Source organism: Orbicella franksi, chromosome 9 (assembly GCF_964199315.1).
Source record: "Orbicella franksi chromosome 9, jaOrbFran1.1, whole genome shotgun sequence".
Taxonomy (NCBI): domain Eukaryota; kingdom Metazoa; phylum Cnidaria; class Anthozoa; order Scleractinia; family Merulinidae; genus Orbicella; species Orbicella franksi.
The window spans coordinates 17,249,763-17,319,840 of NC_138153.1; the positions used below are offsets into that span (position 1 = coordinate 17,249,763).

The 70,078-nt window shown below is 40.2% G+C and overlaps 7 protein-coding genes across 10 annotated transcripts in view; 5 read left to right on the top strand and 2 right to left on the bottom strand.

Moving 5' to 3' along the window:
• The window catches only part of LOC145497805 (large ribosomal subunit protein uL6-like), a 4,324-nt gene extending 2,434 nt beyond the window's left edge, over window positions 1–1,890 (top strand). For both annotated transcript variants that reach the window (XM_081477668.1, XM_081477669.1), the window contains exon 5: window positions 1,735–1,890. In XM_081477668.1, coding sequence (XP_081333794.1) covers window positions 1,735–1,838 — 104 coding nt within the window. In that variant the 3' untranslated portion in view covers window positions 1,839–1,890. The remainder of the gene's footprint in view (window positions 1–1,734) is intronic.
• A 9,737-nt stretch (window positions 1,891–11,627) lies between these two features.
• LOC145497769 (RING finger protein 150-like) lies at window positions 11,628–19,484 on the top strand. Its single transcript, XM_081477624.1, has 6 exons — window positions 11,628–12,501; window positions 13,284–13,346; window positions 13,829–13,911; window positions 15,223–15,316; window positions 17,532–17,682; window positions 18,488–19,484. The coding sequence occupies exons 1-6, from the start codon at window positions 11,800–11,802 to the stop codon at window positions 18,607–18,609; spliced, it is 1,215 nt and encodes a 404-aa protein (XP_081333750.1). The 5' UTR covers window positions 11,628–11,799; the 3' UTR covers window positions 18,610–19,484.
• Window positions 19,485–24,029: 4,545 nt separating this feature from the next.
• On the top strand, window positions 24,030–28,535 carry LOC145497811 (uncharacterized). 2 transcript variants are annotated; one of them, XM_081477676.1, is made up of 4 exons: window positions 24,030–24,444; window positions 24,547–24,717; window positions 25,213–25,251; window positions 26,228–28,535. In XM_081477676.1, the coding sequence occupies exons 1-4, from the start codon at window positions 24,317–24,319 to the stop codon at window positions 26,400–26,402; spliced, it is 513 nt and encodes a 170-aa protein (XP_081333802.1). In that variant the 5' UTR covers window positions 24,030–24,316; the 3' UTR covers window positions 26,403–28,535. The 2 variants fall into 2 exon arrangements, with proteins under 2 accessions (XP_081333802.1, XP_081333803.1); XM_081477677.1 differs by having other exon boundaries at window positions 24,032–24,444; window positions 26,231–28,535.
• A 43-nt stretch (window positions 28,536–28,578) lies between these two features.
• On the top strand, window positions 28,579–29,223 carry LOC145497808 (uncharacterized). The gene has a single exon (XM_081477673.1). The coding sequence runs from the start codon at window positions 28,600–28,602 to the stop codon at window positions 29,143–29,145; it is 546 nt and encodes a 181-aa protein (XP_081333799.1). The 5' UTR covers window positions 28,579–28,599; the 3' UTR covers window positions 29,146–29,223.
• A 107-nt stretch (window positions 29,224–29,330) lies between these two features.
• Window positions 29,331–40,190, top strand: LOC145497738 (FHIP family protein v1g243165-like). The gene is made up of 7 exons (XM_081477579.1): window positions 29,331–31,038; window positions 32,940–33,098; window positions 33,785–33,871; window positions 34,249–34,416; window positions 35,922–36,001; window positions 36,599–37,310; window positions 38,617–40,190. Exons 1-7 carry the CDS (start codon window positions 30,298–30,300, stop codon window positions 39,316–39,318), a joined length of 2,649 nt encoding a protein of 882 aa, XP_081333705.1. The 5' UTR covers window positions 29,331–30,297; the 3' UTR covers window positions 39,319–40,190.
• A 2,291-nt stretch (window positions 40,191–42,481) lies between these two features.
• LOC145497773 (thiol S-methyltransferase TMT1A-like) lies at window positions 42,482–56,934 on the bottom strand. 2 transcript variants are annotated; one of them, XM_081477631.1, is made up of 4 exons: window positions 56,196–56,934; window positions 50,434–51,008; window positions 46,192–46,225; window positions 42,482–43,613 (listed from the first exon to the last, which is right to left on the bottom strand). In XM_081477631.1, the coding sequence occupies exons 2-4, from the start codon at window positions 50,932–50,934 to the stop codon at window positions 43,402–43,404; spliced, it is 747 nt and encodes a 248-aa protein (XP_081333757.1). In that variant the 5' UTR covers window positions 50,935–51,008; window positions 56,196–56,934; the 3' UTR covers window positions 42,482–43,401. The 2 variants fall into 2 exon arrangements, with proteins under 2 accessions (XP_081333757.1, XP_081333756.1); XM_081477630.1 differs by lacking the exon at window positions 56,196–56,934 and having other exon boundaries at window positions 50,434–51,909.
• Window positions 56,935–61,383: 4,449 nt separating this feature from the next.
• LOC145497723 (uncharacterized) overlaps window positions 61,384–70,078 on the bottom strand; it is a 19,191-nt gene continuing 10,496 nt past the window's right edge. The window contains exons 14-21 of the mRNA XM_081477556.1: window positions 68,828–70,078; window positions 68,308–68,449; window positions 63,849–67,958; window positions 63,268–63,429; window positions 63,005–63,163; window positions 62,574–62,732; window positions 62,159–62,232; window positions 61,384–61,554 (exon numbers count right to left, since the gene is read on the bottom strand). The exon at window positions 68,828–70,078 is cut by the window's right edge and continues 125 nt beyond it. Of these exons, the coding sequence (XP_081333682.1) occupies window positions 61,429–61,554; window positions 62,159–62,232; window positions 62,574–62,732; window positions 63,005–63,163; window positions 63,268–63,429; window positions 63,849–67,958; window positions 68,308–68,449; window positions 68,828–70,078 (6,183 nt within the window). The 3' untranslated portion in view covers window positions 61,384–61,428. The remainder of the gene's footprint in view (window positions 61,555–62,158; window positions 62,233–62,573; window positions 62,733–63,004; window positions 63,164–63,267; window positions 63,430–63,848; window positions 67,959–68,307; window positions 68,450–68,827) is intronic.

Here is a 70,078-nt window from a genome sequence, read left to right on the forward strand (position 1 = left end):
TTATACAATGGAATGCAGATTTCTCGAACCCTCAGTTTTTCAAACCTCCCGATAACTCGAATCAAAAGTCGTTTCCCCTCTACAGTAAAACGATGTGACTTAACCCCCGATTTCTCAAAATATTTGATTTTTTGAACCAATTTTCCTTTCCCTTGGAGGTTTGAAAAATTAGAATTCCACTGTAGTTACCTATGAGCATCCCCCTTTCCCACTAACAAGCATTTGGGTTGCTACACTGCTTTCAATAAGATTTGAGGTACGTCGCTACCCTGGTGTAGCACCCATTAAAGAGCAACAAGAGAGGATGACAACAAATTCCAAGAACTTAGCATCATGATGTTAGCTGGTAATTTACAACAGAGTACCTGCCCAAGCTTAGGTCTTACTGAAAGTAAATCATCATTACTGGTCTTACTGAAAGTACTGTGAAACCTGCCATATTAAGTGGACTCCCTTGGGACCCTCACTAGTGTCCCCTTAATACAGGGTGGCTAAGGTTCTAATATGTTGTGTAATAATAGTTAATTATTAACCCTTTTTGTAATTACATAGTGTAAGATCAAAGCCTAGCTAAGACTGCTCATAGCATAATGTCCGGTCAATCGATGAATAAATCTTGAACAATCACTTAGCTTTTAAACAACATCACTGAAGAATATGGAGTTTCAGCTGAACCTTTAGAAGTAAAAAGCCCTTGAAGCGTCCACTTAATGCAGGTTTTGTGCACCAAAGTGGCGTAACATTGGTGTCCACATCCGGTTAATGGTGGTGCCCGCTGAATGCAGGTTTATTTTACAGTAAATGTGTGAAGAAAATTTAGGGACTCAAGCTGTTGTCCTCTTAACAGAGGGTGTCCACTTATTATAAGGTCTGCTTAATACAGGTTTCTGCTTTCACTGTACATGGGTTAAGGCCCATCTGCAGGGATGTCACAGTTTTAAAATAAGCAGCTTTTCGATTGGAGTAAACAGCTGATTTTGCTGTGGTTGTGTTAAGGCTGGGTTTCCCTTGCAATGGAGTCATAGTTGGAGTCATTAGTGCTTTTAACCTAGTGAAAATCAAAAATTTGAGTCGTAAGCGGAATCAAAAGTTCGACAGAATCGGAGTTGGAAGAATCATAACGTTTCCGTTTCATCTATTTCCATTTACGCTTCCGTCACTTATGATCCAGTGAAAACTAGATTGCCACAAGAACCAGTCAATCACAAGGCCCTGAATCGACTGCATTGTAATTGGTTTATTCTTTTGCTTCTGCTTCAGACTCGAACAATGTAGTTTTCTCTAGATCATAAGCGATGGAGTCATAAGTGGAATCAGTATTCTGCTTCCGATGCTATTGGTTTGATTTTCAGTAGATCGTGTGATTCTGCGCCTCTGATTACAGCTCTGACTACGACTCCGCCGCTAGTGAAACCAGCCTTAGGGAGAATCAGATGAATAGCTCACTGGAGTAGCTGGCTGAGATCATGAAGAAGATGGTGATTTTGCTAGCAGCAGGCTACTTTTAACAACTCTGCATCTGTATGCTAGCAAAAAAAAGAATTGTCTGCTCAAAAGCCCCACTCAAGATATACACTGTAGTTCCCCATCCGCAACGTTTCCTTATTTCTTTACCTTATGAGCACTTAACCATTACAATCTATAATTTTCTGTGATCATATTGTCACTTCATTTTGTGTAAATTTGTCAAAGTGATCCCTAGACTTCAACTAACTCACATTCCTTTTTTCACAGCTGCTCTGATCAAGCAGTCTACCACCGTTAAGAACAAAGACATCCGTATGTTCTTGGATGGCATTTACGTGTCTCAAAAAACAACTGTTGTGTCTGAGGAATAAACTTGTAATAAAGGAATAAAAATGTAGCTGCCACTTGACAAGGTTTTTGTTTAATTTACTTCCCTTGTTGTTTATTTTTCCCCTGCTTGACTCTGGATCGAGCGCAACCTCGTTGCTAGAGTCTCTCATCTTTCCACCCTCCTCTCTTGCTCCGGGAGGGCGGGAAAATGAGAGACTCGAGCGGTTCAGGCTCTAGCCCAGGCCGGGACATTGTGTTGTGTTCTTGGGCAAGAGTGGGGGATGCAGACAATGCTGGCTATATTTGGGTTGTTGATCCAGGTTGAGTTCAACATTGCCAATTGTTTTTTTGTCTGTTTTTTTTTTTTTTTTTGCGTGTTTATGGACCGACTGTTTATGAACGGTCTATAAACAAGCAAAGACTATCAATCTTGGCCGAATAAGCTTGGTCAATAAAGGATTTATTGTATGGCATAACGAAGATCATTTTCTTGCGAGAAGCAGTAGGCAATCGGTATGGTAAAACACTGCGTGACAGAGAGAGGGCCAGAACTGGAGTAAGCTATACTGAGCACAGGGTTGGACTGCAAGCAGTCACCCTTTTCGACCTTCTCCAAGGAATGTTTAGTGGTGATAATGCAAATTGACCTTAACAGCAGCCAGCGTCTACACAGCTTGTCTTTTTTTTTCCCGCACTTCGCTTGTGGCCGCTTCTCGTGCCATAGAAAGACTTCAGAAAAGCAAAAGGCTCTCGGCACAGAGTGGTAAGTGATTATACTGGGAAGAAAAGTGTCAATAGGACTTAGATCCAAAGAAATGGTGGAATAAAATCCTTTGATGCCATCCCCCATAGTAATGCTAAATCAGTCTGGATACAGTCCTCTCCATGTAAACTCATTAAGTATGATGGACGTCCAGTGGACCAAGCAGGACTGCATGCTTTACTTTTCTGCTTTTGAAGGAAGCAAGTTTGGAATGGAGGTTTTCTATAACTTGGGGTGTATATGTTTTATAAAATTGATCCGGCAGTATTGAAAACCCCATATCCACACTGCATTCGCTACATGCAGTTCAATGTACCGCTTCAGTTTTCTCTGTTTCGTGGGTTGTTATTTGTTTTGTACTTTTCTTCATCTCTTACCCTCTATTTGCTTACGAATATTCGGTTGTATCATGAATAACCTTTTAGTTTAAGGAACGTCAGAAACCTGAACACGGGATTCGGAATTCAACATGAAATCGGAGCCGAAATCGAATACAGGATTATCGAAGGAGCCTGTGACAACCTCGCTTTCTAACAATGGACCTTTTTTACCAACTTTACGCCTTTCCGATTTTTTCGTTCAAACAAAAAACAAACGCACCATTCGATTTATCCTGTCGGATTCAGTAAATATGTGAAGTTTCAGAATCCCGCACCCCTAACTTGCCAATTTTTACAAAGAAATGTAGGGGTGGTGAATGGTGAATGCAAGACTTTGCGAGACGGCGAACAGATAATCTAATCGGCGCGGGTCGCGGGTCGCGGATAAATTGTCGCGGGTCCAGAAAATTGTCGCGGGTCCGGAATAACAATAAACGAAAGAAGGAAGAGTTCAAGATAAAATCAATGGACTTCTCCACAGCCCATCAAAGAGCCTACATCGTAGTAAATCTAAGAACAAATTCTAGTCATAAAGTAGAAATAGGAAAAAGTCCCTCATGTGGTTGTGCAGATTTCGTGAAGAATTCTGGATAAGAATTGTGTAAACATATAATATGGACATTACTTAACATATGCCGACTACCGGAGAACAGTAATCTGTTGCATCAGCTGTTTTTAACTGATAACGAGGCCTTGTCTGTTGTTGGAAATTCCTACTCAGTCATTCCACAAAACCATGAGCCATCCTGGCAAAACCTGATGTATAAAAGGGCACCAACAAAACTAGAAAAGAAATAATACAGGAACTTCTTTCAAATGACCCTCGTAGTAAAAACCAACAAGTCTGAACTTTATAATTAAAGAAAAAGAAAAGAGGACCAGCACCAAGATGCCGGGCTTGTAGAAGAATTCAAAATGAAGATGAATTAACCATCAACGTTGAACGTTTATGTCCCTTATGAACAGAATTTCGTTACAGAAACAATGTTTTATTTTTGTCCGAAACAACAATGCATAAACAATATTCCGCATTGGACTAATTTAAAACCACCAGATAGAATCAGAACGGAGAGATCAATTAGTCACGTCACAATAGCAGCTTTGAAAAATAATGGTTTGCCTTTGTAATACTGTAAACTAATTACAAATTTTAGGGGTCGATTCGTTTGAACTTCGTGGCTTCGTTGTTTGTCTAGCTGAAGGGATGTGTTTGAATTTTGGGGGTTTGTTGTCTGTTTTGCTCCCTACTTCTTGCAAATAATAGCAAACTAAAATTCTAAAATTTATTATCCGCTAATTTTAAAGCTATTGCTATTGTTATTGTTTTTGGACAACTAGGAAACAATAAAAGTTTAATTTTTCGGACCCGCGACAATTTTCTGGACTCGCGACAATTTACCCGCGACCCGCGACACGCGCCGATTAGATTATCTCGACGGCGAGACCAGCGCTTTTCTTTGCGAGCCCGAGACATATTGACTTTTTAGATTGCGAGACCGAGACTTCAAAGTGTTTTGAGTGCGAGCGCGAGGGGCTCAGACTCTTAAAATTCGAGCCCCAGATTTAGTTGAGAGCTATGCAAGAATGAGCGAGAGTGAGCTTGTACAGAAGTCTTAAAAAGGAGCCTTTTGTCGTAAATACTTGTGCCTTTACACAGTTCCGCAAGGATAAAGGGGACAACAGATAAGTTCTTCGACTTTGTGGGTTTCATCATGAGCTATCGTGGGTTGTGTGTGGCTTCTTGATTCTCCTTCTAGCCTTATAGCCAGCCTTTGCGAACAAGCTGGAACTGGAAATTCGGCTGTAACACACTACGTTAGGATATCCTAGAACAAAATAACTGTTTTTTGGCGCCAAAATGGTTGCGGTAAGTTTTGTAGCTTTTTGTGGAATTCAGACAATTTGGTAGAAGTTAGGATTAACTTTTTCTCGGAAATTTGAAAGTTGCTTTATTGAAATTCAATATCAAGTGACGAGAAGACGTCATTTATTAAAACAAACAAACGAATCGGAACTTCGAAACCCTTAACCTTGCAAGAGGTCGAGACTCCGAGAGAGCTTCGTACAAAAATCGAGACTGCGAGACGCACGTAACCGCTAAAAAAGACGAGACTGCGAGACCTGTGAAATTTGGCTAAAATTTTGCGAGATCCAGAGTTTTTGAAGGACCATTCGCCACCCCTAAATGTATGTCAGGATGCAACACTTGCCCTCTATCCATCTGGTTTGGGGTCTCATATTTTTATGAGTTTGCAACAGATTGTTCTGAAACTTCGTAGATTTACTAAATTCGGCATAAATTGAACAATGGGGGTCCATTTTGTAGTCTCATCCCGCATCCTGCATCTTGCCAAACCTCTGATACGAGTCCGCATTTTCCTTTTCTTGATGTCTAGAAACCTCGCCATGGGAACTTGCATGGGAAGGCCGAGCATGACAAATCTTGAAATTACACTAATCAGAGACCCAGCGACTAGAGATGCGATCTGGGAAGAATATTATTTCCAACAGTGGGGAATATTGGCCAACAGAGATCGTCAGATTATCATGCAGACCTTTTGGAAAAATACAAATACTACAAGAATTGACGAGCTGTTGAAAGAAAACTCGGAATATCGACGAATGATTAGAACGGGATCGACTCAAGTCGTAGCTCGAGCGGCAATGATGGCTGCAGTAAATCAGCTTGTTGCACAAGAAGTGGTGAGGACTACCATTGGAGGAACTGTGCGCCTCGGGAGCCTGGAATATGGAGTGTCTGCTTTTGCAGAAACAACGACGCTTAGAGCAGTCCATGGAACATCTGCTATGCACGCTTTAGCTGGTATTTCTCTCGGGCCAGTCATTTCCTCGATTGTAGGTGAACAAGTAGCTCGAATTGCCGGACAGAAATTCGGAGTGACCGATCAACATGCAAAGGACGTTGTCAACTTTGGTGGGGCCGTGGCGAGTAGGGCCCTTGCTGGCGCCTTTCTTAGAGGCCCTACTGGGGCTCTTGCAGGTGCTGCGCTTGGAGGCTTTGTTTGGGGGCTCGGTGAGCTCATAAGTGGTGTTGTAAAGCGAACCACTAAAGTACCGTGTAAAGTACAAAGGGATAATTGGTGCTTTTGTGAAATTGGATCGTTGGGTAATGGTGAGGATCAGTTATGCTTTGGTACCTATAACGCTGTAGATACTGTTTACCGCGAAACTTTCCAATATGAGTATAGAGGGCAAAATTCAGATTGGACTATGAATGCGGGGCAACCACATGACGGCAGCTTTCAACTGTGTATCTGGGCGGGAAATGCCATGATCAAGCTTCTGAAAATTGTTTATCATCGAGACCGAATTCGTGTCATCAGGAAAAAAAGAGCTTACTACATAGCTCATTGTAAAGGACAGTTTCATCCGGGTAACGACTCTGGTACAACTGTAGTTTACAAAATCAAAATACGACGACATTAGAATGGTTATAACTATAATCAGTAGACAGGTCTGGGGAGTTCGGAGCCGCTGATTTCCGTTTCGTAAACGGTCAATGCCATTTTTAACAATCGATGCCATCAATGGTAACCAAGCCTTTCAGAATGGACGATGCCATATCTGCTTTAGTATAGGCCAGGACAAGGTAGAAACTGGTTTTAATTTGTTGATTGAGTAAAACGCACCCGTCAAATGCTTGATTGTTCATATTCACACTGGTTTGCTTGCGGTTAGCTTTTATTTGATGGTCGGGGCAACTTTATCATTAATAACTAAATTCTGCGGAGATTTGGCGGATCAACCTGGTAGCGTAGTGGTAGAAGAGGGATGTTAGGAAACAGGGGTTTCGGCCGGGTTCGATACTGGGTGTTTACTTACAAATGTTCTTTTTTCTTTAATTTCGTAGAGAAAAATTCGTTGATAGTTAAAAAATTTCCAATTGGCATCGACCGTTTACGAAACGGACAACTGCCTCGGAGCCACTGGCAAAGTATTACTGTAGTCAGTTCAAGTGTGTTGCGTTTTTCGAAGTCTTTTACGATCAGAGAATAATTCGTTTTCTCAGTTAGCAAACAAACTGAAAAACTTTATTTTACCCCACAAAAAGTATTTTCAATTAAATTGACAAATAATAGGGGTATTGGTTACCTGAAATAACCTCAGAGGTATCAAGGAGGATTGAGGAGGTGGTTAGTTTAGTACAGATCCGGCAGTGTGTTTTTCTCTTGAAATGAGGCAGGTAGTGGGAGGTGAGACGCCTCACTAGTCTCACCCCAATCCCTTCTCGTCCATGTTCGCATCTCGGCTTAACACTCTTTAGATGGTGAGAGAAAAGACCGCCTACCAGCAGTCTACCATTTATGAGAAACCTGCAGCTTTATAGATTCAGGAGTTCAATCGGTCTTTTTAGAGATGACCGCCTTATAGAGAGGTTTTCACGTTTGCTACAGCGGTGTACATTTCATAAAGAGGTGCGTGTGCGCAGTCTTCTTGCTAGCGTCCGAGAGCCATACCCCCAGTAATGGTGTAAATCTTAGAATTGTCCAGTTAAGATTGTCCTTCAGCCTCTTAGAGAAGTATCAATAGATACCTTTACAGTCTCCCGTTCTACGGATAGAGGATTCCGCTTTATGCATCTGCCGCCGGCGATAATTCAAGCACGTTATTTTGTCCAAGTACATTATTTTATCCATGGTCAAAGTCAAATGCCCAGGCTGCTCCTCGCGATCGCGCACTTCGCTGCTACCTAAGGAATGAGGCAGGGTTTCGAGCGAGAATAATAAAAGTAAAGCTTAGTGATTTACAGTTTACTGATTTCGTTTCTAAAATCAAAGAAATATACCTATCATAACTTGACAATTTCGTTTTTGATTTACCGCCGAATTAAATTTTCAGTCATTAGAAATCTCACTCGAATACGCCTAAGCCAGTTTATCACAAGTTTGTTTTTAAGTTTTTAGCCTTTTTTGGTCAAGAGGAAAGGTAAACAAAAGAAGTTTCATTTCCTCTTATTTCTCGAGTGACGTACTGTCTGTAGGATAGGTAATTCAGCACTGTAAACTGACCACTTGAGATTAAAGTTATTTTTGACTTGATAGTTAATTATAACTTTTTAGTGGTGGAACTGCTATCGTTTAAAGGGGTGGTATTCAGGAAATTACGTGAGCCTACGCTATCGATAATTTGGAAGCCTATAAAAAAGCACCATGATTTTCTATCAGGTCACTGGCCTGATTTCGTACCATGACAACAGGTTTTTCGCCATCTCCGGTCTACCACTTGGATTTCTGAAGAGAAAAAAGAGAATCTTTGTTCGTTCTAGGCATGTCGGCGTAATAATATAACGCAGCGATACGTATACTGAGGTGAATTAGTCGGTTTTAATACATATACTTTTGAAAGAGTGGCACGGAAGTTATCACTGCCAAGAGAATATGATAATAATATCTTGTTACTGATAAATCAATAAACTTGTGATCGGGCATTCTGTTTTTTTTTTTTTTGCGGCGGTGGAGGAAAGGAAAAATGTGTTGATCTCGTGACGGTCGTCTGTAGCGATAGGAAGGCCAGGTCCGGGGCGTAGGTCCAGAATCTAAACTATGTCCCGATTGGTTTCCTGACTAGAAATGTGACTTGGTTCTGATTAACGATTTAAACTCGAGATCCGCAACCGTCAACATGGATTGACCGATACACATGATTCCCTTTTGTCTCCCTCTGAGAATCTAACCATATGGCATTTATTTTCAACTATACTGAAGCAAACTTTTTTGAGATAAATTCCGAGTGATGAATTCGAAATTCCATTTGAGATAAATTCCAAGGTTCATTCCTGAGAGACGAAATTACTTTTCTCAGAGTCACGTTCACATGTTACGTTAAGAATAACTCGCTTTCTTACTCAGCTCACTGTTTAGCCCTCAGCCATCTTATTTTCTTAGGCAAATATTTTCTGCATGTTAAATTTAGTATTACAGTCAACTTTCGCGTTAACTGTAACACCCCGCTATTACAGACATTACAGACACCCGCTATTGCGGACATACGTTAAATCCCCGGCCGAAACAGAAATGTGCGCATCATTGTCGTCGGAAACAACTCCCGCTAAAACAGACTCCTGCTATGACGGAATTGCGGACGCCTGATGTGGTACCCAAGTAATATTTTTATTGTTCTTCTCTCGTTATACGACGGACAACTTGGAGCTGAAATTCTCAGTATTCTGCCGTCGGACGTTCTTGCAATGTCTACTAGTTTGTGCACTATTTTGGCCTCTACAATTAGATGATTATGTGTCAAAGTAGATGTGCACTACAAATTAAAAGAAACTCGAAATCTTAAAAGAGTACAGCAGTAAACGTTATTTAAGACACTTCACATTGCAACCAAATGAAAATTGTGTCACTCCTCTCTGATCTATTACGGACATCGTCCCACAAATGACGTATGATCCCGAGGGTGTCCGCTCTAAAGAGAGTTGACTGTGGATACAATTTTTTATAACGCACTTCGTCTCACCGGTGCGTGAGAAACCTAGAAAAATACATTGTACAGTCATTTGTAACAATGAGAATAAGGCAAAACTGGAGAACTCATGAACTCAGAACTTCCTTTGGAGAACTGGGATATTTTTCCGTTCATATATGTCACTGCCTCTCCTTCTCCTCCGCTTTTACTTTAGATAGCGTGTACGGGTCTTAGTTCATTAATAAATTAAATTTAGCAATCAAGAGAAGACGACTTTTGTGTCAGTGAATCAGGCATGCCTTGTGAAAGGGAATTCAGCGTCTTCCTGCCCGGAAAATAGTAAGTATGCCTTCTAACCCCCTCCCTCTCCCCCCCCCCCCCCCCGCCTCAGCAAGCAGCCGGCACCTTCCGCGAAAAAAGCCTTTTTCACGGTTACCTTTGCTCATTTGCATTACAATGAAATCTAGCATGTATGTGAGACAATTTTGGGCTATTTTGTAGTTTTAGCCCGAAATTGCCTCGCATCCACGTTGGATTACATTGCAATGCAAATGAGAAAAATTGACCGTGAAAAGGGCTATTGCACGCGTAGAATCTGCACGCGCAAAAGGAATTCCACGCGTCGAAGCGCAATCGGGTAGTGTTACTTTACTGCTGCTTGATCGAATTTCACGTCGTCGCGATTGAAGGAACTGATCCTGAATAAGTGTATCACGCGGTTTATTCTTTGGTTGTTTGCGCTGAATCAACGTGAACTTTATACCACTATAATGATACCTTTCTCGAAACGGCTGTAGTGAGTAATGTACTCATTATGCACTTTAATTTGTTATATGTAATGTAATGTTAAATGAAAAAAGTGCTAAAGAAAAGTATCAACGAAAAAACTGATAGAAACTCCAGCAAACCTTATCCCCCTCCCCTCCCCCCTTATGAACTCGCAAGAAATTTACCGCCAAATTATAGATTCAAAAATTCTTTATTTTACATGTAATAGATCCTGCTGAAACGTAATCCCGTGGGTTTATATTTAAGTATTAGCTCTTAACGAAAGCAAAATTTGTCCGTTTACAAAGCTCTCTACTTTAGGAGCTGCTTTGTATGTATTATTATAATATTGATGGCAGAAACTGTTTGCTGATTACGACACGGTTCGCAGGCTACTTTTCCGATCACCGCACGTTTGGAAATTTTTCAGTTACGTTTAAGTCCCTTTCAAATGTTAGCCCGAACATCCATCAAAATCCATCAAAAAAGCGTTTTTAACAAAACTAAGGCCTTGGGGCGGCGATGCATAATATTTACTCAATGCAAGAGGCTACAGCTAGTCTCTTGTGCAATTTAAATGACTGAAATAAAATCTTGCTCAGCCAAAGGCATTAAACTTACCTACATACATTCATATCTTTATTTTCATTCGAATTTCAGAGAAGCACGGTGGTGCTGATATCTCCTAACAAAGCCGATAAATAAATAGATGAATTGATAATGACGAGGACGCCGGCTCGCCCGCAAGTTACCGAGAAATATTGTACTCTTCAACTTACATTTTCTTGAAGTGCTATTGGTAAAGCTCAGTTTAAGAAAGCGCTCATTTCGAGGGGTATAAAAGACTCTACGGTTGAATTTCGCCAGCGCAACAAATGTACCTGTACTAATTAGAGTTTTATGCCACATTTGGGCTGCACGAAAATTTTTGCACGAACACTTGCAACGATAGCAACTGTTTGCTGATTGCACATATATATAATTGGCCGTATTGTTCGGTTTAGTGTTAATTTACTTTGTATGCCGTCGGTGGATCGGTACTGAGGTTTAACCCAACTCATATTAAAGATGGATCTTCATGGATTTTTAAATAAAGAAGGATTTTTCATTAATAATTTTTACGTCGGAAAATCGTCAGTTTTATCTTCAGGAAATTAAAAAAGAAAATTAGCACTCCCGGCTCCACGCATTTATATCACTCATGAACCATCGCACGTAAAAACTACACATTCAGTGACATTGTTTTAAAAATCGGCCTTGCTTGACTGTTAGTATGTTTTAAAAAGCCATTTTCAAAATTTCGAAATAGCTGTTACTGGCTGATTTGCTGTGCATACCATGTATGGCGCAAATTTACCTCGTACGGGTATCTGTGATTGCCAATATCGCGATATCAAAGTCATAAAGGATATAACGAGGCAGAGTAATATTTGTCTGGGTCATGACGTAGCATTGCGTGGAAATATCACACAGGTGTGTCAATCCTGCGATCACGTGACTTCCTTCTTCATTGCGGCTATATCCACGATCGGGCAAGATGGCGGAAGAGTTGTTGCGCTCTTTGTACTGAAAGTCGTTCACAAGAACTTTGAACTCGACTTATTTCCTTGTTTACGGGAATCGTAAAGACTACGTAAACTGTTGAAGTACTTTGGAACGATGTTGTCGTTTGCGAAGCAGTTTGTTGGTCGACTGAACATCATCCTTGCCTTATTATTGTTCGTTTGTGTCAGGAATTTTGTCGATGGAAGTCTCTACGATGAAAAACAATCCCCGGAATACACAGAGGCCAAACTGAATATAACGTATTGTGATAACTCTGGGAAGAAATGCCATATAAAACCGTATGATGGAAGTGGGAAGTTTGGAAAGCATAGCCCCAAACACGGCTCGAAAGGCTGGCTTTACACCTTGGTCGAAAACAACGTGAACGGCTGTAAAGAATTTAATGTGAATGTCGACAAAAGTCCATGGATTGCCCTCATTGAAAGAGGAGTGTGCAATTTCAAGGAAAAGATAAGAAATGCCTACAAGCACAACGCAACTGCGGTGATAATATACGATCATGAAGACCGAGACGACGAAATTATAATGTCACACGACGATGCTGATTATCTAGTTGCCGTGAGTATAACGAAGACTCTCGGCGAAGACCTAGCCCGAGCGCTTGTGAACAGAACCAAGGCTGTGTATGTAGAGATATCTGTTGGCGATAGCTACACTAATAATAAATGGGTCAATCCGGCCTCGGTTCTTTTCGTTTCGGTTTCGTTTATCGTTTTGATGGTCATTTCACTCGCTTGGTTGGTGTTCTACTACGTACAAAGGTTTCGTTATGTGCACGCACGCGATAAAACCGAGGTAAGAAACAAGCGTTGAAAACAGGAAATCAGCGGGTTTCTTTAGTTGTACGTCATATTAAAACACAAATTCTCTCTCTTCTCTATTTTTATTTGTTTTGGAATTCAGTGTTTCACACTTGCGCACAATTGGTTTCCCAACATTCGCTGTGTTACTGGTACTGTGAAACTGACATGTAACTTGCAAGTTTAATTTGCCATAAGTCATATTTTGCCACACATTTTCCCTTCTCTCTCTCCTTTGCCCTCTCTCCTTTGTTACACAGCAATTAACTCGTTTGGAATTTAAGAGTTCGATCGTGCTTGCGTCATGGTGCTGAGCAATTCAGAGTTGAATGAAGACAACAATGTTGTTCGGTGAAGCGTCTAGTTAATGCCAATTGTCAACGGAAATATTCAGCTATTGCGTTTCAAGTCAAACATTAGCGTTAACTTAACCAAAAACCACCTCAAAAAAGCTTAATTAAAGCCATGTTAGATTTGTTCCACTTTCGGAAATTCAGCGCAGGCTGACGAGGAAATTGGACAGACATCCTTGATTTTGCATTGTGTGTGTGTGCATAAATTTTTTTTTCATTTTGAAGTGCAATATTCTAATAAGAAACAACAGGTACTACTTAAAGGCTTCAGCAAAGTAAATAATTAATACAGAAAGACGTCTAACGTAATGGGTAATATTTTATTAATATTACATGTACAAAAATAGAATAAATGAAAAATTTGTGTGAACTTCATTGTGATTTTCTTGTAATTTGGCCAAATCTGGGTTATTGTATTTTACAGAAACGTCTGACTTCAGCTGCCAAGAAGGCTATTGCAAAGCTCCCTACACGTACTGTTAAAAAGGTAAGTTAGATTTCAATATTGGCATGTAAGCCCCTCTTGTCTCCTGTAAAGGTAGATAGGACCAGGACAGTAAATGTTACAGAAATTAAGGAGCTTGCATTCCCTTCATCTTCTATATGACAAACTTTGTGTGACCATCCTTTTTTTAGCAGATATCTTTTAAAACATCCTATGGTAAAACCATCAGTGACAATGACATCCTTCTTAGAATTCCATAAAGAGAACACTGAAATGATTTTATTTCAAATTGAGAGTTTTATTGAAAAGGGATCTGAAGATAACCTTAAGTCCGTTTAGTTCAATAAGGTTTCAATCTAGCAATAACACAGGTTTCCAAACCACCATGTCTTGTCATAAGAATCCTATGAGAGACAGTCTATCTTAGGAGCTGTCTGTCTTATTTTCGAGATTACAATTGTAGGAGCCAGTCATAATTTAGAAATCACTTTTAATGAATACTTTGCATCCATCCTGTCCTCTAGACTGAAGATGATGAAACAGACAGCTGTGCAGTGTGCTTAGATGGTTACAAAGCTGGTGAAGTTGTCCGTATACTTCCTTGTCAGTAAGTACATCTTTCCATAACTCATTGCTTTGCAAAGGAAATAACATTCCTTCATCATGCACATAGCAGTTTCCCCATAATAATTTTGAACCAAAAGTTTTGGTCGCATTATTGGTATGCTAAATCTGCTCATTGTACTTGCATGAAAGCTGTTTGCAAAAAAATCCTCCGCTATTTTGAATAATGCTATTTGGGTTACTTGTGGGGTGATTTTTAGAAAGTCTTTAAACATGATTTTCTTCTTGCAAACTTCTTTTTGTCCTCAGTAGAGATAACTTTAAGGTTCAAGCCCAAACGTTCACATAGCTCATAGCAAAACAATGTCACTGAAATTTAAATTTGCATATTTCCCAGCTTGCATTTCTCTCATTTTGGAATGTTGCATTGGTATCAGCCAGTTGGAGATGTCAAATTGATTTATGATAAATATAAAATATTGTAGACTGACATAATTAATAGCTTAACCAACTTTTACAAAGCCAGTGATGTTGTCTGTGAGGTACACTTTCTAGCTTACAGTGCATGAACCTACTGTTAGTAATAATTATTATCCTTGTTAATGCATGTGGCATGGAAGTTATCACTGCCAAGAGAATATGATCATCATATTTTGTTACTGATAAATCAATAAACTTGTGATCAAGCGTACGTTCTATATTTTTTCTGTGGCAGTGGAGGAAAGGAAAAATGAGGAAATACAGTTATGTATTGATCTCGTGACGGTCGTCTGTAGTGATAGGAAGGCCAGGTCCGGGGCCTTGGTCCAGAATCTAATCGTGACTAGAAATGTGACTTGCTTCTGATTAACGATTTAAACTCGAGATCCGCAACCGTCAACATGGATTGACAGATACACATGATTCCCTTTTGTCTCCCTTTTGAGATAAATTCCGAGTGATTAATTCAAAATTCCATTTGAGATAAATTCCAAGGTTCATTCCTGAGAGACGAAATTACTTTTCTCAGAGTCACGTTAACGTGTTACGTTAGGAATAACTCGCTTTTTTACTCAGCTCACTGTTTAGCCCTCAGCCATCTTATTTTCTCAGGCAAATATTTTCTGCAAGTTAAATGTAGTATTACAGTCAACTTTCGCCTTAATAACACCCCGCTATTACAGACATTACAGACACCCGCATTGCGGACATACGTTAAATCCCCGGCCGAATTATTATCCTTGTTAATGCATGTGGTAGTTTCACTAAACTCGTGTTCGCGTGCAGTTTCACCAAATTCGGGTACAGTTACCACAGTGTACTCAGTTTACGTGGTGTTCTTTTTAATCACCATGACCTCATTTTTTTTCTCCAGGCACGAGTTCCACAAGATGTGTATTGACCCGTGGCTGGTAGAGCACAGGACCTGTCCCATGTGCAAACTCAACATCTTAAAGGAATTGGGTGTGGTAAGTTCTGTGCTCTCTTACAGTGCAGGTTTCAGTAAAATGAAGCTTGACATGTACTGGAAGAAAGTCCTCATTTACAAATTACATATTAGTCATGAGCGAAAACTTCTATTTGGTAATGTTTTTGGGTTTTAAATGACAGCTGTCTTAACACAGACCTGCAGGAAGGCAATGCTATTGACCTTTTGAAATTGATACATTGATTGAAAACTGTTATATAATGAAAATTGTGTGATGAGTTTGAACTCTTGAAATTGATATACTGATTGAAAACTGTTATATAATGAAAATTGTGTGGTGAGTTTCACATTGTGAAATTTCACAAATTATGTGAAACTCACCACACAATTTTCATTATAAAACAGTTTTCAATCAGTGTATCAATTTCAAAAGTTCAAACTCATCACAAAATTTTCATTATATAACAGTTTTCAATCAGTGCATCAATTTCAAAAGGTCAATGGCATTGCCTTCCTGCATGTCTGTGTTATGTGCAGTCTTTTTGTTTTAATGTAAGAGTGGTTTAAAAACTTTATTAAACAAAAGGAGGTATTCTGAATTACTGCATAGTTTTTAAGCCTCTTGAAGTGTCATATATTTTGCTCTTTGATTCTGGTTATGGCAATGCTATGAGATAAGGAGACAAGGAAGTAAATGTAAATTAAGCGTGTTAAAAAATTTAGACCAAAGAGATAATTTAAACCTAAAATTATACAACTCAGACACTATAGGTACCATGCATAATGCTCATTAAAATGTGATTTCAGTACATTAACATTAAGCATGCCATTACAGTTGAACCTCAATTATCCAGACTCGTTGGGATTTGAGTAAATAGTCCAGATAATTGAAAATATGAATATTAATGAGACAGTAATGTGAACAAAAGAAATATATATTAAAGGAAACAGAATTTAAGGAGGTTCGCGCCAATTGTTTCTGCCCATCCTTACTGCGCATGCGAATTCACAAGCCAGGTCATGTACAAGAGCACGCGCTAAGTAATAAAATGAACAATGATAGGGCAGGTGGCCATTGCTATAGCTTTGCCTGGATTTAACGATCTTGGACGTTCGGTGGCCCCTATTTTTCTTTCCAGTAACATTTTATTTACAATTATCCCCACATTGTCCAAAAATGAACAAAAATCAAGGTGGGAAGTTTAAAAAATTTCAAGATTTCTGTCCACGGGACATTGAATCCTGCCATCTTGGGGCTGCAAGGCACATGAAACTATGGTCGCTAAATGCGAAATTGGTTATTAAGGAACCTCACCAGTGGACTAAATTCACTTAATAGGTCCACTTAAACAATATTTGGCAGAAAACATTTCACTTCAAAGATCTAATTGCAATATTTTTGGCTTACAGACACTCTGGCCTTATTTGCCAACAAAGCCTGATTTTTTTCAGATTGAGGGTGTTCTTCCGGGCATGTTCTCTCCAAAATGGAGTTGGTGACCCCACATTTTTTTACATTTCTGACACAACTAACTCATCATCTTACAGTGGTAAAAGTCTCAGAAAAAAAATCAATGTTGGAAAATTTTTGCGCAAACATCCTTAATAGTGAATAGATCAGAATTGCATATATGTAGAGCCTGTATGCTACACGACATACTTGCAAATGAAAAGTTGCTGTTTCAAGTGTAAGTGTATTCAAAGTGCTCTGAAATGTTCAAGCATGCTTGTTTGTTTCAAGGAGCGACATAGTGATTGCATAGCAAAGTCCATCATTTGTTGAAGCTGCATTACATTTGTCGAAGCTGTATTACATGTATTTGGATTGGGTCAATATTGCTCTGGCCCTTCCATCCAGGACAAGCATTTTGCAAAAGATTCATTTGCTTATCCTTTATTGAGAGAGCAGACCGCTTTTGTTTCGTAGACATGGCTGGGATTTGAGTTTATGATTGATTGTTTGCGTGTTTACATAACCCATGCGGAATGAAGTAATCAAGCATGGGATTCCCGTGAAACAAATTAAAACCCAGAGTTAAAACACACTTTTGGAAGGATTTATGAACTTTTCATCGCTTCAATTTTTCAAGATCACATCTTATTTATATTTGTGAAAAAATCGGGACAAAAGTAAGTCTGGATAATCGAAAAGTCTGGATAATTGACGTCTGGATAATCGAGGGTCAACTGTATTTAGCACATAACAATGCACAAGTCATATAACATTTGATGTAATGTTTTACCTTCTTCTTCAGGCCAGTGATGAATGTCGCACTCAGGATGTGGAGGTTGGAACTTCTGAGATTCCAGAGGAAGACCATCACACTTCGGCTGATAATCCTGGTGTGGTCATGAATGAAATTGAACCCTCTGTCAGTGAAAGGAGGCCAAGTTCCGACACTTCAGGTATAATTTATATCTGCTTCTAATCTAATCATAGTCGTGTGTCATCAGGCTGATGTTTAACGCTGCTTTGTGCAACCTTTGGTAACTAGGGCATTTTCCTTTCGACAGAAAGTTCTGCAACTTTTGGAAATGGGCAGTTTCCTGGAACGGTTTCTGGAAAAAGTAACAACAAGAATTAAAATTAAAATTAAAATTACAGAAATTCTGTAAAAATTAATGGAAAAAAAATCGGTTTTACCAACTTTGCATTTAGTCTTCACCCCATTTTTTGGTCTTGTTTACAGAAGAGTGAAACCTGGAAGACTCTTGACTAGTATCAACAGTTGTGATACTACTGTATCACCAATGGATGTTGCCTCTTCCTCCATCCTCTATAAATTAAAGTCTGGGTTCAAAATTATTTGACAACACTAGGAGCTTAGAAATGTGGATGATTAACAATGAGACTACAAGCCCAAGTTTTTTATGAGTGATTAGTCAATGAGGCATAGCTGGGTCGACTCTCACTTATGGAAAACGAGAGTAAAAAACGTACAATTTTGTGTATTGTTAAGTCTAAATTTAAGAGTAATTTTCAGTTTGTGTAAGCAGTTGTTGTCTATCGGTGAATAGAAAACAACAAGAGAACCAATCAGATTCACACATTTCTGATAGAACACAGCTGGGTGGCTACTAATGGTCAATAGGCAATGGCCTGAGTATGAATCTCAGAAAGGGGAAATTTACAGTCCTCTGTGGTGTTTAGTCTCTTAAGTAATAGCTAAAAGCAGTGAAATGATGAAAGGTTTTTGCTGTCTTTACGCAGAGAGCTCCAGTGTTTCTGGATCTGGTCGTGTGCTTCATGTAAGTGCAGAAGTGAACTGGGAAAGAGAAGATCAGTCCAGCTCGACATCAAACTTGGTTGAACATCCTAATCTAAGGGCTTAACAATGTCAGCCATCATTTCTTAGAATTGTATCGAATCATGATTACCGTACTTAGAACTGGGGTGCATGTAAATAGATAGGCATCGTAGTTAGTAGCTTAGTTTTAACTGGAAGGACGCTGTACATGCATGTCCGGGCATGTGTAGTAGATAATCACTGCAAATCATAGTTCAGTCATCAATGTCTCTCTCCAAGTCAGAGACCTGCTAAGGCAGACAACAGAGCTGGCACCAATCCTGGTTACATTGAAGGGAGAATTTTTTTTCTTTTTTATAGTGGCTTTGTTGCTTCTATTGTTTTGTTTAACGTCAATGATGTTCTTTTTAGTTTGCGTTTGTGCCTCCCCCAGTTGTAGCATGTAAAGACTAATATAATTGTAATACTGTATTAGACCTTTTTTTTATTTCCCATGTGTCAAGTACATTCAATTTGCCATTTTTGAAGCAATAATTGTTTTGCTGCTAAATTCTCTTTTATGGTAAGTGTCATTTATCTAAATGGTGTAATGACTGAAGATTATTTGCAGCTGGGTGAACTGTTTCTTATTCACCAAAACAGGTTAATAATCTTAGAACCAGAAATCAGATCGATAAAATTTTCTAAGGAGAATTATTGAGAAAAGTGTCTCTAACTGTAATAAATTTTTGCATCATTATAATTTAGCATTAAAGGGTAAGAAATATTATTTTAGGATGCTTAATGTGAATTTATTTAAACCTTATCCAGTAATTTTACTAGTTTTGTGGAAACATCAGAAACATAGATTCATGTACAGATTTAGGTCAAGATAGCCGAAAGTCATGGTCATATTGTAGTTGTTTTGCAGTCTGTTTCGTGTATTTTTAATAAAGCAATATTAGATGGATACAAAGAAAACTGGGTTTCAGTGAAAAATATTCTGTACTGAGTAACAGAACTGTGCATTAAGAGTTCCTATTAAATAGACCCAAAATAGCTTAAAAGATTGATGTAATCATCACTTCTATGCAATTGCAAGTCCTCTATCAGGTTAAGTGAATTTGATTTGACTGTGAAATGAATGCAAATTCATGAACCTTCTGGAAAAGTGTATACATTGATAAGATCCATTGCGAAAACTTATCCATTTTTCTGTGGGAATGTGTTAAGTTCCATAACAGTACAAAGCAGTATGTTCTGGGTAAGCTTGCAGACTGGCTGATTCTGAAGGAAAAACAGTCAATTTTTTACCGGTCCATGTTGTGAAAGTCCATCACTGTAAATCATTAGAAAGGTTAAGTGTGACATTTACGACAAATGGCAAATGACAAACATTTTTGCTGTCTGTCTTCAGCTGTTTGTAGCCTGTGTACAGCTGCCTGCTCCCCTCAAAAAAATCAGGGAGGGGAGGGGGCAGCTGAACACAGGCAAGCAAAAATATTTTTATTTGCATGGAATAATACAAGAGGTTTTAACTTATTGATCAAGGTTTTATTTTTATGTGATTTAAGGATTAGAAGAAAAGAACACAAAAAGATCAGATGTAATTTTCGTCAATTGCTGTAAACATCATACTTAACCAGAAAACGTCCATTATTTTGACTGCCTCGATCTCATTCCTGGCACTGCTTCACGTTGTATTGCTCCAGAAAATATCCGTACCCCACCAGAGAGGAATATCTTGATTAAATACCCACCCACCCTGCGTAAATCGCAGTTCAGTTGGATTTTGAGACTCTCCCACCCCCATTAGAATTTCAGAATGCCACCTAGAGTGGGCAGGGATGCTTTCTGGAACCACACATTTTCATACTCTTCACTTCAAGTGATGATCCCAAACACTGCTATATGTGAGCCCAGCCAAAACTCTGAAAAGTTTGAAAATGTGATTCTTGAAAAACCTTTATGTAAACATTACATGTGATAGGTTATATTTTGAATTTTTTGAAGAAAATGACTGTATGTACGTGTAGCTAAGTATTATGTTATGCCCGAGTAGTGATATTGGTTCAAGCAATGAGATAGCTCCAGAAATCTTGAATCAGATGTAGTTACCAGTAATACCCTAGAAGCCATGGACTCATAAACGTAGAAATTCTCCTTTCTGTTCAATACATGCATATATGGAAGAATTCTGCAACATTGTATAGTTTTAGGACATACTCTTCATTATTGTTTTGGGCAGATCTAGGGGGGCCTAAATTGAGAAAGATGAGACTAATACATGCTGACTAGGCCCCAGAATGCTGGAAATCCTATTTTTGAAGACCTCAATTGTACATTTTCCAGGGGAGGAAGCCCCTGGACCCCCTAAAATCCTGTATCTACCCCAGTTGTTTTATCAACACTTTGAGGAGAACTTTGATGCTGATCAGTCTAGGGGTAAAGGATTTTGAGTAGTTTACTGTGAATTCTTCCTCTGTGGTATGTGGCTTGTAGATAAACAAGGATCAAGAAAGTGTTATTTTACCTGTTGTCCACAGAATTGTGATAAGTCTTGTATGCTAAAAGCGAATAAATGTACAAAATGTTTGGTATTCAGTAATGACTGTTTTGCTATCCCAAGGGAAGATAATTATCAGTTACATGGTCACATACAGGGACTGCAGGGATAAAAAGTCTAGCCAAGACAAACAAGCATTAGGGGTGACTGTTCCACTCTTACTTTCAAGTGGCAAAATTCGTGCATTATCCCTGCCATCTGGAGCCCTGAAAAAATCAACCTAAGCAAAAATGGGGTAGCTTTTTAGCACTACCAGTTTTCACCAAACTACCCCTCCCGGTTCCCCAAGGGCATTCAATCTTGGGGACAAATTTTGATCCCTGCCCAGATGAAGTCTTGCCCTTGCTGATTTTCTTTGTAGCAACCTTAGCCTCCTTGGCTTGTGTCGACCCTCCGTAGTGAATATAGGCACAGGAGGGGTGGGGGCCGAGGGTCGGGGAGGTAGAATGGTACTTTCTAAAATAAGAAGTGAACCAACTGAATATGACCCCCGGAGGCTGGGCTACTTCTTTGTATAGGCTATATAGGTATGTGAGGCCACAAAGGGTATGGGTTTTCAGCCGTTTTGGTCATAAATAAGGTATCCATTTGGCCATTCTGGTCTTAAATAGGGTATGGTTTTAGCACTCTAGTCTTGAATTGGGTATGTTTTTAAGAAGAAGCTACTCTTTCATCATTATCGATAAGACCATAAACAAAAGCCCTACAAAAATTATGTTTAGGGCAACTGTGTCAGCCGTAACGGTCATAAACAGGGCATCGAATTTTTGGTCTGGTCATAAATAGGGTTGGGAGAATCGGAAATTTTCGTCATAAATTGGGTAAGGTGGGAAGCGGGCCGCACAACCCCACCAAATTTTTCTGGGAGTTTCCCCCCCCACCCCCCCACCCCCACTCCCGGGATGTGACCATTTTGCATTCAGATTGTTTATCTTATTTGAAGCTACTTAGTTATGTTCCCGCCGAGGAGTGTGGTTCTTGAGCCCTTTTGGTCTGGAATAGGGCATACATTTTGATCATTCTGGCCTAAAACTGGGAATCTTTGGATCTCTGCCCTTGAATATGTAGGGGAATCTTTGTTTACAATATTTGGAATTTCCTTATTAGCGTAAGCGCTTTAGTTTCTGATCAAGTTACAAAAACATCTGAATATCTGTGCCGAATATTGAAAGGGCATAGCACGATTAACTGTCCCAAGGAATTTGAGCCTGATGTATTGAATACGTTTGGTGCGACTCGGGTTTAAAAACTCAAAATTTTACAGAGAATGACTAAGAGCTCAGTGCTTTTGCCACCGAGAAATTTCTCCTTCAATGTTACACCAAAAGAACCAAAAGATCTCCCCAATTGCAAAGTTTTAGAAGTTCTTTAAATGTTTTCGAGTCAGTGATCGTATCATTTAGCATGGCACCTAATTCTCTGCTCAAAGTACGGTATGCTTATATGACCTTCTGTAAATCAGAAAAACATGGTACGTCGACGGAAAAATGCAAACAGTGCATGATGTCAGCAAAATCGCTCTTCATAGAGTTTGCAGTTTCAATGAAACAAACAATTTTTGAGGCCCTTCTCAAATGTTAGTATAAATTAAAGCCATTCCTAGTTACCTGAAGCTTTTTTGTTGTTTTCTAGTTGTTTTGTAGCTAGCAGAAGTTATGTACCAGAGATGAGGTACTAATTTTAGAGGTCATGTTAGGTATCAAGTTTGGGGTCAGATGTGACTGAAATACGTAAAATATAATCACGTACAGTTGGATTCTGTTAATTCGATCTCACTAATTCCGATTTCCTGTTATTTTGATCTCAAAACTATTTCCCTTGGATTTGCCCCTCAGTCATTTAGACCATCTACTATCGGCTATTTCGAACTTTTGTTCGTTTCGCCTTAGAGTTCGAAATAGCGGGCTTATTCAACTGTCGTTTGTGTTCTGAAATAGTTAATAGGGGTTAAGGACTAAAAGCTACTAAAATTGTTTACAGAAACCCTCTGAACTAATTTAATTGAGTAATTTTGCCTTTTTATGGCCATAATGGGCATATTAGCTAGGCCTTCGATTTCCATAAAGATGCAAAAAAGACAAATAAAAATGAACGTGGCCAATATCCAGGTAACCAATATCACAGCTGGCCCAACTGAATACCTTGAAGTTTCGATAGTAATTACTGTTTCGGAGTCTTTTTCTTCCAACTCTTTTTTTTTAGATTTTTCTTTTTTGAATAACAGACGTGAGTAAAAGCTAAGAAGTCCCTCACAACCACACGCTTCACTGAAGCGGCGATCGTTTGATTTTTTTAAAACACTTTTAGTCGTGTGATAAATCTCTTATGGACCAAACACTTTATTTAACACTCAGGTTCATTGTGTGAAAATATTGGCCCTTGTTGTTTTCGTTTGTTTTTGTGTGCTTTTGTTTTGTATCTTTGAACGGACACGGTAAGCACTGAGGAGACCTCGACCTAATTTCATTACAGTACATGTGTGCAACTTGTCCTCCGACCGGCGGTCAATTAAAAAAAAAAGAAAACTCACCTTCATGAGAGGCAGTAGCCCTCGTGGATGCAAAGGGCTGGGCCTATGGACCCCTCACGCATTATCAATCAAGAGAAGAAATCAACTACCCTCTCTTTGAAGATTGCCAGTCATTTAAACAAAACTTAAACTTGGTTGCCTCTGTCAGCAATTCAACAACCATCCTTCTAACAAAACACAGAGTAGGTCAGAGTGTTGCTAAAACTCGTGACATTCAAACGACCATGAGGCGACGGTCAAAAGAGTGGTAGGACACGTGCGCGTGACGGTTTTGGCGCACGCACTGCGTGACAGGCCCGTGAAGTACGCAGCTGGGCCGTACGTGACGGTTTGCTAAACTTCTCCAGTTCTGTTTTTTTTGTTACAAATCAGAGAAACGCCCAGAATCAGGCCAACACTTTACATGCTGTCAAGCTACTATACCTTGCAGCCGAAACAGACATGTTTGCCTGTTCCCTTGCGGTAGCACATAATGGAAGCCGGACTTCTATGAAATCGGAGACACTAACACTGTGCTTCTCTCCATTGGGTAACTTGCGATAGAACATCATCCCAACCAGTGGGATGGAGTGGAGGAGGATGACTACGGAAATTAAGGTGGTTAGGTGGCCCCAGGTTCGAACGCGGAATTGACCATTTTTCCAGTTAAATTTTCCTTGCTCTCTTTAGCTAGTAGGTTATTTATTTCCATAAAACTGCATTTATTGCTTCAAATCGATGACGTCACTACATGACATATCTGAGCCTGCGGCAAAACGGCAAAGCATTTCCGATAGAAGTCTGGGCACAACTGGTAGAATCAAGATGGCTTCCGTAGCAAGAGCGTACATTCTCAACAAGAAAAGGTGAGTAACTTAACTGAAACCTTTGGCTTACCTAGTTATTCTGTTAAAATTTTATACTATACAACTTAAATCTTAATCCTTGCTATTTTTTCGTTTTCTTAGACAAGAACAGGCTGGAAATCAACGATGCCAAAAGTGTCTTCAAATAGGTCACTGGACTTATGAATGCAACAACAAACGAAAATACTTGCAAAGGGATTCACGGACGGCAGTCATTAAGAAGAAAATAAAGTTGATGAAGTCTGCCAGTGAGAACACTGATACAACTAACAGGTGAGTTTAAAATTCACCAGTTTTCAGCAAAGATCGCGCCTTCAAATATATTCAGTAATATATGTCCTTGATGTATTACAAATCGAACTTTCAGTTTGGAATGTGCTTTCTCCTTTAGTAAATTAAAAGGAAGCTGAACTTTAGGTTTTATTTTTACAATAACTGCAGAAATTTTTCGCAAACTCATTGGCTAATTTTTATTGTCATTAAGCAGAGACACATAAATTTGTAATTTATTCGATGTTGATATTGCAAAAAAAAAACAAAAAAACAAATCGACATCAGTTTTTCATGCGTCTGTCCTGTTATTGACAATGAATGTCAACATAACATTGTCAAAGTAGTCTACAGATCCACTAGCTATTGCCTTGTGGATACTTTGACAATGTTATGATGTTAATACCACAGCGTCACAGATTTGATGATGAGTCCTTTAGATTATTGTTGGATGTGATCCTGTTGTTAATAAATGAAAATTTGATACGTTATTCTTAGTGAGGCTCTTGACAAGGAGAAAAAGACGTCAGAGAAAAGGTATTGTGAATTGTATTTTCTTTATTAGATACACAGACATCAGAACTCATTTCAAGCTTGACATTGCAGAGCCTGTGTTTATGGTATTTTCTCGATAAGTAAACGATGGGTCATGAATAAATTCCAGTTCTCCCAGGCAGATTTGTATTTCAGGCCCCAAAGATTTCATTTTCGAACGATGAGGGAAGTTTTGTTAGATAATTATTGCATTCAAAGAGATGTCAGCATTTGAATAAATGTGCAGGTTTCACATTATTAACTTATCGTAAATCACTGTACTTTTTTTTTTCTATAGTTTACTTAAAGATGATTTCCAGTCTGTACTGCGCACTCTTGAGAGTTTGTTTGCGTTTTTTTATTTTGTTTCATGTATATATAGCATCACAAAATGTAAACATTTTTCAACTACTTACATGAAGTAAATTCAAAGTTTTAAAACAACCACCATTATGGATGCTGAGCTTTTTGCTTGGTTCTTTCTCATATCACTTGATGAAACAACTTTGCAGCTGTAAAAATCAATGAAGCTGTTGGAAAAAGAATTTGGAAAGCCTCAAAGATTTGTTATGTGGTTTGTAATGAATAACATAGATTCACATTCCATCGAGTGAGGACTTGTAATTTTTATAAACATTAGGCTGCTGAGACTGTACAGTACGGACTGGAAATCATCTATAAGAAATAGAAACCATGTTACGTGTTTCTATAGAGTTATAGAGAAGCACGAGCGGAAGATTGGGAGAACGAGAAATGCTGTGGGAATACGAGCTGACAGGCGAGTGTTTCTACATCGTTTTTCAGAAAGAAAACAACTTGTTTACTTTGATCATCAAAATGTAAATAATATTTTTCTTTGTTTGCATCATCACTATGCTAGTCCTGTGTTTCAGTCGAGTCATAGAAACAGGATTTTAAACCAATCAGTGCGCATATCTTTGGGCTTTTTTCTAAACCTCATTATTGTTATTATTAAAAGCAGCAGTGATGAAAGTGATGAATCTGATTCTGATTCTGATGAGTCTTCAACATCCGATGACAGTGACTCGTCCGATGACAGCAGCAGTTCTTCCAGTGGCAGCAGCAGCTCCAATAGTAGCAGCAGCTCAGAGGAGTCAGATAGTGACAACAAACGCAAGTCAAAGAAACGCTGATAACTGGAAAGAAACATTTGACGGGTTGAAGAAGTGGCGTCAAATTAGAATTTGGAAGTATGGTTACATCTGAACCACAATGAACCTACTGAAGGAACTTATGGTGACATAATGTTCTTGTTCACTGCTGCATGCTACAAATTGAATTGCTTGTGGAACTGGTGGTCTTGAGGAATCCTTGCAAAGCAAGAAAATCTTGCAAAATTGCCCAACGTGTACTGTGGATGCCATTACTGTTCATGTTAACTCCAATCAGGGACTGTTTCTGCAACTGTTTTTTTTTTCAATATGACTATTAGAAGGATTACCGTAACCTTTTAATTCCCTATCGTACTTGACATGAGAAGAACGTTGTGTTGAGTGGTATCCAGTCTTTTTATCAGACTCCTTGTTTTATTCTAGCAGATGACTGAAAGGATGTGCAAAAACGTAGGACAGTCCTAAGCTTTTTTTTTTAGTGAGATCTAGAGACTACATACAATGTGCTGTTCCAGAAAATATACCACCTCATGGACGGTTTTTTGGGTATTACCCTCCCCCCTGGAATTCCGGTTCAGCTTCATATTTTCTTTTAAAATCTTGCTTTTTGAGTTCCCCCTCCCCCATTCCGTCAGAATTGCCAAAGACCTTCCATGAGATGAGAAAGTAACGATATTGGCCGTGTTTATACTAAAGACGCATTATCCGTCTGGACGAACTTGGGCAAACATTTATAGTTCGTCTGATTATTCGTCTCTAGTATAAAGACGGTCATGAGACGTATTATGCGTTTAGATAAACTCTCTCTCCTAGTGCGTCCTTCAAGACGAATTTTGAAGTATAGTTCGTCTAGATGCATAATACGTCTTGTGCCCGTCTTTATACTATAGAAGAATAACTAGACGAACTACAAATGTTTGCCCAAGTTCGTCCAGACGGATAATGCGTCTTTAGTATAAAAACGGCGAGGACGTATTATCCTTCTGGACGGATAATGCGTCCTCTAGTATGAAAACGGCCATTTTCAGGGGTTATGGAATAGGCTTCAGCCAACATGGTACTGTTGTAAATTGGAGACCTTTGTTGTTCTAAACTAAGCCTTTTCGCTGAAGTTTCAAAATGAAAAAGAATCTTTGTCACATATTTTCATTATCAAACTTTCTACATTACAGTTTTCAATTTCCATTTTAACCAATTCTGTTGCACTTTAGAGTTGCATATCTAGGTTCTGTTCTTAGCCGCTTTGTTTTGGTGGTCTGTTGTAACATAATACTTCTGATGTCATGAGACTGATCCACTGTACTTGGAGCTTCCTACTGCGTGAGATATTTTAGAGGAGCTCAGTCACGGTATTTTGGCCACGTACAAAATTTTCTCTAAATTGAAGTAAACCTGAAAATAGTAGTTTACTAAGATAAATAAAGGAACAAGGATGGTTAGGGATGGAGAAGACTAACACGGATTACAAACGAAGAACTTGAAAAATTTAGGCTGAACTTTTTAAGATGCGCAAACCGTGACATAGCTCCTTTATAATTACAATTTTGAAAGAAAGCCTTCAGAGTCAGTGACTGAGTGTACTGAGCATGCTCATACCATGACTTGTTTACTAAGTAAAAGTTCCGGTGAACAGTGTTTCTATTAACTGCGTTGGTATGAAGATGTGCACTACGTATTGCCTAGTACTAGGCCTTGATATTTCGCCTCAGTCAATCCTTTTCGGGTCACGTGGTCCGAGGCGAAAAGTTCCGTTCGTCTTGAATACGTCTCTGAAATCAATTGACCGTGAAGGCCAGCCGGGAGAAAGCCGTACAGGGACTGGGCAACACTGCGTACATACAGGGTCATCCGGGTGTTTTTTATATTTTAAATTTCGTTTTCCGTCTTTTCCAGCCGGAGATACTGTACGATTACGCCTAGCTATATAGCCAATCAACTTCACACTTACTAAGCTCTTATTTCATGTGAAGTATATTCCTGAAACTCGCGTTCAATGAGGAGCAAAACGCACTTGCGTTACAGTTTCCAAAACGTAGAAAGCGCGCGGTTAGGAACCCTGATTGGGGTGAGCTCGCGCGGTAGATTCCTTGTGACGTGGTAGTCATTGTTACGTCGTTTTCCATAGTTAAACTTTTTTCTTGTTGCAAGAAGCCTGCATTTGTGAATTATAAAGAGAAAAATAAGCCGTTTAAAAACCTGTGGAAGAATTCCAGATATTATGATGTCACTTGATCACGAATCTGCTTCGGAAGAAATGTGGGAGCAACATGATTTTGACCAGTCGTCAGGGAGCGGTCTTACTTTGGAAGATAACCTTTATAAAAGTGGAGAGCTAAGCTTTGATTCCTTACCCCAAGAAATGGAAGAAATTAGCGACGAATCTGCTGGCCACAACCACGTGGAAAATGAATTTACCATGTACAGTCAGTTGACGTTGTTACAAGACACTTTCAAAACTGTTGGTGGAGACCTCGAGGAAATCAAGACCCTGATGTTCAAACTACGAGATGTACTGAAAACGGACGCAGAACAAGAACTTGATTTGAACAAACAAAGACATTGCTGTTCTGGGGAAAGCTCCAACGACATATCAGTGATAGAAGTAGACGAGGGTACCTCGCACGAACTTGAAGATGAAAAAAATTGTCCCACGAGAGAAAGTTCGGCTGAGTCATTGGACGATAGTAAATATTCTACGCTCATAACAGATATAGAAGTCTTGAAAAACAAACTTGTGTCACTCAAGAGAAATCTAGCAGAATAATGAAGGTTCTTGAGTCTTATTTTTGAAATACTAAACTTGTACCTGTTTCTCCAATATGAAAGAATTGTTTTTTTTTATTTTTCTATTTTTGACAATAAAATTAAAATTAAAATCGAAAAAATTTCCTTCTGTTTTGGCTTGATTTTAAAAGCTAAGAACAATGATTATAGGTAGAAGGTAGAAATATTTTTATTTTCTACGTTATTGTAAATCAAGACCGCGGTCCTGTTCCTCATCTTCCTTTGTTACTAAATTCTCCTTGCAATATTCTCTGGCACCGTCAAAGAATCAAGAAGTCAGACAAATTTAGCAAATCACGAATGATCATGGCCTGTTGTCTGTTGAGGCACAAAACCTGGCGGGAAGTCTCTAGGTCTGGTGCAAGGTTATCTACTGATTCAGAGTCTCCCCCCTCTCAGGAACTTACAGCAATTGATTCTGTTGTCCTTGAAAACGTTCGGAAACGTTCGTTTTTGTGCTGAACTACCTACTGTAGCTGGGCTCATTTTCATGTTAAAATTGCTCTGTTTCTGCGGTTGGAAGGAATACTAGCTAAGATACTTTGCGTTTGTTGTGCTCGTTACTGTAAAATTAGGATTTCCGATTGGGCAACGTACGATTATCCCCTCAGTCGTAGAGGGGGTGAAGAAGAAATTGATGCTCTCTTATCCTCCAAGTCCTTCTTCACTGAAATCGAGACTTAAAACTCTGGTTTTCCCTGCCGGCCGATTCAATTTTGATATCATTTTGAAAATCATGGGAAAAAACAAAACAGCGACAGTTTTGTGTTTTGTATTACGTAATTTGCCAGAAATAGACCTTTTTGTTGTTTTACAGCAGTGAAGTCGTAAGTCAAATAATTTCATATCCGCAAAAAAATGACCAAAATTAGCTGCTGTAAAACTATTTCCCTGTGGGAAGTAAATACCAGCTTGAAGAAATTTACAGAAAGGTCCATGCTGATGAAACGGACTTTGCATACACTGCATCGCGTGTGATTGGCTTACAATTGCGTTGTTGTCAATCAACCTGTCGATTGTCGTGCACCGTGTTGAATTCAAGATGGCGGAAGGCGGATGATGCTTACATGAGTAGTAACAGTTGTCCCGGTGAACAAGTACCTTATGGGGCTTTTGGAACTACCATTTTGTCATGAGCTTACTAAAGAAACTTGCGTCTTTGTCCCCTCTTCAATCACCGAGCTCAGACGCTGACAAGAAGCAGTTAGACGATGGTTTTGTGGAAGGGGCCTCAGATGACCTGAGACTAGTTGACGTACATTGGAATAACGCAAAGGCCATAATAGCTCTGGACGAGAAAACTATTGGACACCATGAGCGATGCAATATTTTAGTGTCTTATTTAAATGAAATTGTTTCTGTTTTAGTCGACGAAAAGGACGGCGATCCGGGACCGTGTTTACAATACGTTCTGGACGAACATGTTTTTCAAAGGGTCTTCACCTGGAGCGCGTCGAACAAAACTTACGTCAAAGACATGAAGAGGGAACAGCTTAGGTTATTTAGGAACCTCATAGAAAAAGGCAGAGCGCCTTTGCTTATTTACGAGCAAGTTTGGAAACCTTTGCTTTATCTTTTGCACTCCTGCGTCAACAGCATCTCTTCAGATATGGAGGAACATTTCGTGGCTGTCCTGAAAGGCCTTTGCGTGAGTGTGAACCGGGATATTGCCCTGCTAGATCTGTTCTTCTTGGATAATCATCATCACACCCAGATTGCCAAACTATCAGTGTTTTCACTGCTCATTCCTTTTGTCCACCGAGAGGGAAATGTGGGAATCTGGGCTCGCGATGCAATGTTGCTATGCATGGCACTTTCATCTGTCGACACTAGACTGGGCACGTACATCGCCGAAGAGACAGACTTTTGTCCCGTAAGTAATATTTTTGTTTTACCACATCGTTTATAGGTATTGTAATATAATGAAATGTTTTCAGCTGCTGTAATCCTTATGTCACGGTAGATATCTTTCAAACTTTGGCGCGACATTATTATCGTTTTGACCATGTCAGCTTTGTTTATTTTTATTGACTTGGCCTTCAGATGGTTTACATTTCGGTTTTAAAGAATTTGTTCAAGCTAAATGTAGTCTTTCCCTTTCATATTTGGTTACAATTACTTCCAGACGTTGTTCACTGAAACAAAGACTATATTTCATGCAGAAAATTCAGGTTGTCTAGTAACTAATACTCCCTACAGTCAGCAGGGAGTCGATGCAAGGTTGCAACTTGGAAGGAGCATTGAATGTTTTATTATTTGATCGTGATCTTTTATATTTTTTTTGTTGACGTTTCTTGAGGTCATGGTGTCGTGTTTGCCGAGTAATTTCATCTCGAATTCGTTCCTCACTGTTAAGTCTGTACATTTGAAATTCTTGGCAATTTTTGATGCCCCCAATCGCGATGTATGCAAATTTTTGGATTTAACATCGAATTTGAATTTACTACTATTGAGTCATAGTGGCGTTGACAGCTGGTAAAAATAAATGAAAGAAGTGCCAAAATAAATGAGAGAAGTGTCGTGTAGCTGGAAGGTGAACCATAGAGTGGATTTTTTGTGGTTCTTTTATCTTGTCTCTCAAGTAGTTTATAGAAAAAGAAAACTCTTATTCATGTTTTGCCTATCAAGGGCTTTTATGAATACTATTTGGTGACAGTGTAGCAAGAGCAGTTAGATTCACCTGACTGACATTTTCATTTTGCATTAAAATCCAGCTTGAGATAGCCTTACGACAATTTTTTGTCATTCAAATATACAAATATTGTATCTGGGCTGCATTTCCTGAACAAGCAACTGCCGTGGTTTTGATCAGGACTGTGCACACCCAATGGCTGTGATTCCATCCACTGTTTAAACATTAGAGCACTTTTTCCATGTTTACATAGCCTCATCTAGACACAGCAAGGTTTCAGAGAATTTGAGACAGTGATATGCAAACCCGAGATGCAGTCAGGTAACTTCTGAGAAATATTCTCCCAACCCCCCAAGTGTTTAGATGAGTTTCTGTCAACATGACAGAGCCTTATCTAACCACTCTAGTCATTGCTTTTATAGAATATTTCTCAAGAATATGCACGAATCTAAAATGTTACAACCGTGTTTGCATACTCTCATCTAGACACACCTATCAACCAATAAGTACGTGTGTAGTATCTCAGTTCTTTTATAATGCCTGTTATTATATGGCTGTGTCTCACAAGGACTGGGAACTACCAAATTCACGAATTTGATTGGCTGAAATCGATATTGACCACGGTCTACATTTTCCCATCTAGACTGACATCTAGACCGGTTTCATTTTACGTTGAAAAAGTAGCAAACTAAAATACAAAAATGTTCCCCATTTCCTTTTATTTTCTTCTCAATCATTTATGGAAGTGCCAAAAAGCCTGATGACAAAAAAAAAAAGTGAAGGGGATGAGCAAATTTCGGCACGTTTAAGTTAAGCTCATCGCCGTTCGCAAGCAAAATGTTAGCAAACCAGGTACATTAAACGAATTAAAGTTTTCTTCTTTGCCATATAATAAACATCTTATTAACCGAGCTAAGTCGGTCTGTATGGAAGAATCTTGACCTTGGTCTTGTGTACAGACCTCACTGCGTTCGGTCTGTACTCACGACCTCGGTCAAGATTCTCCCATACAGACATCCAGCTCAGTTAATAAGAACTAAATATTAAAACTTTTCCACATGGGAGGATCAGCTTTAAGATTTCAACTGGTTGAAATCTGCAGTGTTGCTAATGTATATTGTTCCCATTTTGTAACATTTCAGGTGTTGGCAACAGGACTAAGTGCGTTGTATTCTGATCTGCCAACCTCTCTGGATATACCATCAGAGGACTGGTATTCCTTGGAGAGGGGACTCTGGGCAACATTTCCTGAACTGGTGTCCTTTCTGACATCACTGGAGTTCTGTAACAATGTTGTTCAGGTACGTAACTCTGTCATGGGATCCAGAAATTCAGAAACAGTGGGCGATTTGTAGAAGTTGCTGCAATCGCTTGAAAGTGGGAAATAGGGATACGCCCTCCTTTGGAAAGGGTTAAAATCTACATTCTCCCAGAGATTCTCTTCCTTGAAGTAAAAGAATTAACTTACTTAAGCTTATTTCAAACTTATTACTGTAAACTGCTGCTTAAAAGCTGTGGGCTTATACAACTCCCTTAGGGTTTTTGGATGGGCTTATATCTTGGGGGGGGGGGGGGGGGGGAGTGGGCATTTATAACCGGAAGTAATAATTTGTTTACCAATAAGTTGATTGGCCTATAACTGGGGGGTGGGAGCTTATAAATGAAGGGCTTATAAGCTGCTGTTTGATGTAGGCGACCTTGCCCTATTGGGTTTCATATATTGAGTTTTGTAGGGCTTGGATGTTTTACTTACTGGCTGTGTAAGAACATACAGTTTGCTTTGAGTGTCATTCCTGCTTGCAATATGCTTTTGCTCCCTCACCTCCCTCCCTTTAGCTGGATACCTGCGTGTTCTGCTTGAGGCTCATATCTCGCTCAGCTCCGCCACTCTGTAGGCATCTTTCCCAAGCTCGTCAGTTAGCAATGAATTTACATGTAACTGTATTTTAACTCGGTCAGTGTTACACTCCACTTCATCATAATTCAGATTGCCCATCCTCAAGTTCAGTTCAAGCTGCTGGATCTTATCTATCACGGATTTCTTGTGTCAGTTATGGCATCATCACTAAGTCAGGTAGGTAATGTGCAGATCTCTGGTTCAGTCATTTTTATTTTTGGAAATCAGAAAATGAAAAAGAAAAACATTTGCAGTTCAGTTTTGGTTTTTCATTGCTGAAAAAGAAAATGTCAATTTGTTTTTCACTCTTCGGGAAATGTTGCCAAAAAAGCAATGGAACACAGAAATAAGCATTAGTTGAACACCCAACTAGTAACCTAGAGGTCATGGGTTTGACTCCTGTTGGTGGCTCAAATTTTTCTCTTTCCTATGCTCTTGACATACATACATGTATGAACATTTTTTTGTCATTAATTTTATTCAATCACTGAACTTAAAATATATACCATCTTTCATTATCTATCAGAATGTGACTTTATTTTTCTTCTGTGCAGAGCTCCACTGAAGCCTTAATTGCTGCCACGTCCTACCTGGATCTTTTCCTACGCAGCATTACTGATGCTAACTTGATGAAAGTGTTTCTGGAGTTCATTATGGTGGAGCGATCAGATGGCACTCCCATTCTGGACTTGCTTGTGTCAAGAATCTCACATGAATCACAGGTAAGTAGTCTGGGAAACGGTGTGGTTCAAATTGTTAATGTTTTGGTTCAAAGGTTGTGAATGAAGTATGGGTTATTAACCAAGTGTGAGGTAAAGATGGCTGGATATTGGCCAAGTTCTTTTTCTGTGTGTTTAAAGACAGAAGTGAGGTCCATAAACTTGCAAAAAAACAGAATGAGGCCAATATCTAGCCATCTTGACAGAACAAGCTTGGTCAATAAAAGATTTATTATATGACTTTCTTGCGGGGCACAGCAGGTAATCTGGAGCAGGCAAGATAGCACCATCTTTCCTGCTTGGGTAGCGTATTGCAACAAAGCATTTGGTTCATCTTGCCTGCTCATGGAGCTACCCATATAATAATGCTACGTACTAGGACAAGTCTGGGGCAGATGTTGGTCAGGGACTCAGGTTGGGTAACCCCAGGCTCCTATTCTTGAGTTGTTTCTTACAAGATGAGTTCAAATATGGGAACTGCTTTTACTGAGAATCTTTTCTTTTGCCACCCTAAAATTGTTGTCTGTTGTTGATTTTTAAAGAAACTGTTATGCTGTGTTGAGAGACACTTGTTGTACCACTTGCTGTGTAAGTTGTAGTACATTTAAGGCTGGTTTTCACTAGCAATGGAGCTGGAGTCGGAGTTGTGAGAGCACTTATGACCTAGTGAAAATCAAAAATCAAAGTTGTAAGCTGAGTTACAAGGTTGATGAAATCAGAGTCAAAAAACAAGAATGTTTCCATTTTCTTCTGCCACTCTGTCACTTGTCATCCAATGAAAACTAGACTGTCAGAGTTGGAAGCAGACGTGGAATGACCAACCAATCACAATGCTATAAATTTCCAATGCTAACTCCAACAACTTAGAGCAGAATTCATGTTCTTAGCATGCATTTTTCATGGAGTATGCACCAAAGAGAAGGTTAATCGCATGCCAAAAGGTGAAGCTCCTGGAAGGAATGGGGGGGGGGGGGTATGCCACTCTCAGGAAACTTATATTCTAAGGGCCTCAGAAATATCATTCCCCATGTTTTCCAGAGAATAGTCTTATAAATCAAAAGATGGAAATCGTTGAGTATTTAGTAAATCACGTTGTTTAGATGTGAACCTTAATGATGACAATTGATTATTGATAGCAGATTTAACAGGATAGACTGGAGACTGACAAACAAGCCAATTCAATAATTAAAGATACTTTTTGCCCATAAACTTTTGATCAAAATAAATTTGGTAAACCAAAGACATGCAAAAATTAACTAAAGGTTTATTGCCCGATGTTCGGTGTCGTCAAGAAATATTTTATTCCAGAGGTGTGCATGTACACGTGTATGCGCTTACATTGTCGCTATACCCCTGGAATCGGTATCCTGATTCTGACTCCATTGCTGTTGATGTTCACTAGATCACATCGCTCTGTGCTTTTTGTTAGTTCCCAATGCATCGCTAGTGAAAACCAGCCCTTATTATGTTTGATCTTATGATGTCTCCTTTTTGTATTGCTGTTTTAGCTTGCTGTTGTGTCACTGGGTTTGTTTTACACTCTTCTGGATCTGAATTGTGAGGACATCTTGTATAGCTTGGTGCTCAAGTGAGTTATTTACAGGACTAGGAAATGTAGCATGCCATTTTATTGAAATCTTATCATCACACTTTTCCTGAGTAACAAAAAAGCAATTGCAGCACATGTCAAATGCCTTCCCTTTTTAACCTCAACCATTAAACTTGTCTCAAATTAATTTTAATATTGACAATTGTACCTTTTGTTCTCCATCACCAAATTCGTCCGAATGAAAAATATTTCGTTCTAAATAAGGCTAAAACGAAAAACAAAAGTTGAAAAAGAGAAACAAAGCAAAGCAAGTTATAGTTCGTAGTTAGGAAGTGTAAGAAACTGGTGTTCAAGGAATACACAGAAAATAGCAAACATGCAAAATTCCGTCCTCAAACGAAAGAAAGTTCATTTGTTTATGGGCCAACTACTCCCTAGGAGAGGGGCAAGTGGCTGTAAAATTTGGCAAATTCTTAAAGTGATTTTGATAGAGAGAGTTATAAATGAACAATCTTTAACAAAAGTGTTGACTGCACAAGTGCAATACCATGACTTTTTCTTGTATCTGAATTAACTAGAGTGTATAGAATGTCTAGCTTTCTTTCCTTGACCCCATGCCATCAATCAAATCCACAGATACCTCCTTCCTTGTAATCATATTCTAAGCAGCCAGAAGAGAACTATCAAGGAGGTGGATCTTTACAGCAAAAGCGCTTTCAAATTTCTGTCGCTTATTCCCGCTTGCTGCTCCAGTGAATCCTCTTCGCTTTCCTCTTCCACCGAGAATTTAAACGCTAGCGCCAACACCCCAATGAAGATTGACCTGCAGACATCCAGCGAGTTGGTGTTTTATCGGTCACCGCTCCTGAGCGATCTTTATGCCGACGTCTGTGCGGATTACATGGAGTACCTCGCGGACGCGCGTGGCTTATTAAAAGCTTGCCAGATGAAGTGCACGTGTTGGTCCGCTCCCTACGACGGACAAAACCCAGTCCCACCGGACCCCTCCTCGGTAGAACGTGAACGGTCGCTCTCCAACTTGTCAGCACCCGTTACCAATGGCGACATTCCCAACCGGAGATCCCTTGGGCCAGAGGATGGTCGCGCTCCGGTAAAGCGATCCAAATCAGCGACGGAGTATGAACAGAAGCAGAGTAAACCTGATTTAGGACCGTTTTTAGTGACGCTGTTTCAAAAAATCGAGCGAATGCCGCAGAACTCTTTTTATGTGAACTTGATTCTGACCGGGGTAGTGTCGAGGCTGGCGTTGTATCCTCAACCGCTTCTACGTTCCTTCCTTCTCAATTATAACATGGTTCTTAAGCCAGGAGTACGCTCGTTGTTTCAGGTAAGTAACCTGTGTCTCAGTTGTTTGTTTTGATTGAAATGTTTCCTGTTGGTGTTTCACATTCTTCTCTATGTTGTTACGCTTACTGAGAAAAGAAACCTGAAAGTTGTTGTTTTTTTTAAAAAACGAACTGTCCCATTGAGGTTGATTTTATCATTTTTTTTTGCTTAGAATTACATTCTTATGAACTTAAGGTAATTCCTCTGAAATAAAAGTGACAATAGATTTTTGTTCAAACTTTGTCCACTGAATATTTGTCATATGATAACTTCAATTTTGAAATAAAAAAGGGGGGTGCCCATGCTCATTAAGGAGCAGTGAGGCGTTGAAAATGCCCCATTTTGGCATTATTTAATGCTTATGATAAAAACGCATTCCCAGTAATTGTAAAATCTTTGCGAGCCCAGACTCATAAGAACACGCATTAAACTACAGTCAGTACATTGTGTCAGACACAAATAAACATTTTAAGTTTGATTCAGACAGAAAGCTAAATCCTTGATGAAAAATTTGAACCAAATTTCTTGACGTGGTTACCGACTGCCAAATAGAAAAGACCACAGTGTATCTGCTATTTTTCTTATTTATTCAATTTTCAGCAATAGAAATTAGATTGGTCTTTTCTCACGCAAAGCTTATGATTAGTTGATTACAATGACTGGAAAAAAGATTGCGGTGCCCGTGCTCGTTGGTGAGCTAGAGCCATTTTTCAACTGACAGAGCTCAATATCAAGGCAAATCCGTCATGTTTTCAATGTGCGCGTGCACGAGCGCGCGCTAATGACGCCATAAATTATGCGCAGTAAGGATGCGCAATGCAAATGTGATGAATGACCTTAAGCTTTGCGTTACGCACAGGGCACGTTGCAAGAGGGAGACTGGCTTAAGAAGCCATAACCTCCTTCGCAGACGCTCTTTGGGTTCGTCACACATTCTTTCTTCTCCACGAACATCCTCTGAAAAAACCCCAGCACATTTCTTTCCCTTTGTTTGTAAAGAAGAAGGTTACGTGACGAGCCCAAAGAACATCTGTGATGTATGTAAAGAGGCTAAATAAGCCAGGGCATTATTCCTGCTGACATGTCGCTGTATGGGATGCTCATAGTACTCCGACTTGTTTATTCTCGAGAGTAAAGTGGGCACTGTCAGCAAGAGAAGTGAACAACAAAGTGACCTTTACTTGCAGTCTAACGCACTAACCATATGAGCTACCCGCATTGATTTTCAAGTCAAAAAATTATTCTCAGATAGAATTTATCACCGGACTCCGCACTGAATCTAACTTATTTTATTATTCTTCACTCAGATCCTGAGCTCAGTGAAAATCAAGGTAGAGAACATTCTGGATCAAGTCGACGGACTCGACAAGTTATTGCGTCGAGCAAGAAAGAACTTGATTCTCCGCGAGGAAAAGAGCCGTGTAAGTATACAAAGCGTTGTTGCAGACGTGCAACAACCGCAGAAAATAGCCAAACACTCCGAGCCGCGAAGCCCCACCACGGCTCACAAGCTGCTGCGACAAAAAACGGATTCCTCGCTCTTGAGTAGCGTTCGCTTGCTTCAAGACGGGCCTGCCCCCAAAAGTTTTGTCAAGGGGGGTGCTATTCTGCGCAAACAGTCTCTTGACCCTCCCATGAGTCCGAAATTGGTCAAAGCCAGTCAAGAGAGACGAGGTAGTAACGCTAGTGCGAGCACGAGCTCAAGTTTGTCGCTGAGTGAGTCGTGGGAGAGTTTGAACTCGCTAAGCCCGAAGTTCGGAAGCACCGCCGATGTAAGCGCGGAGAACTTCCCGAAACCGGGGACAATTAAAAAACTCGCCAGCCCCCAGAATTCGCCCAGAAAATCTTTGTCGAAGAACACGTTTAAGAGGAAAAACCCAAAGACTGCGAAAAACGCTGTTTACTGTATCGTGGTCTTGGAAGAATGGCTGAAGGAACTCGCCGCGATTTCCCAGGAACATGCTTTGTTGCTTGGCGCGGGAGATGAATGGCATGCCACTACCTTGTAACGCCTGGGGCTGTGTATCACCCCAGGGATATTACAATGGAAAAGCAACGGAGTAACAAGATGCTTTGTCGCCATTGGAAGAAAAGATATTCCCCCAATTAAACTAGTCTACGTAATAGTATCGAAAATATTATATTCTTGGGCTATTTCGAACAATTTTTTGGGAAATAGTGTTTTTTAATCAATAAGACCGAAATGTACCTTAGTCCCAGAGGTTTCCCTTCTTTCCTCTACAGTCAAGCGAAAGTTGAGCCTTCAAAAATGTCATCGTTTTGTCGCTTAAAAATGTATGCTTTAAGAGGAACGGAAACTTCATAGACGAAGGCACCGAAAGTTGTTCGGTGGAAAGAGATGCGACTCATTGTCTTGCGGAGATATATGTAGTTCCATAAATATAGTTGTTGACCATAGAGCGGTTTTCACTTGGGTATGAAAACTAATTCGCCCTTGCTTTGGTTTTGTATTACGACGTACGTTGATTGGCCAAAAAAATCTGGCGCCACTTTTTCATCCAATCAGAACTCGTTCGCACGCGTTTTCCCGCTCTTCGCCGCGGGTCCATGTATTTTCTTCGCGTTTTGATTGGTTTACTGGATTGTCTGCATCCTTTGTGATTGGCCAAAGTGATAACATCGATTTTGATTTCGATACTCGGTTGAAACCGCTCTGCTTAATTCAAGTAAAAATTTTCTCTTTTAGTCAATGATAGGTACCGTGATGGAAAATAGAAAAATTTTATAATAACGGGCCAAAATTAGTGTTTAAAAGAAATTTTATACCATCCAGAGTTTTTCTCTTTAATATTTAAAGAGAAGCTATCGATTAGAATGTTATTTTGTTATTGGTTAAAGTTTATATACTAGTTTATCATATGGCTGTGTCTCACAAGGACTGAGAACTACCGAATTCGCGAATCTGATTGGCTGAAATCGATATTGACCGCGGTCTAGATTTTCCCATCTAGACCGACATCTCGACCGATTACGTTTTGCCGTGAAAAAGTTGCAAACTAAATACAAAAATATTGACTATTTTCTTCCAAAATATTAGTTCCAGAAAATATACATATTATGGAAGTGCCAAGGCTGATGAGGAAAAAAAGTAAAGAGGACGAGCAAACTTTGGCAGAAGTAAGTTCAGCTCATCGCCGTTCGCAAGCAAAATGTCAGCTAGTACAAACCAGTTAACATTAAACGAATTAATTTTTTCTTGTTTGCCATAAAATAAACATCTTATCAACCGAGCTTAGTCGGTCTGTATGTGAGAATCTTGACCTCGGTTGTGTGCACAGACCTCACTGCGTTCGGTCTTTACTCCCGACCTCGGTCAAGATTCTCCCATACAGACCTCCAGTTCGGTTAATAAGAGCTAAGTATATAACTGTTTTGTAAATTCCAGTTCCAATCGAACGTGAACTGAGAAGCTATGTGTAGCTCTCGCTCGACAATAAATTCACTCCTGACTTATTGTCGTAAAAAGATGTTATTTTAAAGAATATATACATCTAAAGGCTGAATGGCTGTCCTGCTTAGTTTTCGTGGATTTGAAATGAGCTTGTACTTATTGCTACGGCGGTGTCGGTTTTGTATAGAGGGGGCAGTGTTACGATTGGCGGTAATTCATAGTGACAAACAGAAAAAAAATAGCGGTCACTTCTTTATTACGAACAAGAGCCGTGTTAGCTTCGACGCTCAACATCCTTTGTAATGCGAAAATACTTAACGTTAGTTTTACTTGTTTCAAGAACATCTGTCCCAAGGATTGGTTTGAACAAACACTTCCATTTAATACATATAGCAGGTGCCCAGCCTCTCCAAAGTATCTGGAGTGGGAAATTGTTTTAGCTGGTTGAGTTGTGTCAGGCGATCGAGTGGCACTGAAATCTCGTTTGTAATGGTGTACGAAATCGGTGCGTTTTCACCCTGAAATGCTCTGGGCACGGTTACCAAATCCGAATTTTCGACAAAACACCGACCGTTTCATATATGAAGAGAAATTCAGTCGATAGTCCAATTTGACGAGTTTGAGCTGTGTACCTCTAGGAAAAAACCCTGTTGAAATTTTTAAAAGCTTTCGTCCTTGTCTGTGGACTTCATCAATCGTTCTTTGGTGGCATGTGCCGGACATAATGAGTCTAATCTGCGATCATACCCTCCCTCTCCCTCCAATCTGATCGCAGGTTACGGTGAGCCCTAACCCCAGTTCTCGGCCGAATTCTGTTCCCCCAGGTAGTTAACAAAGCAGTTGAAAATGACTCTTATTATATGGCGAGCTCCGTGAGCGGGCAAGAATTACCAAATCCTGCGCTGTGATTGGCTACCCGGGCGGGCAAGATGGCGTATATCTCGCCGGCACGGGATTACGCGGTGTGTCCCGCCATACGAATTTCCCCGAATCCCATATAATGAAACTTTTATTGACCAAGCTTGTTCGGTCAAGGTGGCTGGATATCGCCCTCGTTCTATTTTTCGCGTTTATGGACCTTGACTCCATCAGTTTCGGCCATAAATATGCAAAAATAGAACTTGATTGGCCAATCTCCAGCCATCTATCCCTCGCATTTGTTTAACACATATTTGCGGCGAACTGCAAACGTCAAACCAAACTTTTGTTGTCTTTCTTTAGTCGTTTGCGCGCTAAAGTGAAAATATTTGTATTTTCTGCGAATAGGACAATTTTTCCTATATTTTATATTGTAAATTAGCTGCGATTTTTTCCCCGTTTGCCGTAAACCTCATTCTTGATCCCTGTAATATCCCCCCCCCCCCCCCCCGTCTGCGATATGGAGAGGTTTGTAGGTTTCGGAGATAAATGGCTCACGTTACACCTTTCTTAAATCATCCGTGGTCCAACAACAAGAATTCAGGGTCACTGTGTTGGGGCGTGACTGCTTCTTCTCTTGTGCTCCATAAACTCTACCGTTCTCATTGCGTCGCTATCATCGCAGAAAATCACTTGTGAGAAGCTGAACTTGCCATTCTCCATTTATCATTCGCTAAGACTAAAAAAATAATTGCTTGAATGTCTTGGTCAGTTTAATTGGTGTGAATAAAATATACGTGAATGGCCTGTTTATTTTGTTTTAAAGCGAACAAATGTGTTCAAGGATTTACGCCAGGCCAGACAGAAAGAAAAGTGGACTCGCAATATTGTTATAGATAATCTCACACATTAAAAGTATTATGTACAAAGAGACCGAATTACGAATATAAGATCTCGTGCGTCTTCTCTTCGAGAACAATGTGTAATCTTTTTCGTTCCATGCCCTGAAAATTGGAGGATACAATGGTAAGAAACTTGAACTAATACCGTAACAGAACAATCAAATACCAAAAGGAATTTTTCCCTTTAGAAGGTGCCTGTCGTGGGAATATCAATTTCTAAGCAACGTAAACAAAACACTACTCTATTTTATGACGTGAGCGTTAATAAAGAACTACATTTTCCTAGACCCTGATTGGACGTTAAATGCCAGGTGACAACAGTGGTCAAGAACAGTATAGTGGCATGCGATAGATAAACAACAATTCATTTTACAGTAGACTGTACGTGTTTTGCTTTCTTTCTAAAAATGGTTTTGTAAGGGCAATACAGTGATTCGTTTGGAGACTTAAATGGTCTTTATGTAACTAATGATCACACACTGTTATCCGCCCTCAAATCATGAATGAAACATGTCATGGTATGTTGGATAATTATTTTACCCCTGATATATTACATTCTAGTTCATTCTTTAGCACACGTTTTTCTTTATTATTATTTTCCTTCAAACTCCAAATATTATGTTAAAAATACTTTATTCCATTCTGACTCAAACACCGTATGACCCTTATATAGAAATTTAAATGGTCCTTCGAGTCGTTGAAGAAGTGAACGTCAATCTATTGTGTCACGTAATGACATAATGTCCAATAACATATAAAACCGTATATACAATGAGTAAATTCTGTCACCTTGAGAAAACACGGCGATTTACGTAATATCTTACAATACGATAAAAGACATCATACACAAGAACCTTCAATGCTGAAAAGGTAAGTACATCTTGAGTTTCGCGGAGTTAGAAATTGTCCTGTCAACTGTATCACTTTATAGCATATCCTACTAAGTGTGGAACCATGAGGTATGCTATCACCGGGAGTTGTTCAGGTGAGAACTTTTCATACCAGACACTCGCGAATCCAGAATTGTTAATGTAAGTCCAAGTTTCCCTGCTGCATGAACATCCATCGCTCAGGTATTTCCACTGGTTGTCGAATGTTCTCTGAAGAGAATTCCTCCACGTCTTCGGCTCATCTGAAATGGAAAGAATTTCTTAGAGGGTGTGGCTGGGGCTAAACTGATTGCTAAGGATTAGGCAAAATTTTCTGAACTGTCGGCTGAGTTCTGAAGCATTTTCTAACTGAAAATGCGTCCGCGCCACGCCGGAGAAATTTGAAAACGCAGCTTTATTTATCCGGTTTGGCCTACCGTCCACATTAATCCGTCACGAAAACGGAGCTTTTCGAAAACGCAGCTCAAACCGGAGGAATTTGAAAACGCCGGCTTATCGTTTTCGTGTGGACGGAAAACATTTTGAAAACGGAGCTTTTCGAAAACCATGTAGACGTAGTCGAGATATATACATGTGATTTCCCTGGCCTGACAAATCCAAAATGACCGGCGATTGTTGTGTTTTTAAGGTCTTCCCGCGTAGTGTGGACGGAAATCATTTTTATGCGTTTTCAGAGTGAAACCTCCGTTTTCAAACTCCTCCAGCGTAGTGTGGACGGGGCGTGAAAGGTGTAGATGGGGCTAAACTGATTGCTAAGGATTAGGCAAATTTTCTGAACTGTCAGCCGAGTAATGACGCATTTTCTAACTGATAACGGAGATATGAGATCGGCAAATACTGCTGATAGGTAAGAAATGTCTGAAATTTTCTCTGATAGCGAAGACTGGTAACTGAAATTCTACAAGACCCTCCTCTTGTGCTTCTTTTAAGGTTACTCCAGTAATCCTCATATAGGCAAGAACAGACTTTGCCACCGTGCCAATATTTGGAGTGATGCCGGTAGAGCATTTGGTTTTCTTTCGGTTTCACGGTAGTAACGAGAAAACCGCTGTATATAAGAAGTTCCAAGGCAGATTGCCTTTTGCTTGAACACAAGCGGCATGGCGTTTTAGATCAATGCAGACAGGACCGGACCTTGCTTAGTTAATATTCTGACATGTTGCCTTAATTCTGTCTCACAAAACAGACAACTTCCAGCTCAAATATTTTGACTTTTACTTTGGCACAATCAAAATCTTATAAGCTTCAAAAATTGTAATTGAAAGGCACGTCTAAGCAGGCAAAACGCAAAAACAAGGCAAAGGTAACGAACGTGGTGTTCAAATCGATTAAAACCGCCGTCTCACGCTCGCGTAATTTTAGATAAAAGAGCAGCGATAGAATTCAACACGAGACTCGAAAACGTGTTGAAAAACAACGGTGTTGTGTAGACTCTAACAGCCTGGAATTACTTATTTGTCTCTTAATAACTTGTAGAATAGGAATGACAGATATATTTGCACCACGGAAACCGGCCCAGGCAGCAGGAAATCTGCTAAAAGCCGGAATCGCAATTAAACGGAAATAACGTTGAGTTTTTCAGAGAAAAAGGGGAAGAGAAGTTGATACTCCTAAGTTGAAACGTTAACACTGAATGGTAATTCAGAATACGTGGTTTTAAAGCTCAGCAAGACTCGGCCAAGAGGAAATAACATTTTAATCTTAAAATTTAATTAAAATTAAATTTTAAGAAAACCAAAAAGAAACTGACTGCGTGTTTTTACAAACGAGTTTCAACAAATTCTACCTTTCGTAATAAGTTCAGTTCCCGGCACAAATATCCTCTTGAAGCTCGGCCAGACAAGAGTTGAGTAATTCAGGGAAGTTATGATAAAATGCAAGGAAGAACTTTCAGATTTCACAAAGGAAAGACATTTCAATACGTGTTCGATTTCATTCAGACAATAAATTTACAGCGAACGGCAAGAATTGCTATTGATTTTCTTTTCTTTTCTTTCGCAAGAATCCTTAAATCAATCCAGCAAAAAATAGTAAAAAAAAATCCTTTCCACGGCAGATATTAACATTCTTACTGTAGTGTAGACAGATGGCAAGAGTATAATTTCTGTCATTTGCCGTTTGACATCATTCTTAACTTCTGCTAAAATCTCGGTTGACTTAAGTCATCTAAAAATCTCTTCCACAAACGATAAGCCGTTGTTCAAAATATTCGATCACTTCTTTGAACGAGTGGAATGAAAACAGTCAGAATGATAACAGATTCAGCAGATAAACAGATTAACGAAACAAAACGATAAGATGTACAAGGAGTGCAGAAAGGTTGATCAGCATTGTTGTTTTTCAGTTGCCAGTAAACATAAGTGCATTTGGAATTTTCAGGTTGATCTACATGATTTCTCATTCACGCCCTTAGTTTAGCCCTTTTTTTTCGCGCCATGGACAATTTCAGAACAGTTTATTTATAAATCTGTTTAATTTCCGCAATTCGAAACGCACCTCACGCTGAAAAAGGAAAAACATTCGAAACTCGAAAGTGTTAACCTTAACCTTGTCTGAAAGAGCAACAAATCTTACGTAATCCTGTTGCACACGTAGACACGTTGGAGGCATCAGCTTCTATTTACGGGAGTTCTGCCTCCGAACGTCCGCTAGATATTTAAATTGGTTTAATTCAAACGTGAAAAAAATTCAGAACGCGTGGGACAATTTTTTTAGTCACGAGGGCTCGCACACGCGTTGGGTGCACGTCAAGGATCTTCAAGCGAGAGCAGATCTTACATAATATAAAAACTGAACTTTAGTTATAAAGATAATACATACCTGCTACATGCTCCAAGAAGTAGAAATAACCACCCTGAAAGAGTAAACAGAACAAGAGTGATTTCAAACGCGGTTCCTGCCCGTTCGTGGATATGATGTATCCAGAAAAGAATGCTAATTGTTCTAATTGTTATTTGTTATTTGTTAGGTAACTGCCGTTATGTTATTTTCATTCGTTCATTTTGGAATCACAAAGAAACGAAGTAAAAACAAACGGAAATGATATTCGTACGTAATTCTTGTTTTGTTGTGTCAATATTGAACGAAGGAAATGTCCTAAATTGTTTGCGCACATGGATGAGGTAAGCAGCCTAGCACCTGATCGGTGTTAAAATACAGCTGCCTTAATTAAGATAACTCAATAATTTTCATGACAATTTTCATAACAGTTTATTTCCCATGAAAGTTATTGAGAAGGTAAACGTTGTTAACTATCATTACGTCGCTTGCATCAGGGCGCTTAGGACTTTTACAAGATGTGATATGACACAACTTATATTGAAGAGGAAGATATAGCAACACCGGTGTCACAGTGATATGTGTATCCCCGTGATATGTGTATCCCCGCACACATATCATTAGTGATATGTGTATCCCCTCCAAAATGGCGACTAGTGATATGTGTATCCCCCACCCCCCTCCCCTCTACTTTAAATAGCAATATCCTCCTTGAAAGCGCTCTCGTCGTCCGGTCGCTCACTGAACGAACGACTAACCCAAACAGACTTAAAACACAAATCTCAATTTTTGTATTTGAACAAGCTTACGTATCTGCTGCTGGAATTGTGTTCTTGATCCTAACTGGTTTTCTGCGAACAGGAGATAATGAATTTAAAGTGGAACACCAAATGGATCTAGATATGTTTCAATTTGAGTTTCCCGGAACGGGATTTCTAGGACGATATTAATTGTGCGGTACATTCTCACCCCTCGAGTAACGCATATTCTCCACTGTTCATCGCCTTGTTTGCATCTGAATTATTCGTGGAGTGAAACACGTATCACTGCTTCGACCCGCTCTCCATAAAATGATTAGTGGCATTCGTGTATCCCCTGCACCCCCTTTTCAGTTCGACTTTTTGTAAGATATGTTAAGTCTCAAGCTGTATACATTGCTATACTGCGAATATTGCTAGCAAGTTTCATAATAATCGACGTTTACTCTTCGGCAGTTAGCCTAAATAACGGCTGTCTTCAGGGGATACACATATCACAGCGCCATGTAATAATTAGTGATACGTGTATCCCCTGCATGCGGTCGTGTACAACCGAGGTCAGTGAAACTCCAGTCCCAAGCTATGAATAAATGCCGGGTGTGAATATTTCTAGCAAGCCAGTTTTGACAACGCAAATGTAATGGGCATTTTTCTTCTTGGGTAGAAAGCCAATATAACAGCTGTGTCCATGGGGATACACATATCACTAGTTCATGAAATAATCAGTGATATGTGTATCCCTTATTATCCCGTGCACGCGTGCACGTGTTTTTAGTGGAATTATCGAGTTTCAAACTCCAGTAAACCCAAGCCGTGTAAAAACGTCGGGTGCTAATATTGCCTGCAGTTTTGACAAGGTTGATGCGCTATATTACAACAGTTGTGTTTATGGGGATACACATATCACTGCGCCATGAAATAACTATAGTGATATGTGTATCCCCTGCACGCGATTGCAGTTTAGATATTTAGACATTCGAGTTGCAAACTCCGCAAACCTCAATCTGGGTATAAACGTCGTCGCGAGTAAGCAGCCAGCACGTTTCGGCAATAATTGGCCCTTTTCTTCGATCAGGTAGATAGCCAATCTAACGGCTGTGTTTAGGGGATACACACTGAGATCACTGCGCCATAAAATAATTAGTGATATGTGTATCCGCTGTTCGAAGTTTTAGTCAGATATACAATCGAGTCGGTTGGAACTCAACCAAACTCAAGAAATCCTAATCTGCTCCGTTGGGCGCGAATTCATTTCTGGTTTCTCCTACTCTTTACAGCCGGCGCTCGTTGGAACCTCGCAACCGAGTCGCCATTTTGTTCGTTGAATGCCCAGGCGCGTATCAGTGTTTTGTGTATCCCCACGGGGGATACACATATCACTAGTGATATGTGTGCGGGGATACTCCGGCTTTCTATTTATGGCCGGGCGAAATCCGGTATAGATACCGTATGCTCAATACACAGCCTACATATGAAAGTTGTCTTGTCGGTGAACGGGTGTGTATTAAGGTCGCAGACGGATAGAAGTATCTTTTCATTCATAATTTCATTCCAATCATAGTCTCACTTTTTCCATGTTGCATAACGAAACACAGCAGGGAGTTTAAGCATATCACTATGGCTGGTGCTACTACGGGTGCCGTGACTGAAAAGGTCTGGGGTTTAGCGAGTAAAGCGAGAAACATCGGCTATAGCTAAGGAGTTTAAAATCTCTTTTATTTAGTTTCTCACAGCCAAATGGCTTCGCTCAAAGGACGATGGCCGTTATTCGCCTTCCTAGGACGGACCGATTATTTCTGAGCGAAAGCGAATAACAGACACTTTGTTTCATAACAATTTGATGGATGAAACATAATTTCAGAGACAAATATCTCAAAGAATATCGAGTGAAGAACACAAATATATCAATACTCAAAGAAGCAAAATAACATCGTATAGTTATCCAGATATAAAACATCTTCACTAAACCCTCAAAGCAAACTTAACCGAAGAAAGACAACCTCGTGCACAACACGAATATTTCACTTGACTCACTTCGCCATTCCAACACCTTTGCCAAAATTTATCGTAAATTCAGGATACTGATTTACAAGCTTATGAGAGGTAATCTTGACACAATCTTTGACTTAAATTGACTTTAAAGGATATAGTATCCAACAGAGTTCTTAAAATGCCGAGATGTCCGTTAAAAAGGGCCAGAGAAGCGAAATAAACCCGACGTAGTAGCCACTACGACAAAACATCCCGACTCACGTAGTCAAATTTCACGCTACGGCTGGATGCAACCGACGTACATGCGCAGTGTCTCATTTTGGGGGAAATTTACTTCCGGCAGCCGTATCAGCCGTAGCGATTTGCTTAAAGTCCCTAGCATTGCCATGTTTGGTTCTACTTGTCTCCAAAATCAGTCAGGGACAAACCTTAAATGATTGATAAACGGAAAAATAGCTTTTAGAAACACTTGTAAATTTTGAAATAATCTGACTGCTTTAGTTATCCGTTGTTTAGAGCCAAGAGGGCGAAACAAAATTTCGAAATATCGGCTTGAACATTTTAGTAGCTACAGTTAACCATAGTTAGTAGAGGGTACTAACTATGAGTTACCTCAATGCAAAATTCTAGGTACGATCTTCGCTAGAGGCCAGCAAAAAAATTCCAAAAATAACTTATGAAAAGTAAAAATGATATACAACATTATTCACCCCTGACCCATTTTGACGTCGTTTGTAAAACACAAAGTAACGGGGTGACTGGGAAATCTGATAACTAGAAGATACTAGAAGGACTACTTAACACAACATTACAGTGTTTTGAAATACTTTAAATTCGCCCTGTGCCTGTGTATTGGAAAGTATTTTCACGGGTTGAAGCTTACAAAAACAGCCAAATACGAGTTATTTACGTTGAGCCATGGAATACTTCCGCTCCGCCTTAATTTTGAAGGAAGTGCAATATTTTTAGACAGCTTCAGCGAGTCCGCCAGTCGCGCAATTTTTTAAAAAGAAGTGTAAATTTTGTAATTGCTTTTCACACTCCTGTAGAGGTTGGATTCAGTTCTCTGGCAAATGTATGACAACAATTATATCAATATCGCTTATATATTTTTTATATTGTCCCTCCTTTGATCTCAGAAGACGCGAACATCATTCCAGCTTTCACCTCTACTGTACTCTACTGCGTTACTACGCATTCCAGAAAACCCTAGTGGATTACAGATGGTCGGTATGCCTACCCCGAGGGTTTAATTCCAATTAATTTTTTTTTTGACACTTGTTTGGGGGGCGTGCATTATTGCGTCAATGTGTGACAATGACCATGCACACATCACGAGCTAAATGGAAGAAAAAGCCAACTTAGTTCCTGATGAGTTAAAACGATGTTGGCGGGCAGCTTATTAGACAAGAAACCTTTTAATACCTAACTTGATCAGTAATTTCAGTCCGTCCACTTTCATGGACACGCATCGCACTCAATTCAAAGTATGGTAACCAATTTTAGCAATAACTACCACATGTTCTCTGCTTACCGGTTTTAAAACTCTCTTGATTTCCGTCAACGCAGCTTGCATGTCGTGCACAGAACAAAGGGTTAAAGTGCAAACAACTGCCGCCACCGACTCATCTGCAATTCCTTCCATGTTTTCCGCAAAGCCCGCAACTATTTTCTTGAGGTACACGTGTGGAAACCTTTTTGCGTTTTCCACGAGATACGCCTCCATGTGTGGGTTAGGCTCCAGCGCAATAACAGAACTACCCTCGGGTAAAAATTCAAAGTTGGCCCCGGTTCCTGCCCCGATCTCTAAGATATCACCTTGTACGTCATTTAGAGACTGCTTCATGAGCGCGAACATTGCCTCCTTGCGGTTTCTCACGGCCCTGTTGTGAATTCGGCTGAACAGGTTCATGTGAACAGCAAACGCTTTCTTGTAGGTATTCGACGAAATCACTGCGCTGCGGACGTTTTCACTGATCGCAGCAGCTACCACTAACACCACAAGCACAATCGCACAAATCTCGAGCACTACCATCTTTATGGAGTGTGCGAACGGCCAAAAAGGGGCTTCTCTCTCTCTCTTGTTAACAGTGACGCGTTGATGTGGACCTGCGAACAAAAGAGTCAATGTTGACGCAGTGAGAACTCGACAATATACATATAAAATCACCAATGTTGCTCTGTTACAAGAGGTCAACGCTTTGAATAGGCCACTTGAACAACTCACGTGTCGATTTCGTTGAGGAATTCGATCTGACAGCCGATAAGTGTTTGCTGAGCAATATTTCCTGTAGAAACAGCGGAAGGTCAGAAACATGCGATCACAAAGCGCTCTGACGAAACCACGTATTGAATTTTCAAATAGGTTAGAACTTGCGAAACGACTTTGTATGGAATTGTACTTTTTTCATCGCACTTCAGCACTTTCTGTTTATTGTTGTTGTGTAATTTTAAAATGTGGCATGGGGCTCCGTCTCCCGGGGCTTGCTACATTAGTCACGCAACATTGATTTAAGAGCGCACAATGCGATTGGCTAATTACTCAATCTTCGCGGTGTGTATTGTTGTTACGTAGAGAAATGGTTGCTAAATATTAGCTAAATATTACGAAAGTAAGCACAGTATTCGTTGAGAATCATCTAGTGTTATGTAGAGAATGACAAAGATGAAGTTCTATCACGTTATTACTGATATGAAAGAATCAGAATAATTCATAGCTACAATAGGTACTCAGCGACTTAGCGGAGAAGTTAAACAGACGTGATTTACGTTCTGACTTCTAGCACGATAGAGGGTCTCTGTTTTTTCCGGGTTTTTTTTTCAACATAGCAGGCATAAAAGTAAACACATACGCCCTGTATTGTTATTGGGAGCGATCCAGTAACGTCAAACAAACAAAAACTTGGTGAGCACTGGGAAACCCTCTTTTGTTTCCACGCGGTTCTTGAGAAACTGAATGAAATTGTAACTTCGTTTATCCGGCTACAAACGAGCCCACCTCAACTGAACACCGGGGGGGGGACTATTCTGTAAATCTAGGGGTAGGGGTGTGCCGCTGGAAGACTTAAACCCTTACCAGGGACGTAGCCATGATTTTTCAAAGGGAGGGGGGGGGGGGGGTCACACTGTCAAAGTGAGAGTACTCACCAGTATATAATACAATATAATACAGATTGTCATGTCGTTTTCGCCACCTGTTGTAGATTTTTTGCTTAAAAAAGCTCACAAAAGAGGGGGTCACGGGCTCCTCAGGAGCCCCCTAGCTACGCCCCTGACCCTTACCCTATACTAGACCATGATCAGCTTGATTTTGCAACCATATTCTAGATCACACACAAAACTTACTACCCTATCCCAGTCTAGCTATTTCAATGCAGAAACTTTATCATTATCGTAGTCCAACATACGTCACTAAACCAATATCTTACAAAGTCACCTCCGAGTCTCAATTTCTATCTTAAACCCCTACACTATTAAAATTATTTATACACTGGCCACTTATCTGGCAAATTATACCGCATTCTAGACCAAAGCTGTCTGATTTCTATACCCTACCCCGCTAAACTGCCTAAATACCATACCCTTCACAGCGGCACACACCCATATAGCTAATATATGGGAGTACCCCCCCGGGACTGAACTCAACTGAACTTACGAGAAAAAGCCTGACATCATTTGTGTTCATTACAGTAGAAACGAAGATGCTTGCTAAGCTAAATATGTGATCAAGTGCAATTCAACAGAAACAAAGGAGCATTACATTCCTATGGACAAAATTTGCTTTTCGGATCTGCTCTCATCCAAAAGCAGTTTTTCAAAGTATTCCTTAGTGTTTCTCAGTAATGTACCGCGGACAACTTTGTTAAGGGAATTCTGTCCCGCGATTCTCGCGATCGATTGCATCTTCGAGTAAAATCTACCTGGATATGCAGTAGATATCCAAAGGCATAACTTTCTTTGCCTTTGCTTACTTTTCTTTAAGTGCTTTTAGCCTTAGCGGAAGATATCCAAGTTTTCAATACGTTTTCGAAACAGGCATAAGTTAGTGTAAAATATAGACACTAGCTCCCAGGATTTCGCGCGGCCATTTTTTTCTCGCGGTTTTCTTTCGCGTCACGCACGACGGACTAAGCGAAAGAGGGACTACTGGTAGTCTATGTAACATACGAATAATTTGACAAATCTTCTTGTCGCGTGCCTTGTACAGATTAACCTAACGATAGGGGCATAAGTTAAATTGTACAAGCCCCAAGGATCGAATACATGTTTTGAGAAGAACTTTCGAAACGGAATGAAACTGGGGATAGAATGTAAAACAAAGAGAACTATACGAAATATTAAATGCAGTGCTCAAATACAAGCTTCATTCAGTTGCTCATTGGCAAAGTTACTCACAATATTCTCGCGCCGTAATTTGTTTCTAGTAGTAGACTTCGTCCTAAGACGAAAAATTCTCATTTATAGAGTTCTAATAATGTGTGTGTTTCTCTTTTGTTGGTTACTAAGAAGAACAATCGACTAATTAGGGGCTCTCTTGATCCTGACGACTCAGGGAAGCTAGAAAATGAAATAATTCTTAATTTTTTGTAGGATGGAAAGTAAACAAGATGTTATATTAATTTTTGTTAGGCGTCACTTATCATGGTCAGGCCTGTTAGAAACCTTGCATTGTGAATGCAAAGAACTCTTGAAATTGGGGCAGATTATTACCTAGTATAATTTGGTCCCGTTAATTTACGTTAGTGAAGTGCTGTCTAAATTAAGATTCGTCGACGAAGTTTTTTCAATAAATGTTAGAAACGATTGGACCATCGGAGCATGTGCAGAGCCAATACAAGGTGACAGTGGTAAACGATAGTTCCAGCGGAGCATCCGATATAATCTATGTAGTAGTCTGCCGGTGGTCTTTTAGCTGCATTGCAGGCATAGCTAAGGCCCTGTCTACACTGCGCCCGGCCGGAGGAATTTGAAAACGGAGGTTTCACTCGAAAAACGCATCAGAAGGTTCCCGTCCACACAACTCGGTCAGGGAAATCACGTGATTATCGTGACGCCATCGTCTTGGAGAAGCTCCGTTTTTAAACTGTTTTCCGTCCACACGAAAACGTACGTCGAAAAGCCGGCGTTTTCAAATTCCTCCGGTTTGAAGAGCGTTTTCGAAAAGCTCCGTTTTCGTGACCGATTAATGTGGACGGTAGGCCAAACCGGATAAATAAAGCTACGTTTTCAAATTTCTCCAGCGTAGTGTGGGACGAGCCCTAACTATAAACATATTCAGTGTGACAAGTTCTTAAGCACTTTCACTATGTTCGCGTACCCACTGCCATTTCTTGACTGATTTGGCCACCCTGTAGGGTAACCCCGCCTGGAGCTCCGAATGTTTGAGACAACAACTGTCTCAGCTGCTTTTGAAAGACGCCCAGTACCACCGAAATTCTACGACCTGACCTTGGTGATTCTGCCATTATAATTGCGCGCTCCCAGGGTCTTCTACCGTTCGATATTTAGCCAATCAGATTGCGAGGCACTGGACTATGGTTATGGTAATTAATTGTTCAAACCCTGCTAAGACCAGCCTGATCGTCTCTCATGGTCTGTGGTGTCGAGCTCTATGTAAGCGTATTAACATATATAGAATAAACCTTTCATGTGCCTTATATCGGGGGTACGCGGCTACGAAGTTACGTGGTTTCGAGGTTACGCGGGCACGCGGCTAAGGGACTACGGACACGGCTGCGAGGCTACGACGCTTCGTGGCCTCGAGGTAGCGCGGCTACGCGGGATTTCAAGGCTACGTGGTTGCGTGGCTACCTAGCCAGCTACCTGCTTTATAGCCTGGTCTAGGGAGAAATACGAAATTTTCATTAATCAAGAAATGAACGCTGTTTCCATGGGTTTTGTTCTTTTTTTTTTTTCGATCTGTCAGAGACACTAGACTGTTAAGCCGGAAATGGTACAAATTAAACCCAGCGCCAAACGTCAACTTATTGCGTGCAGTTTTCAGACACGGAAATAACAGTCATGTAATATGATGTGAATTCCTTTTGAACCACGAAGTAATAAACCCTCCATTGTGGCAATTAACTAAGCTTCATGAAAGACAGGCAGTCTTGTAGAGGAAGATGTTTCAAACATTTCCGGGAGTCAAACGAGACACGAAATCATCTCACACTAGTCACGAAATGGTTAGTTAGTTATTATAACAAGTTCGGAGTTCTTTGAAAATGATGCATTCTCGCGCTAAAACGTTAAAAAACGCCTATCGTTTTTTCATCTAGGCTACGTCCCTGCATTTGAAAAAGAGGCTCTATCAGGCGCATTAGTGTGGACACTAGCTGAAAGAGGAGGCTTTCGAAAACGCCGGCGTCATTCACATGTTGTGTGCATGTGCAAATAACAGTTTTCAAGTGTTGTAGTGTGGGTGGAAAAAACGCTGCGTCAACGGTAGTGTGCACGATGAGCGTTTTTTTGATCGGCGAAAACGTATCATCGAAGGTACATGTATTAGTGTGAAAGGAGCCTAAGTATTAGACGATCGTTACCAGAAGTGTATAATGCTATTGTTAACTTCTGATGAGAAGGTGGATTAAATATTATTGGATCCGTAACTGTTCTTTCATTCATTTACAGGCAAACAATTGAGTCTTTTTCAACATTTTTCTCTTTTGACATCTGGAGTTGGTTTTTGGAGCTCAAAGATTTTACATTAAATAGTCTTGCAAAATATGCATTGCGTGGTTTAGACAGCATCCCACCGACGAAGGAATTCGCTTACACACAGCTAATAGGACCAGACTTCACTAAGAACTTTGTGATCTGTATGCGTTAAAAAATGAATTCCTGCTCGGTACAAATACAGATGATTTTGTTCAAACCTCTCGCAAAGTCTGCTGTGCGATGTTCAAAATAAATAGACCATGTTAGGGGAAAGCTTCCACAACTGAATATTTTCTTTTATACAGTTTCTTTAAGAATTTCTTAGTGTTAATTTAGGGCCGTAATGAGTTTCTTAATTCGTGTTTCCTCTCGGCTATTATTGCATACTGTGCGGCGGTCGATTTGTGTGTTACTCGTAGGGTAGTTTTACTGAAGGCTCCTTTGCATATTCTTAAAAGCTTTCCACTGATCAGTATGCCCTGCTTTGGCTTCAGAGAATCCTTCTCAACGTCTTCATTTCATAGACGACTATAAACCGAAGACTCAAGCCGGCGAAAACTGGCTCAGTCAGGCAACTGAACGCATGAGGTACTTCTAAGTTCAGCAATACTAAGAAGAAACGAGTCAAACAAATCTTACCTGAGATGAACAGCTCGTAGAAGAATCCGACGCTTGTAGCCCTACTTCTTGTACTTTGTCTCCAGCCAGCTATTAGGTTCAAACGTTTATACGTTTACTCCACTTGGAACATGATATTGTAAACCGCAAGAACTTAACTGAGCTGGCTTTAGTTGTAATTTGAAAACTCGAGCGGCTCTGCCGTAAGGATTATCGTCACTGAACAAATACACCGGACATCAAAAACACGGTTTAAGCGTGTTCATCCGCAATCCTCTCATTCAGTGGCAAGTCAGTGACGCAATTGCATGCCCCTTGCCTGTTTTTATACGAGACGTGTAAGTCTCTGAAACACCTTTATTTTTAATTCTTTCAACGTGAGCATTCTCGTGACCTGAGATCAGCTGGTATTTTTATTATAATCTTTAGGTGGAATGCTGATCACCCAAAAATTTCCGCTCAACAAAATTTGAAACCCACGTACCGCCCAATATTGGTGGATGGCGTGCAGGGACGCCAAATGCACTCAATTAGTGGCACAGAGAGGTTTCCACTATTTATTGAGGTTACTTTCGGAAAATGTCATTGATTTATTTGCAATCATGATTTGTAAATTATCAGGTGTCAGTAATAGTAGTCATAGTAACCGCTTCTAGGCTCGGAACCGACTGGGATTACCAGAGTTCCAGTTCGGTCCGATGTGCCTTAGCCATTCCTTACTGCTGGTAAACCAATTGCAAATTAAAAGATTATTTGTACTTCGCACTGTATATACAGAATTGTTTTTCTTGTACGTGACTGCTGGCCCTACGTGACTTCTGGCAAAGAGAGTAAATAGAAGATTACTGATTCTTGGCACTGTACACACAGATTCCTTGGGTCATCTCAGTAGCAGCTCTCGTAAGGTCTCACACGCATGGCTCGTTGAAGGGAACAATAAGCAATCAACAGAAACAATACCCTCTTAAAACAGTAACAGCTACTACAACAATAAAGCAATATAGCAGCTTACGAGAGCTGCTGAGCTTGTGGATTTCTTCCTCCTACGTGACTTTGTCAGATCCGTATAATGATCTCGTGTCCATTTTCTCATTGACGTCCGATGTTTATCTTCGGAAGGGTTTCTGACTATCTTCACTCCTGTTACAACTTTACACTGATGTTACACTTCTGCACGCGTGTTACAGGAAAGCTGCATTCCCTTTTTAGCCAATAAGAGTCAATACCTTTTTAAGAGTGTTATTGGTATAGGTAATCATATGATTTCCAGCGCCGTGTTTGGAAGAATTAAGCAGGAGTTAAGTAACTTGAGTTTTCAAAGGCTGACAAAATTACACGAGTCCGCAGGTAAAAAATCCCAGGTTATCTTTTGGCTGATCTTCGGATAATCTTTGGAACTCCTCGGTGATGGCGTAGGAGGGGTTCCAAAATGTTCGAATGATCCTCTGAAATCTTCGTTCGGGTTCGGGGGATCTTCGAGAGTGTTCAGGTGTACTTCGACCACCTTTGAAATACCTCGAATAACCGTCGGTAGTCTTCGAGTGTCTCAGAATCGAGAAGTTTACACTACGAGTGATATTTGAAAATTCTTTCAAAAAGGCGAGTGGAATTGGGAAGAATTTTCAAAATTTCACGCGTAGTGTAAATCCTTAATCACTCGAGCTTTCATACGATTACACACGCACTCCTCCTCATCGGGCCCATGAGGACTCTTGAAGCCGGCTTCATACGATTACGACGATTACTAATACATTATCCGACTGCCGGAGAATATCTTAATTACTGATTATTTGGACTGCCCTCAGCCAAATACAGTGAAAAAATGTTTTAAGTCATATAATGTAATCAATGAAACACGGAAGAAATTCCAAATTACGGTAAAACGTGAATTTTCGCGACACTTCAATTTTACCATTTTCGGGATTACATATAGAAAACGCGAACTTTTTAAACGTATCGGAAAATTTCATGTAATAAGATATACACGGGTAACCATGTACCACCATTTTGTCAATTTTGTAAATACCATTTTAACAAGTGTTTGAGCTACTTTGGGAAACATTCCTAAAAATTTAACCAGGGTTTTAAAAAACGTGATTCGCTTGTCATGATTTGTCCGTTATGATTCCACTGCAATCGGCCAGGACGCGTGTACGTGGTTAACCGAAGAGACAAGTCACAATGAGGCCCTTTCCACACTTCGCCGGAGTAATTTCTAATCGTAGCTTAATTTCTCTGGTTAGGCCTTCCGTCCACACTAATCCGTCACGAAAACGGAGCTCTTCGAAAACGCTCTTCAAACCAGAAGAATTTGAAAACGCCGGGTTTGCGTTTTAGTGTAGACGGAAATCATTTTAAAAACGAAGCTTTTCGAAAGCGATAACGTCACGATAAGAATATTTCCCTGCCCGAGACTTACTCAAGCACAAATCTAAAATGACCGGTGATTGTTGTGTTTTCTCTGGCGTAGTGTGGTCGGAAAAGATTTGATGCGTTTTCAGAGTGAAGCCTCCGTTTTCAAATTCTTCCGACGTGAGATTGTGGAAATGGACGGTCAGCTGGAGAGTAGATTTGCCATGGTCATGTAATTATGGTCGAGTGGATGAATCTCATGTCGGGTGGATCATATTCAAACTAAAGAACCCAAGACAAATGATTAATTACTCAGCAGCGTTTACTGAATACTTAGCATCTAAAACCCAAGCTTACGATACAAATATCGCTTGTTTTACCATTAATTGTTAGAAAAAAGAAAATGTTCAACTTCAGGGAAGCTCATTTTAACAATTCCGATTTCTCCGTGCCGTTGTTACTCTAAATCAATGCAATCTCTGGGTCAACAGCCGAATTCTCCTCACTGTTTTTCATACTTTAGGCATAATTAAACTTGGGAGATTTTATCCCTGAGATCATTACAGGCCAGTCTCGCGAAGCCGTAGAGACTTAATGATCGCTGCAGGCCAGGTTAGGTTTTAACCAGGTCCTAGCTGTGTATTTTTCACACGCTCGACTGAGATGGAATTGGTCTGAGATAAATTATAGGGGAGCGGGGAAGTGCCAAAAGCGGCCACGGGAAGTCAGACTTCCAGAATGCAAAAGCAAAGAACGGAAGAGCGAAATGTAAAAAAAAAAAAAAAACCAAAAATTCGGCATTGAGAAACAGAAATGTCAAAATAGGCTCCTTGATAATCATGCATACTTGTTTAACACTCTTAATTATTGACTACAGGTATATGAAAGCTGTGCATGCTAACAGATTACAAAAAGTCCATAAAACGCTCGATTATCAAAACGACACACTGCTACTGTGTTGTTTCATGTCAAAGCATCGATCATTGTAACTGCAATTTGCAAGACTCAAATTAAACTATTTGCGTTGCCTATTTACAGAACAGGATCGGTCATTACAACTGACCTTCATAGGTCACGTTATTGGGGGTCCTAAAAATTAAGTGTTTCCCACCCTATAGAGCGACAACTACATCAGCTTCGCTTTCTCTGGAAGCAGTGTTGGTCGTGAATGAATGAGTAAAATCCGGATGTCCCGGAAACCTGTTTGCACTAATATTAGCACAGTTAATGTTATCTGTGCATGTCAATGATGCAAAAATAGCCAGCCACTCAGCTTCTTGTCTGAACGTACTCTTTTAAAAAGCTATCTTTTTTCATTAACTAGTTTCCAAATTAGCGACTCAATGCAAGCAAAATGTGCAAACACACCTAAAGCAGATTATGCACATTTTCCTCCGCGACTTTTTAAGCTCATAATCAATGAATAAATGACCATAACTAACACTGACTCACAAGCTGGACAAGAAATACTTCCATAATGTTGGAAGCAAAGCTTAACTTTTCACCAAACTATGTAAAACCTAGTTAAGCCAGTTAGTATGTTTCGACCTTTCTAAAAACCAAAAGATTAAACTAAGGAGGAAGTTCAAATAACGATTGATCGGCAACTAAAACTAGGAACTTTCTGGTTACAGTACCAGCCTCTATAAAATGATAAAGTTAACCTGAACAAAAGGATGGAACAAGCTATGTATCACTTGAAGAAAGAAACGATTGGTTGGCAAAACTAAAGATGTGATTTCCTTTTTGAGGTGGCTCCAAGCAATCGTATATTGGATCATCAGCAAATCCTTCCATGAGATCCTTGTTGCCAATGTCGTCGTACCATTGCTCCGCCAAGTCAGATTGGGATTTACTCCATTCCGGGGTGGCTATCTTGTCTGGCATAAAATATTCGTGCTCTTCCCTCTGATTTTCTGGCTTGTAGTTACTGACGTCGTACGTGGGATTAGCGTGACTCGTTGTTACTGTTTCAGCGGCAGGCTTGGGTTCACAGCAGGCGTAGGCGGGATTAGAATGACTCGTAGTCGTTGCCTTCTGCTTTCTTTTCTTTATGCAGTAAGCCACCAACAAGATACCTGCAACTGATTGTAATGAGGTAATTAAAATTGTAAGAGGGAGTACGGTTAGATATCTGTAACATGCATGAGTCGAGGGCTTGGGGAAAGATAGAAAAAGAGCCGATAAAGACCACCTACCCACCAACGTTTAAAAAATGTCAGTTTGTGCATATTCCTCAAGTTTGTTTTACATAAACATACAATCCACAAAAAATGAAAGAATATTTCAGGTCTTAAAAGAACTTTTGCATTTCGTTCTTGTAGGATAGTGAGCCCTCATCAAGGCCGAGTTTAAGTATAGGTAATCATACGGTTTCGAGTTCAATTTGGAATTAATTTGCACGAGTGAGTTTTTCAAAAAGCTGAAATTGCACGAGCCGCTTCGGCGAGTGCAATTTCAGCTTTTTGAAAAACTCACAAGTGCAAATTAACTCCAAATTGAACGAGAAAAACCGCGGAGGAAGTGCCGGAAGATCTTTCTGGAAGCCATTTTTTCTCATTTGAGAAAACTTTTTTCAAAGTTTCAGCACAAAATTTTCATCATCATTTTACATGATATCATTTTCTTAGAAAAGTTGCTATTTTCTTACAGTCAATCATAATCCAGAATTTCGATGTGTAATTTGCACTGGTGTTACACTTTTTGCACTGATGTTACACTTTTTGCACTGGTGTTACACTTGAACTGCACTGCTCTTAGCCAATCAGCATCGAGTAATTTTTTCATGTGTATTATTACTCTGGTAAATGAATGAAAAGTTCCAGAAAAAGTAATTATGGTGCGGTAATTATTAGTAAATTGCTGGGGGTGTGGTTGAGGAACAAAAGTCTGTTACAGTTTTCTACTTACTCAGGACTACAAGTGGAACGACAACAAGAACTGGAAGTTTCCATGGCAAGTCCTTAGTATTTTCTTGCTCCTCTGTTTGACCAGCATCCTTAGTTGGAAGTACTTCAGTGACAGTCGTCTAAAAGGCAAAGAAGGGTAGAGCAAACAACACATTTACAAAGAAAGCAAGCAATCCGAAGACGACAGTCAGTCAGTCAGTCAGCTACCAGGAGTCCATCCTGCAGTCACTGAGTCAGTCAGTCAATCTGTCAGTCAGTCAGTCAGTCAGTCAGTCAGTCAGACCGTCCGTCTGTCCGTGTGACGCATGAGCAGACCATTCCTCGCAGGCAGTTACTTGCAGGTCACATGGTGAGCTCCCGGCCGATGAAAAGAAAGCAAAACATGTATCGAAGGATAAAGAAATTTGTCCGTGGCGAGTAGATCAATGATTCAATAGCTGTTCATCTAGTTGTAATTTCCAATCGCTTTCTCAAATTATATTACTCCGGCAATCGAGCTACCTTTTTCACAGAAATATGGTCACAACTATACATGAGCAGAACATTGTTTGCAGCAAAATTACTGTGCGGCAATGCCCATGATTTGACCGTTATTTTGTGGAAGGTATTTTCAGATCAGGCTGTGTAGTCTCTGCCAATGCAAAGGGTGAAACACTGTACCGAATGATAACATGACTTAATTGCGGTGGGTTGCCAGATCGTGAATAATCATAAATAACTCACCTTGAAAATAGGAGAGGTAGGAAGAGTGGACTGTTCGTCAGTTGCAGGAATATCGCTTGATGGTGATTTGATCTCTATGATATCAAAATCAAACAAGTCGAGCACTCAGTAACTACGAATGGATACTTAGCTGGATAGTTGACCGTCGAATTTTTTAAAAGCAGCTAGGTCGCTAACTTACTACATGGCTTAAAGGAGTCAAATGTATGGAATTCTACTGAACAACCTGGGTCCTGAGTCACTTTTTTCTGACAGTTCGATCGAGGCTGTAGCAAAGCCAAATAAGGATCGACCAACTAGGAGGCTGGCTGAAACCTCTGGATGCGCGCAATTCGTTACGTGAGAAGCCGAAGCTGTACAGCCAAAACAAATATTGATCCTTAGTGACGTTCTTTATCCGTACTTTGTGAAATACCTGTGCATTGCGACTGGTTCGTTGCTCCAGTTGAAGTCGTGGTGAGGCCCTGTCCACAAGAAAGGCAATCTTTCTGGCCATCGGAGGGTTGGTAAGTGCCAAGCGGACACAAAATACATGTTCGGTTTTTTGCGCTGTGCGAGCCAGCAGAACAGTTACCTACAAGGAAGCGTCACAAAACAACAAGCTTTCCTCTTTTGAAATGTTTAGTAAAGCCATTCAGAAGGGCATAATTCCACCTTGTATTACAAAGTCTTTGAATGACATTGTTAAGCTTGCTCTATATAACAGGCTAACCTCGGTATTGGCGTTCATGAAATACAGACAGGGGTAAAATTGTATGAGCTAAGAGTCTGGTAAGTTCTCCTAGCCTAGTATAAAACAACGAGTATCGCTTTATAAGCAGTTGTTAAATTTTCCTATAAACTTACCAATACAGTGTATTTCTTCCACAGTTCCATTTGAGATAGTTGTTAGATTTTTACCACAAGGAATGCAGGATGGCTGACCCCGAGAAGGTTGATAAGTTCCAAGCGGACATACAGAGCACGTTCGGTTCTGTGTACTGTACGAACCAGCTGGACAGTCAGCTGTGAAACAAGAGGACACATCAGGCTATTAACGATGTCTGACTGAATGTTGTCGCAAAGGTTATCAACTGATTAGAGTGAGAATGAATGAAGGGAAACTTTACCAATGCAGTCTTCTTCCTCCACTGTTCCATTAAAGGCTGTGGTCAGGTTTGTACCACATGAAAGACACCCTGTTTGGCCTTGAACAGGCTGGTAAGTCCCAATTGGACATTTGACGCACGTTTCATTCTCTGTGTTGTAGGACAAACCAGCCGGGCAGTTTGCTGGAGAGGTACAAGGATTTGTAAGTTAGTGCACAAAAGGAGGCACTATAGACGCTGGCTAATAATCACTGATAAAGCAATCAGAAATAACCTCGAAACCGGGCAGGGAACTGACTCACCAAATAGCGCTTCGTTTTGATTGGTTCGAAGGTTTATGATTCAATTGTGATTAAATCTTAATAACTACAGAAATAATTGAAGCAAACACAAAAGCCATTAGAAGGCGTAGAGAAGTACTTTGTTAGTAGCTAATGACAATTGTTGCTATGCAAGTGGGCATGGATTTCCAAAAGCACGTGTTCTTGTTGAATCCCTTCTGTGCTCAAAAGTAAAATTAATCGATGTCATGTTATACACAACACTAACATTTGTATTTAGCGATCATGAGTGGTTACGAACTCAGAAAACATGAAACTTACCGCAGATGTAACCATTTTCACTGAGTGCTTGTCCTTCGGGGCATTCTGGAGATAATGGGTAAGCAATTAGGCTTCCGGGTTCACCACGAAGAGAGGTGGTATTCCATGGTACTGCAAAGGTCTTGTTTTGTATGGCAGAATTGAATTGTTCCAGCTTGTCAACAAAGTTAGCTTTAGCGTCAGCAAGGGCCTGTACAATTTCCATGTTCGATGTAAAATTGTCCTCTTTCCAACCTTTATTGTCTATGTCCAATATGAATGCTACGATAGCTGTTGAAGTGTTCCTTGAATCGTATTCAAATTCCGAGATTAGCTCATGAGATATGTTAAGCGATCTTGCAAGTGCATGGATAATTGTAGCAGTCAAGTTTTCGTTAATTGATGACGGTAATTCTTCCAAGGAATGACATGGCTGCGGATCTTTCTCGGTGGAGTTTCTGGATGTATTAGAAGTCGAACTACAGTAGGAAGTGAGATTTAGGCCAACAAGCAACCTTGGAAGACCGATGCTGTAACCTAATACGTCTAGTCGGGCTCTTCGGCTGACTTCTGCACCATGCTCGTTAGATGCCTCACAGTAGTAGTAACCTTCGTGATGACGGCGAGGGTTGGCCATATATAACACAGGTTTGGTCTCGTTAAGTTTTACAACGGATGAATTTGGTGATTGAAAAAACCACTGAAAGCTAGGAGTTGGTTGGCCCGTTGCATTGCAAGTAAACATCGCAGGAGTTTGACTTCCAACCACCACTCTTTGTGCCTGCGGATGTTGCGTGATTTTGGGCTTGTTGTGAACTTTAACAATTGTCACGTTGGACAGTGTGCTGCCTTTGTTGTTTGACACCACGCAAACATAAACACCCTCGTGTTGTTTGCTGACAGCACGTTCATATAAAGTTCCATCCCGTGATTCCTTGATCACCTTATCGTTTCTCTTCCAAGCATATGTCAACTCCGCCTCGCTCTCGGCAGTGCAACTTAAAAGCAGACTGTCTCCGGGCAGAAGAATAATTTCTTTTGGAGAGGAGGTAGTTATGAGTGGGGTTCCTCCACACAAAACTGAATCATCACGAGTTTTGATCAAAAGTGAAAAAGCTTGAAGGAGTGTTTGCTCTGCTTCCACCATCGTTAGAGCATCCGTTGTTAACTTCCTTACCACTTCTCTGAGCTGAGGGAGGGCGTCTTTAATCGCCATTGCCCTTGGACTGTCTTCAAACTCGTAAAATTCTTTTGCACCGTCAAAAAAGTAATCGATGCAGTCTTCTGTTCCAGAGCATTCTTCAAATTCATTATTCGAAGTGAAAACCTCCAGAAACGCTCTCCAAGCCTCCAGAGTGTCATTCCAAGATTGCGACGAGTCATTGGTCAACCTGCTACTTTCCTCCTTAAGGACCTCTATCATTTCCATGTATTCCGTCAAAAACGAGCTGTTCGGATACGTGGTGGTGGTGTTCACAGACGAAACTTTGGACGATGAACGGCTTAGATGAACAGTCTGTGCCAGTGTTTCAAGATCATGGACTCCAGACGATAGGCTTGCGTTGAATCCTTTAACTGACGCAATTAGATCTCCCAGTGATTGAAAAATGGAACTCAAGAATAGGCGTGTTGTGTTGGCAAACAGGCATGCATATGGGTAATCGGTGAAGGTGGCATCTAAACGATGCGTAGAATTTGCACCGTAAGTTTCATCCGATCGTCTTCTCCTTGAATGCTTGCTGCCGAATAATTTGGCAATGATGATCTTGGATGCTGAACTGACTGAGCGTTCAACTTGGTCGAAGTCAACCAGAAAACTGACGGCACTTTGTTGACCATTCCTAGAGCTAACCTCACTTTGAAAGAGGATTTTTTTGGTGTCTTCTGATGACATGGAAAAGGAAAATTTCATGTCTCCAACTTCGACAGTTTTCTTGTTATCCACACTTGAGGCGTTTATAGCTTGTGCTATTTCCAAGCCAAAGTCAACCACACGTCGAACATGAAGCATGGAGGCATTGACAATTTCTACAGCTGACAAACGCTGCTCCGTGTAAGATTTCACCTTTTTTAACGTGCTCACTGCGAAATCGTGTCGTATTCTCGCCTTCTCGTAAACAGACGATGCCTGTTTAACTCTATCAACAGAATTCCTTAAAGACAAGAATGCAGATTGAAACGTCTCATTCATGGCATTGAGCGTAAATTGAAGCTCAGCCATGGCCACCCGACATTCTTCGTTACTCATTACACAAACAGGATCTATCACTTTGGTCTGGCATCCATACTGTTGGCAGCAAGGATAAGGGGGACCATATCCACCTTGTTTCGTTTTTTCTTCCTGGCCTGTACATCTTACTTCCTTGATTATCTTCTCCACTGCTTTTGCGTCGTAAATTTTGTGTTCGTACTCAACCAATCGCGGTTCACCTGGTATTCTTTCATAGGTATTAGAACAGCCGAATATTTTCTTACTGAATGCTCCAACAAGCCCACCAAGAATTCCTCCAACAGCTCCACCAACAACCTTTCCAATTAATGGAAATCCAAATAACCCTCCCAGAATTCCTCCGGCGAATTTTCCAATGCTAAACCCTGTTTTAGCGTACTTGAGTATTTTCTTCAAGGGAACTCCTGATCTGCAGTTACCAGTGTATATGGTTTGATACGTCGCAACTTCAAAACTGCGCGTTTCAGTACTTTTCTGTACAACTTCTACGGTTATCGCTTTGTCAACCGTGTCACAGTACCGCTCAAGATAGGTTATGTTAATAGGGTTCTGACAGAGGTCAGGGATGACACAGCCATTGAAGCAAGTGTAGTTGCACTCCATGATTTCGCACATGGCGTTTTGGATATTTTGCCGAAAATAGACGGTGCTGTTGAAACGTACTTTTGCGAGATGGTATTGCAAACGTGCCAGACGAAGTTCCTCTGCCGCCTTTACCTTTTCCATTCTCAATTCTTCGACAGCAGCCTGTTTTAATTTCAGAGCTTCCTTGGCGGCATCTGCTTTGGTTTTTGCATCATTAAAGGTTGCTTGGGCATTCGCTAACCTTTTAATGGCCTCCTCGGCAGCCAAAGTAGTTTCGTTTGCAATCATACTCTCGAGCATCGTGTAAAGGCGTGATGAGTTGTTCATTGTACCTTCTACTTCAAACACTACAGATTTCCAGTCCACAACGTTCTCAACGTCCGCTTTGACATTCAAAAGCGCGTCAAATTTTCCAAACACGGGTCCCCAGACAGCAAAGGAAAGCTCATGTCCAATCATTTTTATGGTGGCGGTCCTCTTCAAACCAAGCAAGTCAACAATGCACTCAAACGTAGTCATCAACGGCTCGTTGTTACGACCTATCAGCATTCTGAATGGTCTATCAACCGGATATGTTATAACTTTCCCAAGAGAAATTTCTTTCAAGGCAGTTCCTTCAACAATCACACCAGCGTCTTCTGTTGAAGAGTTAGTTAAACAAGACTTGTCATGTAAAGACCAAATGCTACATTTCATGTTCGTAAAGCAGAGTCTCTTATGGCATATTTGACCATTTAGGTGAAAACTCACACCCAGAAAGGTTTGCTGGATAGAGGACTTGGAAAACGAAAGAGAAATGGTCTTTGGAAGGTCTAGCTTGAGTCTGACGAGACGTTCAATGGACGTTTCGATGCTCGTTCGATTCTTGTATGGCTGCAACTGGACCACAAGGAGATCAAATACTCTCAACATGGTGTCAAGGTCATCATCAATCTTTGCAACAAGCATCTTCAGCTGTAAGAAATCAGACGAAGAAAGCAGACGGCGAGCTTTGATTACATTTATGAGCATTTCTTGCACCTTGGCAGACCACTTCTGCACATCGGGTCGCATCTCAGGCACAGATATCTGGACATCGAGAAGAACCCTCTTTATTTCCTGCGCCTGCCATTCCAATGACCTTAAATTGTTCTTAGGATCGTGGACTGCGATGTCTTCTCCGCCCACAATTGCGTGGTAGACCTGCAGATATTTGGATCCTCCATAGGGCTGAACGACGGCTGACAAAAGGCTATTCTTGAATGGTTTACAAGATCGATCAAGGGTAAATACAAATCCTTGAGCGACTAAACAATTAGACCCAAGAAGAGGCGTTCCTACCAAGTAAATAAAAAATACTTCTAAGCAACGTTAAGTAAGTCGAGAAGATAAATGCATGTGTATCATAAATAGAAGTAAACAAAAGGAGAAAACAGAGAAGGCGAAAAAGAAGAAGAAGAAGAACAAGAAGAAGAGGAAGAAGAAGGACAGTAGAAAACAACAAAGAAGACGAAAAATATAAACAATAACATCACTGAACATAAACAGAAACAGTTGCAATCATAATAATAACTTAACATAAACCTGAAACACATTGCTTCCTTCCCAAAACAACAACAACAACAACAACAAAAACAACAGCTACAATAAAATAAATAACAAAATAACAAAAAGAACATTTCTTACCACCCAAGATTATTTTTCCAGTTACGCTGCTGGCGTAAAACGTCAAAAAGAATCTCTGGCCAAGAGCTCGCACAGTAAGATTAAACTCGACTGATCCATGGAACATAATCTTAATTGGCCGCGAAAAATACTTGGTAAATAACTGAAAGAGAAACAGAAATTCTGGTATTTTGAGTAATAAATTGGAATAAAAATACGTATGTAACAAGTAAATTACAAGGAGGAGAAAATAACACTGATCATTCCTATTACCTGTAGACGACGTAACCATTATTAACTCATGAAAACGTTTTGTGGCGTGCGATTGATTAAAATAAGTAGAATGATACATACTTTCCAGTTTCGCTAGTCACTTTTTGTAAACGCACGGGAAAATAAGCAGTTAACTTGTGACAAAAATGAAACAAATGGCGCTTTGTTTTGTCCTCAGCAGAAGGCTTGCCAATTGTCATATAGCCGCGTACACAACCACGCCCTCCTTTAGACTGATAAGCCTTTAAGAAAAATAAGTTGTACTTACACTATCCAAGTCTTCAACGGATGCAAAAGCTTCTCCAGTCAGTTTTATATCCACAGAAAAATCACTCGAATTTTTCAGGAAGATGTCGGCACTCCCTTGAAGCCACAGATTATAATGATAATCTGAGAAGTACTCAGCCAAGGGACCCACTGGAAGACGATTCACGATGGCGCTGTATCTTCTCCGAGGGGTGAAACCGAGCGATGACAAGAACAGTTTCCATCTTCCATCTATCATCTCTTTCACAAAGGGCATGGTGGCAATTTCTCTGTTAGCGCTTTCGGACAAAGTCAGAAAAACCCCACCGTTACAAAGATCAGTTGCAAAACAACAGTCTTTGCTTGACAGAAAGAGCTGTTCATTCTCAACGGAGATACTGTAATTGACTTTTGGACGATAGATGACCGCTGTAGAGTTGGTTCCAGTTAGTAAAATCTCGCAGCTTGGATGGACGTATCGCGGACCTGTTGTTTGAATAAGGCTAGCCAGTATGTTCTCTGTGGCGAACACGTAACTGTCTTCTCCAGCCGTGAGTTTCAACCACAGTGGCAATTGACGTGAAAAATATTGTAAGAAGGATTTGGGAAAGGCGTCTTTCTGAATGAATTCCATTAAGGTTTCCCCTGTCGATTGGAAAGGAGAGCACCCTTGGCTAACTGGATTGAGGTCCTCTGATTGCGTCTTCTCACTAACGTTTGCGTGGTCGATAAGTCTTTTCAACATTTCTTGATGATTCTGATCGGGCGAAGAAAAATCATACCCTTCAAGACTCAGAGGGATCGTCTTGTTGTCAGGTGTAATAACGTGGACAGGTCCGGACTCAACACGAACATCAGCTGACACAGTTGCTGTGGAATCGAAAGCCACCGCGATGTCACACTGATAATTGGACAGTTTTTTCTTCTGGCATCCGATTGGTAACTCGCCAACCAATAGGCCAAGTTTGGTGTAAACACTCTCCTGATTGGATGTATTGCGGCCAATAAAGATAGAACTGTTCTTTGGAGAAGCAAAAACGGGTCTGTCTACTCCTGTTAGGTCATAAGACACCATTCCCAAGCCTGGCTTGTGTCCAGTCACTTGAAAGTCTGCTTTACTTGTTGGGTGCTGAATTACCAACTCATTCGGCTGGAAGGTTAAGTTCATGGTTGGATTGAAATGGACAGTCAATGAATTGTCGGGCTTTGCTAGCAACACAAGATTGTCCGAAGGGTTACCAGCGATTAGTTTTGGAAAATCAGGCGGTATAAC

Bases quoted from the DNA above. Each gene is read 5' to 3' on its own strand.
- LOC145497769 (XM_081477624.1), top strand. From the start codon at position 11,800: ATGTTGTCGTTTGCGAAGCAGTTTGTTGGTCGACTGAACATCATCCTT. The intron at 12,502-13,283 runs GTAAGAAACAAG...TGTATTTTACAG, and splicing joins ACGCACGCGATAAAACCGAG to AAACGTCTGACTTCAGCTGC. The intron at 15,317-17,531 runs GTAAGTTCTGTG...CTTCTTCTTCAG, and splicing joins TCTTAAAGGAATTGGGTGTG to GCCAGTGATGAATGTCGCAC.
- LOC145497811 (XM_081477676.1), top strand. From the start codon at position 24,317: ATGACGTCACTACATGACATATCTGAGCCTGCGGCAAAACGGCAAAGC. The intron at 24,445-24,546 runs GTGAGTAACTTA...TCGTTTTCTTAG, and splicing joins TACATTCTCAACAAGAAAAG to ACAAGAACAGGCTGGAAATC. The intron at 25,252-26,227 runs GTATTGTGAATT...TATTATTAAAAG, and splicing joins AAAAAGACGTCAGAGAAAAG to CAGCAGTGATGAAAGTGATG.
- LOC145497808 (XM_081477673.1), top strand. From the start codon at position 28,600: ATGATGTCACTTGATCACGAATCTGCTTCGGAAGAAATGTGGGAGCAA.
- LOC145497738 (XM_081477579.1), top strand. From the start codon at position 30,298: ATGAGCTTACTAAAGAAACTTGCGTCTTTGTCCCCTCTTCAATCACCG. The intron at 33,099-33,784 runs GTACGTAACTCT...ATCATAATTCAG, and splicing joins TCTGTAACAATGTTGTTCAG to ATTGCCCATCCTCAAGTTCA. The intron at 36,002-36,598 runs GTGAGTTATTTA...TCAAATCCACAG, and splicing joins TTGTATAGCTTGGTGCTCAA to ATACCTCCTTCCTTGTAATC.
- LOC145497773 (XM_081477630.1), bottom strand. From the start codon at position 51,216: ATGTTTCTGACCTTCCGCTGTTTCTACAGGAAATATTGCTCAGCAAAC. The intron at 46,226-50,433 runs GTAAGCAGAGAA...TTACTCTTTCAG, and splicing joins TCAAGAGAGTTTTAAAACCG to GGTGGTTATTTCTACTTCTT. The intron at 43,614-46,191 runs GTATGTATTATC...TTTCCATTTCAG, and splicing joins CTTCTTGGAGCATGTAGCAG to ATGAGCCGAAGACGTGGAGG.